At 37.9% G+C, this 70,017-nt stretch overlaps 2 protein-coding genes across 3 annotated transcripts; one reads left to right on the forward strand and one right to left on the reverse strand.

The window, feature by feature from the left end:
- EIF2A (eukaryotic translation initiation factor 2A) lies at positions 10,711-49,151 on the reverse strand. Of its 2 annotated transcripts, XM_005675449.3 has the most exons (14): positions 48,996-49,148; positions 38,459-38,528; positions 35,513-35,587; positions 32,870-32,988; positions 31,561-31,660; positions 31,227-31,309; positions 28,788-28,861; positions 28,501-28,645; positions 28,181-28,297; positions 24,796-25,367; positions 19,503-19,616; positions 15,017-15,145; positions 14,267-14,332; positions 10,711-11,115 (listed from the first exon to the last, which is right to left on the reverse strand). In XM_005675449.3, exons 1-14 carry the CDS (start codon positions 49,021-49,023, stop codon positions 11,050-11,052), a joined length of 1,758 nt encoding a protein of 585 aa, XP_005675506.2. In that variant the 5' UTR covers positions 49,024-49,148; the 3' UTR covers positions 10,711-11,049. The 2 variants fall into 2 exon arrangements, with proteins under 2 accessions (XP_005675506.2, XP_017904530.1); XM_018049041.1 differs by lacking the exon at positions 10,711-11,115 and having other exon boundaries at positions 14,916-15,145; positions 48,996-49,151.
- Positions 49,314-53,896, forward strand: SERP1 (stress associated endoplasmic reticulum protein 1). Its single transcript, XM_018049043.1, has 3 exons — positions 49,314-49,813; positions 50,093-50,168; positions 51,353-53,896. The coding sequence occupies exons 1-3, from the start codon at positions 49,730-49,732 to the stop codon at positions 51,391-51,393; spliced, it is 201 nt and encodes a 66-aa protein (XP_017904532.1). The 5' UTR covers positions 49,314-49,729; the 3' UTR covers positions 51,394-53,896.

Consider the following 70,017-nt stretch of genomic DNA (forward strand, 5'->3'; position numbering starts at 1 on the left):
AAAGCAGAAGACATTAAGAAGAGGTGGCAAGAATACACAGAACTATATAAAAAAGATCTTCATGACCCAGATAATCATGATGCTGTGATCACTCACCTAAAGCCAGACATTCTGGAATGCGAAGTCAAGTGGGCCTTAGGAAGCATCACTATTAACAGAGCTTGTGGAGGTGACCGAATTCCAGTTGAGCTATTTCAAATCCAAAAAGATGATGCTGTGAACGTACTACACTTGATATGCCAGCAAATTTGGAAAACTCAGCAGTGGCCACAGGACTGGAAAAGGTCCAATCCCAAAGAAAGGCAATACCAAAGAATGCTCAAACTACCACACAATTGCATTCATCTCACATGCTAGTAATGTTCAAAATTCTCCAAGCCAGGCTTCAAATACATGAACCGTGGACTTCCAGATGTTCAGGCTGGATTTAGGAAAGGCAGAGGAACCAGAAATCAAATTGTCAAATCCATTGGATATCAAAAAAGCTAGTGAGTTCTGGAAAAACATCTACATCTGCTTTATTGACTATGTCAAATCCTTTCACTGTATGGATTACAGTAAACTGTGGAAAATTCTTCAAAGGATGGGAATACCAGATCACCTTACCCACCTCAAGAGAAATCTGTATGCGGGTCAGGAAGCAACAGTTAGAAGTGGACATGGAACAATAGACTGGTTCCAAATAGGGAAAGGAGTATATCAAGGCTATATATTGTCACCCTGCTTATTTAACTAATATGCAGAATACATCGTGAAAAACAGTAGGCTGGATGAAGCACAAGCTGGAATCAAGATTGCCGGGAGAAATATCAATAACCTCAGATACACAGATGATACTGCCCTTATGGCAGAAAGCGAAGAACTAAAAACCCTCTTAATGAACATGAAAGAGAGTGAAAAACTTGGCTTAACACTCAATATTCAAAAACGAAGACCATGGCATCCACTCCCATCAGTTCAGTTCAGTTCGCTCAGTCGTGTCCGACTCTTTGCGACCCCATGAATTGCAGCACACCAGGCCTCCCTGTCCATCACCAACTCCCGGAGTGCACTCAAACTCACGTCCATTGAGTCGGTGATGCCATCCAGCCATCTCATCCTCTGTCATCCCCTTCTCCTCCTGTCCCCAATCCCTCCCAGCATCAGAGTCTTTTCCAGTGAGTCAACTCTTCGCATGAGGTGGCCAAAGTACTGGAGTTTCAGCTTCAGTATCATTCCTTCCAAAGAATACCCAGGACTGATCTCCTTTAGAATGGGCTGGTTGGATCTCCTGCAGTCCAAGGGACTCTCAAGAGTCTTCTCCAACACCACAGTTCAAAAGCATCAATTCTTCGGCACTCAGCTTTCTTCACAGTCCAACTCTTACATCCATACATGACTACTGAAAAAACCATAGCCTTGACTAGATGGACCTTTGTTGGCAAAGTAATGTCTCTGCTTTTTAATATGCTATCCAAGTTGGTCATAACTTTCCTTCTAAGGAGTAAGCATCTTTTAAGTTAATGGCTGCAATCACCATCTGCAGTGATTTTGGAGCCCCCCAAAAGATAAAGTCTGACACTGTTTGCACTGTTTCCCCATGTATTTGCCATGAAGTGATGGGACCAGATGCCATGATCTTCGTTTTCTGAATGTTGAGCTTTAAGCCAACTTTTTCACTCTCCTCTTTCACTTTCATCAAGAGGCTTTTTAGTTCTTCACTTTCTGCCATAAGGGTGGTGTCATCTGCATATCTGAGGTTATTAATATTTCTCCCAGCAATCTTGATTCCAGCTTGCGCTTCTTCCAGTCCAGCGTTTCTCATGATGTACTCTGCATAGAAGTTAAATAAGCAGGGTGACAATATACAGCCTTGATGTACTCCTTTTCCTATTTGCAACCAGTCTGTTGTTCCATGTCCAGTTCTAACTGTTGCTTCCTGACCTGCATATATGTTTCTCAAGAGGCAGGTCAGGTGGTCTGGTATTCCCATCTCTTTCAGAATTTTCCAGTTTCTTGTGATCCACACAGTCAAAAGCTTTGGCATAGTCAATAAAGCACAAACAAATATTTTTCTGGAACTCTCTTGCTTTTCCATGATCCAGCAGATGTTGGCAATTTATCTCTGGTTCCTCTGCCTTTTCTAAAACCAGCTTGAACATCTGGAAGTTCACGGTTCATGTATTGCTGAAGCCTGGCTTGGAGAATTTTGAGCATTACTTTACTAGCATGTGAGATGAGTGCAATTGTGCGGTAGTTTGAGCATTCTTTGGCATTGCCTTTCTTTGGGATTGGAATGAAAACTGACCTTTTCCAGTCCTGTGGCCACTTCTGAGTTTTCCAAATTTGCTGGCATATTGAGTGCAGCACTTTCACAGCATCATCTTTCAGGATTTGAAATAGCTCAACTGGAATTCCATCACCTCCACTAGCTTTGTTTGTAGTGATGCTTTATAAGGCCATTTGATCTCACATTCCAGGATGTCTGGCTCTAGGTGAGTGATCACACCATTGTGACTATCTTGGTCGTGAAGATCATTTTTGTACTGTGTATTCTTGCCACCTCTTCTTAATATCTTCTGCTTCTGTTAGGTCCATACCATTTCTGTCCTTTATTGAGCCCATCTTTGCATGAAATGTTTCCTTGGTATCTCTAATTTTCTTGAAGAGATCTCTAGTCTTTCCCATTCTGTTGTTTTCCTCTATGTCTTTGCACTGATCACTGAGGAAGGCTTTCTTATCTCTCCTTGCTATTCTGGAGAATAGCATTCAAACTCTGCATTCAAATGGGTATATATCTTTCCTTTTCTCCTTTGCTGTTTGCTGCTCTTCTTTTCACAGCTATTTGTAAGGGCCTCCTCAGACAGCCATTTTGCTTTTTTGCATTTTTTTTTCTAGGGGATGGTCTTGATCCCTGCTTGTTGTACATAGTCACGACCCTCTGTCCATAGTTCACCAGGCACTCTATCAGATCTAGTCCATTAAATATATTTCTCACTTCCACTGTATAATCACAAGGGATTTGATTTAGGTCATACCTGAATGGTCTAGTGGTTTTCCCTACTTTCTTCAATTTATGGCTTAATTTGGCAATAAGGAGTTCATGATCTGAGCCACAGTCAGCTCCTGGTCTTGTTTTGCTGACTGTATAGAGCTTCTCCATCTTTGGCTGCAAAGAATAGAATCAATCTGATTTCGGTGTTGACCATCTGGTGATGTCCATGTGTAGAGTCTTCTCTTGTGTTGTTGGAAGACAGTGTTTGCTATGACCAGTGCGTTCTCTTGGCAAAACTCTATTAGCCTTTCCCCTGCTTCATTCCGTATTCCAAGGCCAAAGTTGCCTGTTACTCCAGGTGTTTCTTGACTTCCTACTTTTGCATTCCAGTCCCCCATGACGAAAAGGACATCTTTTTTGGGTGTTAGTTCTAAAAGGTCGTGTAGGTCTTCATAGAACCATTCAACTGCAGCTTCTTCAGCATTACTGATTGGGGCATAGACTTGGATTACTGTGATATTGAATGGTTTGCCTTGGAAATGAACAGAGATCATTCTTTCGTTTTCGAGATTGCATCCAAGTATTGCATTTCGGACGCTTTTGTTAACCATGATGGCTACTCCATTTCTTCTAAGGGTTTCCTGCCCACAGTAGTAGATATAATGGTCATTGGAGTTAAATTCACCCATTCCAGTCCATTTTAGTTCACTGATTCCTAGAATGTTCATATTCATTCTTGCCATCTCCTGTTTGACCACTTCCAATTTGCCTTGGTTCATGGACCTGACATTCCAGGTTCCTATGCAATACTGCTCTTTACAGCACCAGACCTTGCTTCTATCACCAGTCACATTCACAACTGGGTATTGTTTTTGCTTTGGCTCCATCCCTTCATTCTTTCTGGGGTTATTTCTTCACTGATCTCCAGTAGCATATTGGGCACCTACTGACCTGGGTAGTTCCTCTTTCAGTATCCTATCATTTTGCCTTTTTATACTGTTCATGGGGTTCTCAAGGCAAGAACACTGAAGTGGTATGCCATTCCCTTCTGCAGTGGACCACATTCTGTCAGACCTCTCCACCATGACCCACCCATCTTGGGTGGCCCCACAGGGCATGGCTTAGCTTCACTGAGTTAGGGCTGCAGTCCGTGTGATTAGATTGACTAGTTTTCTGTAATTATGGTTTCAGTGTGTCTGGCCTCTGATGCCCTCTTGCAACACCTACCATCTTAGTTGGGTTTCTCTTACCTTGGACGTGGGGTATCTCTTTACAGCTGCTCCAGCCAAGCGCAGCTGCTGCTCCTTACCTTGGACGAGTGGTATCTCCTCACTGCCGCCCCTCCTGACCTTGAACATGGAGTAGCTCCTCTCAGCTCTCCTGCGTCGGCGCAGCCATCACTCCTTGGACATGGGTCCCATCACACTGGAAACAGTGAGAGCCTAATTTTGGGGGCTCCAAAATCACTGCAGATGGTGACGGCAGCCATGAAATTAATAGACGCTTGCTCCTGGAAGAAAAGTTATGACCAACCTAGACCGCATATTAAAAAGCAGAGACATTGCCGACAAACGTCCATCTAGTCAAAGCTATGGTTTTTCCAGTAGTCACGTATGGATGTGAGAGTTGGACTATAAAGAAAGCTGAGCGCTGAATTGATGCTTTCAAACTGTGGTGCTGGAGATTGAGAGTCCCTTGGACAGCAAGGAGATCCAACCAGTCCATCCTAAAAGAAATCAGTCCTGAATACTCATTGGAAGGACTAATGCTGAAGCTGAAAACTTTAATACTTTGGTCACTTGATGTGAAAAATTGACTCATTTGAAAAGACCCTGATGCTGGGAAAGATTGAAGGCGGGAGAAGCAGATGACAGAGGATGAGATGGTTGGATGGCATCACCGACTCAATGGACATGAGTTGCAGTAAACTCTGGGAGTTGGTGATGAACAGGGAAGCCTCGCGTGCTGCAGTCCTTGGGGTCGCAAAGAGTCAGACGCGACTGAGCAACTGAACTGAACTGAACTGAACTGATAGAGACCGAATGTTTGTGTCCCTTCAAAATTCATACATTGAACCTAGTTCCCAGCACCATGGTGTTTGGAAGTGAGGGCTCAGCAGAGCCCTCATAAAGGGGTCTAGCACCTTATAAAAGCAGCCCCTAGAGCTCCCTCCCACCTGCCACTGTGTGAGGACACAGTAAGAAGACAGAACGAGGAAGCAGCCTCTCACCCACTTCCAGATCTGTCAGAAAGGAATTTTTGTTATTGATAAGCAACACAGCCTATGATATTTTGTTACAGTAGCCCTGATGGATTAAGACACCTGGCCACATCTTTTGGCAGGAATCTTCAAGTATCTTTTACTTCAATTCAATGAACTTCTAAATACACTGTATTTCCTTTGTAACCTGCACTTTACACTATAAACAACTGATCTATGTAGCTTAAAAAAAAAAGCATGAAAGTTATTCCTTCAAAATCTGATTTGATTCTATTACCTTTGGAGCCAAAGATGACCCAGAGAGTTAGGCACTTAGTGTTTGCTTATTCTTCCTCCTGCCTTTCAGAAATTTAAAACAAAAAAAACACTTAACTTTGGCAAAATTGGAACAGCAAGGCAGTCACAGTAGTTTGTCATTTTACTACTTATAAATTCATACTTTTCCCCTGCTCTGGACAGTAATGTATTAATATTTTCAGAAGTGGATGAACCCAAGAACTGCTTTGAAACCTCACTTCAATAAAAAAAATTTCAATATTCCTAGTTATCTTTTCTTGTATTTCACTAACTCAAAGAAATATACTGCAAAACTGATCACAGTTAAACTGAGTATCCAAAGACCTAATTTAATTTTTTGACACTCAACTTGGGGCTTCCCTGGTGGTCCAGTGGTTAAGAACTTGCCTTGCAATGAAGGGTACACTGGCTTGATTTCTGGTCTGGGAAGATCCCACATGCCAAAGGGCAACCAAGCCCATGTGCCGGCAGAAAGTGAAGTGGAACTAAAAAGCCTCTTGATGAAAGTGAAAGAGGAGAGTGAAAAAGTTGGTTTAAAGCTCAACATTCAGAAAACGAAGATCATGGCATCTGGTCCCATCACTTCATGGGAAATAGATGGGGAAACAGTGCAAACAGTGTCAGGCTTTGTTTTTGGGGGCTCCAAAATCACTGCAGATAGTGACTGCAGCCATGAAATTAAAAGATGCTTACTCCTTGGAAGAAAAGTTACGACCAACCTAGATAGCATATTAAAAAGCAGAGACATTACTTTGCCAACAAAGGTCCGTCTAGTCAAGGCTATGGTTTTTCCTGTGGTCACGTATGGATGTGAGGGTTGGACTGTGAAGAAAGCTGAGTGCCGAAGAATTGATGCTTTTGAACTTTGGTGTTGGAGAAGACTCTTGAGAGTCCCTAGGACTGCAAGGAGATCCAACCAGTCCATTCTAAAGGAGATCAACTCTGGGATTTCTTTGGAAGGAATGATGCTAAAGCTGAGGCTCCAGTACTTTGGCCACCTCATGCGAACAGCTGACTCATTGGAAAAGACTCTGATGCTGGGAGGAATTGGGGGCAAGAGGAGAAGGAGACAACAGAGGATGAGATGGCTGGATGGCATCACTGACTCAATGGATGTGAGTCTGAATGAACTCCAGGAGTTGGTGATGGACAGGGAAGCCTGGCATGCTGTGATTCATGGGGTCCCAAAGAGTCGGACACGACTGAGTGACTGAATTGACCTGAACGTATTACTATATAGGACATGCTTATAAATCAGTAAGATGAAAGCTAAATACTCAAATAGGGAAATGGGCCAATGAAAAGGAAAAGCAATTCACTAAAAAAATATAAACCACCCTCAAATGTGGAAAAATGCATAACCCATTACTAATAAAAAGAAGTAACAAAACCAAAAAGCATCATTTCCCCTCTCTTGATTTAGTAAAAATTCAAAAGCCTTATAGATCAGATAAGAACATGGGAAACTTTCATTGGTAGAAGTTAAACTTTTACAGAAGGCAATTTGGCAGTATCCATGAATATTGAAATGTGCACAGTCTAGCAGTCATGCTTATACAATCTACAACTACAATAGATCAAGTGCATAAGGATATATTACCTCAGGATACAGAAGCAATATTATCATAGTGACCTAGAGCACAAGGACTGTCATCAGACTGCCTGGGTTTAAATCCCACATCCTAGCTTGGTGATACTGGCAAATTTCTTAATTCTACAGCCTTAGGGTCATATACATTACAGAAAGATCATGTAGGTACCCATTAATAATAAAAACAATTATACGTGAATCAGTATGTGAAGTAGGAGTCAAACTCATTTTTTAAATATTAGATAACAGACCAGGATAAAGATGGATCCCAACTTAACAGGCATTTATAAGAGAATACAGTAGATTTTCCATATTTACTTGCTAAAATTTGCTAGGGGAAAAAAAATGAGAAGCATTTTTGCAAACATTTACCTTACTCTCATGCTGCCTCAATTATTAGGTGACATATTCCAAAGAGCAAATGAATTGTATGTTAATACCTATAACATTGAGTCCTTACCTTAGATATTACTGGTGTATAGAAGGCATAAAATTGAACTGGAAGAGAATTTCCTAGTTTGAAGCCTAGTCTCAGTTGGTTATGATTTTAAAATTGTACAAAATTATATTTTCCTTTATGTATAAAAAATTACACATTTCAGATAAAGCTAAAGTTCCTTTTCACCACCCTCCACTGTTAGTCAATGTAATCAATTTAGTGCATACCGGAAGCAAACCTTTTTCTCTAAGTTTACATACTTAAAAATGTAACCATCAAAAAATGCATTGTTTTGAAACATTGTTATTATTTGGCAACATACATGTCTTGACATTGTAGCTCTATTTCTTTTCTAAGAGAATTCTTCTTTTTGGCTATGAAAGTTGAGTTTTTGCTTTTTCTCCTCCCTCTCTGGGAAACTTGTGTAACTAATCAGAGCCTTTGTGCTACTGAAGGACCTCCCCTCAAGCTTATAATGTTCTTCACAGATGCTTATGGCAAATGCCATATACGTTTCTTTTTTTTTTTTTCCCAGCCATGCTGTGCAGCATGTGGGATGTTAGTTACCCTACAAGGGAATGAACCCATGTTCCCTGCAATGGAAGTGCAGTTTTAACTACTGGATTGCCAGGAAAGTCCTCCAAATGTATTTCTGAGAGGATTAATGAAAAGAGAGTTATGAGAATCCAGGAATTACATTTTTTCCTTTATAATGAATACACAACATATTTAAATTTTCAAGCATACTTTCATCACTTTATACACTTTTCTATAACCTTACTCATACTGCCAGAAGATAACTTCTAAAGCAGCCATAAGGTAACTGTAACAAATACTAACTCATTTCTTTTGAGAGAGTAGATTCATTCATTGTTTTATAAAATATAATGTAATATGCTTTGTCCTAATTCCCATATTTTCAACAATTTAAAAGCTGGAAAATTTTAGATCATTTCATTAACTGGATAGTTATTTTTTCTGCTCAGATGGAGATTGGCACATGAGCATGGAATAGGCCACCAGTATGAATATGAGAAAATCTTTTGTCGTCAGTGACTACAAGAGTAATATGCAGTTACACATTTTTAGTTGTATGTATCTGAACTCATTTGCTTTCTGCATGTCCATTTATAATGAACAAGGGTCAAATGCAAGTATTTGTTGTTCAGTCGCTCAGTCATGTCTGACTCTGCGACTCCATGAATGCAAGTATTATCATTACTAAAGATAGTTAGAAGTTTTGCATAATAATGAATATCAATAAACCTACTAGTCACATTTTTTGTGCCCTAAAGAAATATATATATGTATATATTTAAAATAAAAATAAAATATGTAGTCCAAGAACATCTCAGTGATTTTTACATTGATGTGTTCAGAAATAAACATGACGCTGGACTGTGCAACGTCACTTTCACTTTCACTTTCATGCCTTGGAGAAGGAAATGGCAACCCACTGCAGTGTTCTTGCCTGGGGAATCCCTGGGACGGGGGAGCCTGGTGGGCTGCCGTCTATGGGGTCACACAGTTGGACACGACTGAAGCGACTTAGCAGCAGCAGCAGCAGTGGTAAAAGAACCTGCCTGCCAATGCAGGAGACACGGGTTTGATCCCTGGGTTGGGAAGATTCCCTGGAAGAGGGCAAGGCAACTACTCCAATATACTGCCTGGAGAATCGCATGGGTAGAGGAGCTTAACAAGCTACTGTCCATAGGGTCGCAAAGAGTCGGTCACGACTGAAGCAACTTAGCACACAGAAATAAAACATTTCTTTGGAAAAAAATAGATTGATTACAGAAATAAAGACAATTTAAAAACTGAGTCCATGTAATCTAATTTTAATAGGAACAGTCACCTTGGAGCAATTAAAAAGCATCTGACTAAAACAAAAGGTTCAATGATAATACTTCTAAGATAAACATTTCATTAAAAAAATTTTGGGGCGTGCCACATGGCATGCAGGATCGAATGCGTGCCCCTTACAGTTGAAGTACAGAGTCCTAACCACTGAATCACCAGGAAATTCCCATACATTGACTGATAAGATTTATTGATTACTGATTTACTCACTGTCATGGCACACAGTGTGTGGGATCTTAGTCCTCCAACTAGGGATTGAACTCAGGCCCTGGGCAGTGAGAACACCGAGTCCTAATCACTGAACACCAGGGAATTCCCTTAAGAAGAACATTTTAAAAATGATTAATATATTTGCTGTAAACTGGTAATTAAAAACTTCTAAATTAAGAAAGCTTAGGCTGCTTGGTCAAAAAACATTACACTGGCTTAAGGTGAATTACTTAACATTTTATTAGAAAAATACATTGTTTTTACAATATACTGCTTTAAAAAAGTTTATATTTCTATTATCAAAAATGAATTAATGTTGAAAGAAATTATATGTACACGAGTGCGTATGTGTCCACATTCACTCGGCACACAAAACATTTAAAATACCACTCAAGGGACTGTGACAGCGGTCCAGTGGTTAAGACTCTGTGCTTCCACTGAAGGGAAAAAATAAAAACAAAACACTCCAACTTTAATTCATTAGATCTGTATCAAATCTTATTTGTAGCTTTGGGACATCAGGAAGTTCAGTTACCTGTGTATCTCTCTCAAAGTATTCCTAAATTCTTTTCTTTTACTTAGCTTAAATATTAGCTCTGGATAATTAAAATCTGTATCAATGTAAATGTAATAACTTCAAATGTAAATCAGATTTTAAAAAAGTAGCTGTAACAGACTCCAAAACCAAATATAAATCAGTTTTGATAGCTGAATGTCTTGGGTTACCAGTACATCTTTTATTCATCATATAAGTGAACAACCACAACAATCAAGACAACTACAGCAAAATAATCATAGTTCACATTTAGAAAATATTACCTTGTCATTAAATGGCCAGGTTTATTATCTGAAATATCAAAATGTCTTATTATTTTCTTTTTTTAAAGTTTATACTTTAAAACCAGTCAGAAAAACTTTACTTCAAATACTACCAATAACATAAACAATTTAATATATTTAGTACAACCTGATTTTAAGGCTTTTCTTTAATGTTCGACCATATAATCTTTTAGGATCAAGATAGTTATGTTATATATTCAAAGGAAAAATTTCCCAAACTTGTCTTTGTAAATAAATAAAGAACTTGTTAACTGAAGAACTTAAAACAGAGTCGACAATGATTAAAATTAAAATCTTTTTATTCATTGATATGGTAAATACTGTCTCCTACTAAAAAACAATGACATTAGTCTTTCAATCTGTCAAGCTTAGCTAAACAGAAAATCATATGTCTTCTTTCTGTATCGTATGTTGACATGATACAGGATGCAGGATGTAAAAATTAATTTAACAGACATATTAAGTAATTGTATAGATATGTAGAATCTTAGATAAATGGTCAAAATTATAAGTGAACGTTAAATGTGGGCACATGGATATTTCTATGTACACTGATGGGTTTAACAGATAATACGTTTGCAGTGATTTCTGGTAACCAGCTTGCTTTCTGTGAATCTTTAAATTCCCAGTTCCAAATCTTCCAGCTCTTGAAGAAGGGCTTTCTCTTTCTGAATTTTCTCCAACTAGAAAAGTTTAAAACAATAGTTATTAAACAGGAAATGAAATAATTATTAGATCAATAGCCACATAGCAAAAGAGAAAAAATTTAGAGAAAGAATATACCTGAGACTTTACCAGATTTTTTGGTAACCACAGATTTAAAAAACACAGATTAGAAACAAGGTCTAATTTGTTGTTTGATATGAATCAAGTACTTGGAGGCAATCTCAAAAATGACAGAATGATCTCTGTTCATTTCCAAGGCAAACCATTCAGTATCACAGTAACCCAAGTCTATGCTCCAACCATTAATGCCAAAGAAGCTGGAACGGTTTCTATGATGACCTATAAGACGTTCTAGAACTAACACCAAAAAATACATCGCTTTCATCATGGGGGACTGGAATGCAAAAGTAGGAAGTCAAGAAACACCTGGAGTAACAGGCAACTTTGGCCTTGGAGTACAAAATGAAGCAGGGCAAAGGTTAATAGAGTTAGCCTTTGCTATGACCATAGCAAAGGTCATAGCAAACACCGTCTTCCAACAACACAAGAGAAGACTCTACACATGGATATCACCAGATGGTCAATACCGAAATCAGACTGATTCTGTTCTTTGCAGCTGAAGATGGAAAAGCTATCTACAGTCAGCAAAAACAAGAGTGGGAGCTGACAGCAGCTCAGATCATGAACTCCTTATTACCAAATTCAGACTTAAATTGAAGAAAAGTAGGGAAAACCACTAGACCATTTGGATATGACCTAAATCAAATCCTTTACGATTATACAGTGGAAGCGACAGATTCAAGGGATTAGATCTGATAGAGTGCCTGAAGAACTATGGACAGAGATTTGTGACATTGTATAGGAGGTGGTGATCAAGGCCATCCCCAAGGAAAAGAAATGTAAACAGGCAAAATGGTTGTCTAAGGAGGCCTTGTTTACAAATAGCTGAAAAAGAAGAGAAGCTAAAGGCAAAGGAGAAAAGGAAAGATACATCCATCTTAATGCAGAATTCCAAAGAATAGCAAGGAGACATAAGAAAGTTCTCCTCAGTGCTCAATGAAAAGAAATAGAGGAAAACAACAGAATGGGAAAGACTAGAGATCTCTTCAAGAAAATTAGAGATACCAAGGAAACTTTTCATGCAAAGATGGGCACAATAAAGGACAGAAACGGTATGGACCTAAAAGCAGAAGATATTAAGAAGAGGTGGCAAGAATACACAGCAGAACTATACAAAAAAGATCTTCATGACCCAGATAATCATGATGGTGTGATCACTCACCTAGAGGCAGACATCCTGGAATGTGAAGTCAAGTGGGCCTTAGGAGGCATCACATGAAAAAGGCTTGTGGAGGTGATGGAATTCCAGTTGAGCTATTTCAAATTCTAAAAAATGATGATGTGAATGTACTACACTTGATATGCCAGCAAATTTGGAAAACTCAGCAGTGGCCACAGGACTGGAAAAGGTCAGTTTTCACTCCAATCACAAAGAAGGGCAACACCAAAGAATGCTCAAACTACCGCACAATTGCACTCATCTCACATGCTAGTAAAATAATGCTCAAAATTCTCCAAGCCAGGCTTCGGCAGTACGTGAACCGTGAACTTCCAGATGTTCAGGCTGGATTTAGAAAAGGCAGAGGAACCAGAGATCAAACTTCCAGCATCCACTGGATCATAGAAAAAGCAGGAGAATTCTAGAAAAAAATCTACTGCTGCTTCATTGACTATGCTAAAGCTTTTGACTGTATGGATCACAACAAACTGTGGAAAATTCTGAAGGAGATGGGAATACCAGACCACCTGACCTGCCTCCTGAGAAAGCTGTATGTAGGTCAAGAAGCAACAGTTAGAACCCAACATGGAACAACAGACTGGTTCCAAATTTGGAAAGGAATACATTAAGGCTGTATATTGTAACCCTGCTTATTTAACTTCTATGCAGAGTACATCATGCAAAATGCCAGAATGGATGAAGCACAAGCTGGAATCAGGCGTGCCAGGAGAAATATCAGTAACCTCAGATATGCAGATGACACCACCCTTATGGCAGAAAGTGAAGAGAAGCTAAAGAGCCTCTTGATGAAAGTGAAAGAAGAGCGTGAAAAAGCTGGCTTAAAACTCAACATTCAAAAGACGAAGATCATGGCATCCAGTCCCATCACTTCATGGCAAATAGAGAGGGAAATAATGGAAACAGTGAGAGACTTTATTTTGGGGGGCTCTAAAATCACTGCAGATGGTAAGTGCAGCCATGAAATTAAAAGATGCTTGCCCCATGGAAGAAAAGCTATGACCAACTTAGCATATTAAGAAGCAGAGACATTGCCAACAAAGGTCCTTGTCAAAGCTATGGTTTTTCCAGTAGTCATGTATGGATGTGAGAGTTGAACTGTCAAGAAAGCTGAGTGCCACAGAATTGATGCTTTCTAACTGTGGTATTGAAGAAGACTCTTGAGAGTCCCTTGGACTGCAAGGAGATCAAACCAGCCAATCCTAAATGAAATCAGTCCTAAATATTGACTGGAAGGACATGCTGAACTTGAAGCTCCAATACTTTGGCCATCTGATGTGAAGAACTGACTCATTTGAAAGACCCTGATGCTGGGAAAGACTGAAGGCAGGAGAAGAGGACAAGAGAAGATGAGATGGTTGGATAGCATCAGTGACTCAATGGACATGAGTTTGAGCAAGCTCTAGGAGTTGGTGATGGACAGGGAAGCCTGGTGTGCTGCAGTCCATGGGGTCATAAAGAGTTGGACACGACTGAGCGACTGAACTGATGAATCAAGGAGACAAAAAACAGAGCTGTCTTACTGCATTCTCTAATAAATTCTCTAATAAATCTTCCATTCTACATTTGTGCTTCGAAGTGTGGAGGACAGGAGGAAGGAAAAGGGGAAATAGGACAGTGCGACCTGAGATACAGAAAAGAAGAGAATCTTCTATTTGTCTAACATAAGAAGCCAGCAGCTACAGCATCAGTATGTGTCACAGGAAACAGGGAATCCCTCATTCACCATGATCCACATTTCCCCCATCCTTGTGTATTTCCAAATAAGTTTTAAAATCTATATACTCTTTAATCGGATTAAATAGTTGCTTGTAATAAAAAGGGGAAGGGTGGTAGTAACTATGAGCCCGAATGAAAAATGCAGAAAAGACCTGATTTTTCTCTAGCTGTTTTCCAGCTGCTGCTTGTTCTTTCAGCTGTTCAATTGCTTTCAGTTTCTGTAAACACCAAACAGGAGGCAAAAGGAAGAAAGAAAAAGCAATTTCAGAATGCGCAATCTACTTTCAAAATTAAACATAAAATTGTATACATTAAGAACATGAAATTTGGTATTTTTCAAAATTTTAATATTACTATGCATGTACATCTATGTATATATATATACATTATGTAAATATATGTCTAATTTCACCATTTATTTCAGTACCTCATGATACCTGGACCATGTCTTTAGCTTTAAGAGAAACTTCGTAACGTAGCCTGGGAAGTGCTCTAGAAACCTGATTTTACCTCCTAGGCCACCATCACACAGTGATTGCATTTGACAAGTCAATAAACTTCCTTTTGTTCCTCTTTCTTCATCTTTAAAAATGAGATGAATATCTGTCCTACCTGTCTCACAAGGGTATAATGATGTAGTGAGTATAAACATGTTCAAATGTACATTATTTCTTATTACTCTAAAAATCAACAATAAAGGACTAATATCCCTTAGACATCTGTGAATAAAACTAAAATCAGTACCATTCCTAAGTTACAGTATTTCATGGTGAGAAAGCAACAACAAGGATTGCTACAAACCTCTCAGATGCCTGTCTTTAGGCATCTAAACACTATTTCCTTTATATAATTCTCATGTGTTCTTTCAATAAACACATGTGCTTTTCACTGAAGCCTCCCACCTTCTTTAGGTTCTTGATTTTTTTGTCTGTCTCAGGGTCCCCAGAAGTTGACTGAGAAATAGTATTTCGTGGTGTGCTTTGTGGGGTAGGAACAGGTGCCATATCTGGACTCTTGTCAATTCTTGCTTCCTGCAGGAAATATTTTCAAGAATTAAGTTTTCAAAAATGAAATCATTGAAGTATTTCAACAAACATAGCCTTTTATAAAACAAAATATGATTTTATCTTTTATACACTCTATATAAAGAAAGCAACTGAATTGCTGGCCTCAAGTATGTTATATCATCCCATAATAGTTGTAATGAAGCTTAAAAAAATATTTCAGTACAATGAGATATCCAAAAGGCAAGATCTGTAATTTAAAGTAACATAATAATAAAATAAAAAACAATAGCATATTGGGGAATTCCCTGGTGGCCTAGTGGTTTTAGGACCCTGTGCTTCTACTACAGGGCACACAGGTTCAACCCCTGGTCCAGTAACTCAACGTGATGCAGCGAAAAAAAAACAAGGATTTTAGTAATATTAGCAAAATGTAATAAAAATAGTTAGTAATGTAAAATATAATTAGTAATATAATAACAAAGGGAAAGAGATGAAATGACCTAGAAATGAAATAAACAAGGAGATTATTGTTTCAGCCAATAAACATTCTAGATTTTTGGTTATTTTGGGATGTGCCATTATATGGATGATTTGGAAATGTGAGAGGGCTTATCTAACTAAGGTGTGTAAAGTTTCACTCTTGGGATATCCTCCAAAACTATGAGTATGTAAACTCAAGTACATATAACAGATGATGCTACAGGGTAAGTCCCATAGAGATTTATTTACAATCAGATCAATTCAGCTCGGCAACACTGTGCCATGGAAAACTTTTTAAGTAGGGCTTCTACTTCTTCCTTACAGAGTTCCCAATGGAATACACAGACTCTGCAAGACTCTAGAACCTCTTAGAGTTCTGGGTAGAATACTCCAAACTCCCAAAGCATCCCAGGGGAACATGGGACAGGGTGTCACTTCTGGATCTCCAAACCTAAAAACGTCTGCCGGAGAATTTTTAGACAGTGCAGAATTGGAGCATTTTTTTTTTCTTTTTTAGAGTCATGTTGGTTCTAATTCGTACACTACAATCCACAAATGTTAATTCCTAACCTTTTATATGAAAACATTACTGAGCATTTAAGAGTATTCAGAAAGAAATTATTTAGTTTTGACTCTTAAGGAGCTTGTAAATTCTAATAATATGGTGTAGTTTGGTATTTTTCATAATAAAAAATTAAAGGAGAAGAGTAGATAAAAGGAAAATAGACATACTTTGCCTACCAAAATTCACTTTTGAAATCTGATTAAAAAAAAAAAGGAACTTAAAAAAATTATTTATTTTTATTTATTTTGGGGCCGTACTGGGTCAAATAGTACTGGGTCAAATCATACTGGGTCTGATCTTCACTGCAGCACGCAGAATCCTTTAGCTGTGGCATGTGGGATCTAGTCCCCTGACCAGCAATTGAACTCGGGTCCTTTGCACTGGAAATGCAGAGTCTTAGCCACTGGATCACCAGGGAAGTCCTCCATTTTTTTCAGTTTAGTTGTTTGTGGGAATATCCTGGCAGTCCACTTTCACAGCTGAGGGCCTGGGTTCCATCTTTGGTGGGAGACCTAAGAGCCTATAAGCTGGGTGGCATGTCCAAAAAAATAAAATGTAGTTGTTTGTAATCAGCTGAGAATACTAATTTTCTAGGAAGATTAATATCATATAAAAAACTATTAAAGTTAAGTGAAATATGACACAATTTCTCCATATTTTAAAAAACAAAGAGTAAGTCAAGGTGTCTATGTTACTGTATTTAAATTCTGGTCATTCTCTGGAAAGGCTATGCATATGATAAAATTAAACTTTGTTTCAATTATTTTTGATAAAGATGATAAGTTCATAGAATCACCATAAATTTATAAAAGTACTTGGTTAGATTATATACATCTGACTCCTTCTCTTTGGTTCCTTAATTCACAGTCAGGCATAAGAAAGAAGGTCTGGTTAAGGTGAGGTCCTATCATAGACTGTTTACCTTCATTCTACCGCACAATCATAACTTTTACTAACTTCAACCAGTTGTCTCAAAAAAAATAATAATTCTTTGCATACTGATAGAATTATCTTGAAAGTAGAAAACATTTTGCTCTGACGGAGAAAACATGCAAAGAGCAACTCCATAATGATGGGTTAGTAGTATCATCTTTAGTAAATAACATGTGTCGGTGATTATATGGCTGTATGAAGTGGGTGTGGGAGAGTGTTTCTGTAATTATTACGTTTTACAGTAAAAGCACTCATTGTTTTTTCAAAAGAGCCACAGGGATATCATTAAGAAAGTCACTATTTTAATACTAGTTTTTCTAAATTAGAAAACTGAGTCTACAACCCTCTTCCCAACATTTTATGTATTCAAAGTATCAGAAAAACACACAAAATAAACAACTAATATTTTATTACAAAGGGAATTTACTTAGCTCAGTACCAGCAATGGTCATATTAAAAATATCTTTTGATAAAGAGGAAGAAATATCACTTATAAGAATAGGATTCTGTGTTGAAAAGATTTCTGAAGACCCTTAAATCTCAATTAGAAGGAATCTTATACAGTCATTGTAAAAAACAGGATGGCAGTTCCTCAAGAAATCAAACAGAGCTACCATATGATCCAGCAATCTCTCTTCTGGGTATACACCCAAAGGAAACAAAATCATTACTCCCAGGTTTGTCGCAATATTATTTATAATAGCCAGGGTATGGAAACAAGCTAAGTGTCTGTCAACAAAAGAATGAATATAGAAAATGTAATATATAAACATTAAACATATAGAGTAGAATAGTATCCAGCCATAAAAAAATAAATAAATAAAAAGGAAATCCTACCATTTGTAACAACATCTATGAACCTGTAGGTCATTACGCTAAGTGCAAAAAGCCAGAAAGAGAAAGACAAACAGATAAATACTGCATGACATCACTTATAAGTGGAATCTAAAAAAGAGAGAAGTCAAAATCACATAAATGGAGAGTAGAAATGGTGGCTGTCAGAAGCTAGAGGAAATGGGGGATGGGAGAAATGGGAAGGGGCTGGTAAAAGGGTACAAACTTTCAGTTATAGGATGAATAAGGTTTGAGGATATCATGTATAATATGGTGACTGTAGTTGATAATATTGTATTATACTGAACACAGTGATTGAAATTTGGTAAGAAAGCAGAATTTAAATGTTCCATCCCTCAGAAGTAAATATGTAAGGTGATATATGTGTTAATTAACTTGATTGCAGGAATCCTATTACAATGTATACCTATATCATATCATCATGTTGGACATTTTAAGATTTTTATTTGTCAATTACACCTATAATCATTAGCTGGAAAACCAACAACAACAAAAAAGGAATCTTAGCTACTAGTCTGTAACATTCGGGACCAGCAGAGGTCCCTACCCACTCTGATGAGAGGCTAAGTCCTGCTTTCACACAAGTCTAATACGTGGACTAGATTATTTTACTTGGAATCACCAAAGCCTGGGTTATTTACATGTATTTCTGGAGATAAAACTATATCAACTACAAAAGAACACACCAATATTTCAAGCCCAGATTTTAGCAGAATATGGTTACACAATGAAATTCTACTGGAGAAGGAAATGGCAACCACTCCAGTATTTTTGCCTGGAGAATCCCAAGGACAGAAGAGCCTAGGAGGATACAGTCCCTGAAGTCACAAAGAGTTGGACACGACTGAGTGACTGAAGATGAAAGAAATTCTGTACCTTAAAATAGTAACTGCCTACCAAAACGCCCAAGTAACCTAGAACTGTCAAAATCAAAGCATTAATAGGCAAGACCAAACTGTCTGAACCTCAAAAATGTGATTACCACAACTTTACTAACCACATATTTCTAGCCCAGCTGGTCTCACTACTACCATAAGCCACAAGCCATCACTATTTACCTGTCAATTATTGTTTTTCAACTATGAAGTATATAAAAAAATTATTTTAGAACAATTCTACTGTTTGGCTACTTCTGGTATTTAGATTTCTAGTTGAACAATTTCCTGTAGCAATCTACTGAGTGACAAAATGGCTTTATAATCATGTAATTTCTGGTGTGTCCTAAATACACGGTTTAAGAAAGCAAACTATACCACTTCACCCAGGCTCCTCCAGTCTGTTGAAAGTAACACACTACATAATCCCACTAGGGTTTCAGGTCTTAAGGTCAGTCCCAGTTCCCTCAGTCCCACATTACACATACGGGACTACTGAGAAATTCATAGGTAAACACAAAAGAGACATTTTGGCTACTTATGTCTAACTCCAATTACATTTTATAATCTACCAATCAAGTTTTTAGGACTACAATTCTTTAAACTTTAAGGCATAGAGCTAATTTAACTGGTTTGGTCTGTTTGGGTTTGAAAAGATAAGTGTCCCAAGTACCTGCTTTGCAGCTTTCTTAGCCTCATGCTTCCTTTGATTTTTAAGGGCTGTTTTTGATAATGGCTTATCATTTCCTGGTTGTGGTTTCATATTCTGAGGTGGTTCTTCTTCATGCTATGGAAAATACAAATAAATGATTTTGAAATGGAGTCCATGTTTTTAAAAACATATATAACAAATTATACAATTTTGCTAGTACACGACAAATTCATTTTATCAAATTTATCTTAAGTTCACTGACAAAGAATATTTCAAAACTCTTGTGGCAGGTTTACTTCGATGGTCAGGATGGATTTAATAAGGATCTTCCTATTAGTTTATATACGATATCTTTCTGTTATATAAGAGCCAGCAAAATTCACTTTATTTTTGTTTAAACAATGGCATTTTTCTTAGTACTACCACTGACACATGATTTTTATAAAATTAGATACTAACAATCGCTTCTTCTGTGGTCCTTTTGGATCTGACTACTGACAAAAGAAATCCAGTTGCCTCAATTATTTTCTTTGCACAAATAGTCAATTCATAGATCTTTACTTGCAAAATCAGAGATTAGAAGATAAATGGAAAAAAAACCGACAGTAAGAAAACAAATCGAATAGGAAGGGGTAAATAAATTACATAATTATAAATCCAGCTAACATAATGAAGAAGTCTTTAAAAAACTAAGCAACTTGTCAGACTACACAATGAAAACAAGCAATCATTTTCATCATCAGGTATTTCTATAATTATTAACTACATTCAATAAGAGGGTGAATTACACATAGGATCAAGAAGGATTTAATGTAAAACATGATGACTATACTTGATAACACTGTATTGCATAACTGTACAGCTCAAATTCCTTGCGAGCAGAATTCAAATGTTCTCAAATAAATAAGGTGATGGATGTGTTAATCCTCAGGTGAGAGGAAACCTTTTCAATGTATAGCAAATCACCATGATGTACCCTCTAAATATCTTACAATTTTATAAGTAAATTATGTTCCAATGAAGCTGGGAAACAGTAACACCAGAGTAATTTCAGGCAACATGTAGTATAAATAATAGTACTCAACTTCTTATCAGATTCATCTACTTATTGATTTCTCTCAACTTTGCTATAATCTGAATGCTAACTGTCTCTTAAACTATCCATATTCAGCACATCAAAAGGACCAGATCTCCATGAAGTGTTTTGAGTACTAGGTCTCAGAGCTGTATTATACTTCAGTCCAGTTCAGTCGCTCAGTTGCGTCCGACTCTTTGTGACCCCATGAATCGCACTACGCCAGGCCTCCCTGTCCATCACCATCTCCTAGAGTTCACTCAAACTCACGTCCATCAAGTCAGTGATGCCATCCAGCCATCTCATCCTCGGTCATCCCCTTCGTCTCCTGCCCTCAATCCTTCCCAGCATCAGTCTTTTCCAATGAGTCAACTCTTCGCATCAGGTGGCCAAAGTACTGGAGTTTCAGCTCTAGCATCAGTCCTTCAAAAGAACACCCAGGGCTGATCTTCAGAATGGACTGGTTGGATCTCCTTGCAGTCCTAGGGACTCTCAAGAGTCTTCTCCAACACCACAGCTCAAAAGCATCAATTCTTCGGTGCTCAGCTTTCTTCACAGTCCAACTCTCACATCCATACATGACCACAGGAAAATCCGCAGCCTTGACTAAACGTACCTTTGTTGGCAAAGTAATGTCTCTGCTTTTGAATATGCTACCTAGGTTGGTCATAACTTTCCTTCCAAGGAGTAAGCGTCTTTTAATTTCATGGCTGCAGTCACCATCTGCAGTGATTTTGGAGCCCCCCCCAAATAAAGTCTGACACTGTTTCCACTGTTTCCCCATCTATTTGCCATGAAGTGATGGGACCAGATGCCATGATCTTTGTTTTCTGAATGTTGAGCTTTAAGCCAGCTTTTTCACTCTCCTCTTTCACTTTCATCAAGAGGCTTTCTAGTTCCTCTTCACTTTCTGCCATAAGGGTGGTATCATCTGCATTGTACTTAACAAGTGTCATAATCAAATGGGCAGGGATCAAACATTTAAGATACAGATAATAGCAAAAAATCATAAGGTGCACTAACCTTAGCAGCTGCACTAACTATAGAAAGCATCAAGGTTCTATGTGTGAACATACCCTACTTGAAGCAACTGAATATATGAGAATCCATATTTGTACAAGAAACAAATTTGCACAGCAAGCCTTTTACTTTTTTTATATCCACTGCTCATAGTGATAGTTAAAAATATACTAATATTTACTGAACATTTGTGTTATACATCAAAATTACTGAACATTTGTGTTATACATCAAAATTTTTTCAATTGTGAGCTCTTCTATATAGTATTTTGCTTTAGTTGAAAAGTTTCCACTCATGAGAACTTCAAAAACAGACAAAGCAATTAAGAAAGATGCAATAAGAAAGGATGAAGTCTCTTCCACTCTATAAGCATCATGTAGCCATTGACAGACTTTCATTTTAGATGAAAAAAATCCACCGTTATTATGGATCACAAGCTTTTCTGGCTTTAGTATGTGTCTACTCAACTTTGCTATAATCTGAATACTGCCTTTAAACTATCCATACTCAGCAATTTCATTCTTACTAATAAAACTTGTTTCTTCAGTAACATTAACTCTAACATCGTTTTGATGAACACATTGTATAAAAGTGAAACTTTAGATGAATGGATAAGAAAGCTGTGGTACATATACACAATGGAGTATCACTCAGCCATTAAAAAGAATACATTTGAATCAGTTCTAATGAGGTGGATGAAACTGGAGCCTATTATACAGAGTGAAGTAAGCCAGAAAGAAAAACACCAATACAGTATACTAACACATATATATGGAATTTAGAAAGATGGTAATGATAACCCTCTATGCAAGACAGCAAGAGACACAGATGTATAGAACGGACTTTTAGACTCTGTGGGAGAGGGAGAGGGTGAAATGATTTGGGAGAAAGGCATTGAAACATGCATACTATCAGGTAAGAAACGAACTGCCGGTCTATGTTCGATACAGGATACAGGATACTTGGGGCTGGTGCATGGGGATGATCCAGACATGATATGGGGTGGGAGGTGGGAGGGGGGGTTCAGGATTGGGAACTCATGTACACCCATGGCTGATTCATGTCAATGTATGGCAAAACCAGTACAGTATTGTAAAGCAAAATAAAGTAAAAATAAAAATTAAAAAAAAGTGAAGCTTTTCTGAAAGCCAAGAAATACTTCTTTAATTAATATATAAACTTTTTACTTATTAAAAAAAGTAACCTTTTTTCTTCAGGGGGAAGAATCCAAACACATTCTTTCCTCCTTCTTCTATGTAACCCTCTTTCTTTGTGAAATTATCAACCAGGCTATCTTTGTTTCTAGTAATTTCTTGACAGTATTTAATTTGCCATTTAGCTCTTTTCTGGAATTAATACATACAAAAATTTCTCATTCATAGGCATGTAGCTCCTTCAACTAAAATGATGTGACAGGGTCACATAATCCCCAGGTTATATACAAAAGCAAAAATTTAGTGGAAATCTTAACTGTCAAAAAAGTTTGGTTTTAAGAAGCTCTTACATAGTTTTCTTCCCACTATTTTCAAAGTATATTCTTTCTATTTCAATTTTTCTCCCTCCACTGACCAAAACAAATTAATTTTATGAGTCAGAGAACAAAAATATATACTATTAATAATTCAGAATTTCTTTCTCTTGTGCTAATTTGCACAGATTCAGAAAGCAGGATGGGTTGAGGTCACTTCTTTTTTTTAATCTTGTGTAAGAAAAATTTCAATTGAGAGAGAACAAATTTTAAGACTAATATATTCTTTTTAAAAAATCTAAAGACAAAAATAGTAAATAGGGCTTAATTTGTTATATATTTTTACTAAATAACAATGCAACAAAAACGTTTAAATATTAAGCACAGCACAGCACATAAGTGGCATAAGGGAAGCTCAGAAATATTTATCCTTTGAAAAAGTATCTACTTCCCTGAGTGCCTAATTATTTCGTGACTATATAGTTGGACAGACTTAGCGACTGAGAACAAGCCCATACATTAGGTATATATTAGGACAGTACACCTAATGTATGGTCTTGGGTTTGTGGTCAGTCACTAAGTCATGTCCAACTCTTTTTGACCCTATAGACTGCAACCTGCCAGGCTCCTCTGTCCATGGGATTTCCCAGGCAAGAGTACTGCTGCAGGTTGCCATTTCTTCCTCCGAGGGATCTTCCTGACTCCGAGATCAAACCTGTGTCTCCTGCATTGGCAGGCAGATTCTCTACCACTAAGCCACCTGTAAAGTACCTTTCTATTAGTATCAGTAATTTTGTTGTTCATTCTTAGAGTAACTTGATTCCTCAACATCATCACAGAAACTCATGTCATTAATAAATGCTCTCTCCTGAGCTCTGAAACATTTTATAGTAGATTAGAATCTGACCAATACAAAAACCACAATTTTGCATCAGAGGTAAGGATCTAATGGTCCAAGGACAAGTGTGTTTTGTTTGATCAGTGGTGTCTTAAAAAAAATTAAGGCATTTCATACAAGCATGCAGACTTGTTTTGTCTTGAAAAATCAAACATTTTGGCAAACTGGGCCTAAAAATCTCCTGTGGAAACAAAAGGCTACTGTCGTGCAGTTGCTATGGCCTTTAAAGAGGGAATGTTCTCTCTTTCACCCCTCCCTACCACTCACCACTGTCTCACACTACCAGCCTAGCTTGAAAGGCATTTGAATTTGAGCCCACACTCTACAGCCAGTTAAGTCACACCCACTCATCTTTCCCAAGATTTTACATTAATTACTTTGCCAAGTTAACAACCTTTCACCATCTTCAGCAGCAGGTCCTCCACAATTTCTACCCTAGAGTTTATATCTTCTAATCAGACACCAAGTAACACAAAAACATGCATGAGAAAAAGATCTGGGGCATAAAGAAAGGATATATGGATACCGGGGGGGAAGAAGGGGAGGGATGAATTGGGAGATTGGGTTTGACATATACACTACTGATAGTATGTATTAAATAGATAACAAATGAGAACCTACTGTATAGCACAGGGAACTCTACTCAGTGCTCTAAATGGGAAGGAAGCCTAAAAAAGAGGGAATATATATATACATATAGCTGATTCACTTTGCTGAACAGCAAAAACACACACAACATTGTAAAGCAATTATACTCCAATAAAAATTAATAAATAAATTAAAAAAAAGAAAAGATCTAGGGAACTCTGCATTGAAAAACCTTTCCCTACCAAAGTAGTAAAACTCTACTTACCAGTTTGGAATTGGTGACTGGTTTATTTCTTAAAGCTGGAGGTCTATAAGCTGTTGCAACTTTAGGTTCTTCACTAGGCACATCACTTGGAACTACTTGGTAAGTTATTGCCTTTTCTGGAAATATTCCATCTAAGAATGGCTGCCAAGAAACCTGCCATAATTCTGCATTTGATGGTACATCATACTTGTGCAAGACAGAGCCCGTATAATGCCAAATCTTGTACCCATTATTAACACGTAACCGTGGAGCACACGTGGCTGTTAAAATATGCTCACCATCTGGGCACCAAGCAAAATATGTAGAATCAGAGGCCACTGGTTTAGAGATAAGTTTGTACTTTTTAACATCCCACACTTCCATTTGTCCCCTCAGATTTCCAAATCCAGCTAGTACTAATATATGTCCATGAGGGCTGTAGTAGGCCGCATTACGAGGGCCAGTTCCAAAGTCAAACACAGGATCGCACTTCAGGTTGAAAACTGTTGCTTTGGCAGGCATGAAACCATACACGGCACAAAACTCAGTAGAACTAGAATTCCAAACCACATCGTAGATGGGGCCGTTTTTTGCTGGAAAAAGAAGATAAAATCTGTTAGTGATAAAGAATTATAAACAGGAATATAATATTTAGTAGCACAAGTTATAATCATACAATACTCATAAACAAGTCAAATAAGAAAAATCCAAAACTTTCACAGTGTGATAAAATTAAGATTTTTTACATGACATACTGTGGAAATTAATGTAGAACTATAAATTTATTTAAGAACCCCTAATAAATCTCAATTTCTTTTAAACATTTTGGCAATTTGGACTCATAGAAGCATCAGCTATTATTATTATTAAACTATTGATAGTTTTCCTTGAGAGAGGAAATACATGTATATAGCAATAAAAACACAAACTATATAAAAAGACATGCCTCAAAAATAAGCCTCTCTGGTGGTTCAGTGGTAAAGAACTCGTCTGCCAATTCAGGAGATGTGGGTTCCATCCCTGGGTCAGAAAGAGCCCCTGGAGAAGAAAATGGCAACCCACTCCAGTATACTTGCCTAGAAAATCCCACTGACACAGGAGCCTAGCATGCTACAGCCCATGGGGTCGCAAAAGAGTCAGACACAACTTAGAGACTGAACAATGACACAGACAACCAATCCTCTATCATATTTCCTGCATATTATTTCAGAATATTTTTGTTGAAATTAAGCATCTCTCCCTTAAATACATAAATGCACACACACAAAAAAAATTTTAAACCTTTCTTGTTTCATTTAATACTTCTATATTGGAAATTTTTCCATAAAAGCACATTGAGCTTTGCCTCATTCAGTTGCACTGTGTTCCATTACAAACCCTGTATTTACTTTCCATTTGTGTAAATGTACACAAATAACACCTGTAAGAGAGAAACTGCCTGGTCAAAGGACATATAAATTTACTTGATAATGTACACTGCAATGCCCTTTAAAGAAGTTGCGCCAATTTATACTACCAATAATTTTTGATAGCAAAGACTCTTCTCTTACTCTTACTCACTGTTTCATATTTTTATCTTTGCCAACCTACTAAATGGAAAACTGTGTCTTGTTTTCCTTTATTATAAGCTAAGCACCTTTTAATACACTTACACATAATCTTATTTCTTTTTTTAGTGTCCTGTAATAGTCCTGTGGACTATTTTTTACTGTCCTATATCTATTTTTCTTTCCTATTATTGGTCTTTGTTATACTTAATATACTATCAAAATTCATCTTTTCTCATACTCATCCCTTTTCTAAAAATATTTTTCCCTAATTTATTGTTTGTTTTGCTTAATTTATGGACTCTTTTCTTCCCCTAATGCAGAAATTTATAATTTCATATACTCAGACTTATCACTTTCCCCATATGACTTCTGTCGTGTTTAGAAAGTCTTATTCTACTTTAAGATTAGCAGAAAATTCTCCCGCATTTTATTCTAGTTCTGTAGTTTTAGACATACTTTTTTGGCCCAGACAGAACTCATTTTGGTAAACAAGTAGTAGCAAAACCTTTTTGTTACAAATAGCCAACTGTCCCCAAACCATATATTAAAAGAGCAGTATTTTTACCCATGATTCAAATGCTGACTTAAGTCAATGGCTACAGAAGTATGGATCTATTTCTGAATCCTGTTGTTTTCCACTGATTTATCTGCCTATCCATAACACGAACCAAACTATCTTCATTACAATTGTTTTACATCTTAAGAGTATCAAAATCCCTCTTTCCTTATTCTTTTTTTTACAGTTTTCAAACCATTGTTGCATGTTTACATTTTGATACCAACTTTGGAACGAGCTTATCTAGTTGTCAAAAAAGAAAATCCAATGGCATTCTAATTTAATTTTTAGATCAGTTTGGAGAGAAATGACATCTTTGTAAAATTCTTACAAAAGGTTAGTTTGCCCTTCATTAGTTTTAGTTTTCTTCCCATCAGCCCTATATATTTCTTGTTTTTTTTATTGCCATATATGGAATCTTTCCTTCCATTATGTTTTATAAGAGGATGCTGTTTATACTGTGACAATTGTATGAGCTGAAGTGATTTGCTTTTCACCTTTCAAAACTGTATACTTATTCTTTTGATCAGGAACACTGACTAGGTCTTTCAGAATGTTCAATAATAGTAGAAAGTGCATGGGTGGGAGTCATCCTTGTTTGGTTCCTGACTTCAATGGGAATACATACGTTTTTAAAAGAAAGTTTACCTTACCCTTACATGTTTAATTCAAAATAAAAAAGATTACTGAGTTGTAGGAATTTTAAAACTATTAAGTTACTTTAACTCCTTGAAACAAAGTATGAAGTGGTTAACACTCTTCAGTTCTGAAGACAATGCTAAACCCACTAGATCAACTTGCTGTCATAGTGAGTTAAATAAGCTCCCAAAGAGCTAATACAGTAGAATTACCTCACTCAGCAAGTTCCCTACTCAACTTACAGCAAAACTAAATTAGCTAATTGGATTCTGTCAAAATAGAGTATGTTTGGGGATGAGTTAAATTCCTTAATGAAGATAAATTTTATCTTAAAGGTTGTTAAAATATGTGAGTTCTATCACTTGATCAACAACTTAGATGTGGACTTCCCTGGTGGTCTGGTGGTTAAGAATTTGCCTTGCAATGCAGGGAAAGTGGGTTCAATCCCTGGTCAAGAAACTAAGATCACACATGCTGTGGAGCAACTAAGCCCATGTGCCCAACTACTGAGCCTGCAAGCCACAATTAGAGAGTCTGTGTGCTGCAGCTAAGACCTGACACAACTAAAAAAAAAAAAAAAAACTTAGATGATAACATTTTTATGGCACAGTATTTTTGACTATCATCGATTCTACCAAAGGAAGACTACTGGAACACTCACGTAATTGCACCACAGCACTTTCTCCATTTGTTGCAATGTAGTGCAGCGTCTGTTCCCCATAGTAGGAAGCTCCTGTCTTGTCAACATCTGTACTAGCTATTACCAACACAGCAGTAGCTAAAAAGATAAAAACTGTAATTAGGTTTGAAACATAAATTAACCTAATGTTGATAAGAAAAGCATCAAAAAGTATAACAGACCATATGTAAATTTTCAATAAATAAGCACTAGTAACTTTTCCTTTTTCTATACACACAGGAATATAAGTCTAAATTAATGCTTGACAAACAAAATGGGAGATAAAAAGATATTCATCATACCTTTTTTATTCCATAGCATTGTGACCTTATCAGCCTTAAAGAAACTTTTATTGGCTAAAGCTGCATGAGGTTCATCAAAGTTGGGGTACTGATATAATCTAACAAATGAAGGTGCACCCTTACTTCCTGGAACATAGACAGCCACCTAAGATACACAGACATAAATAAATACTTAATATTTTGAAGCATATAAACTAAGATGGACATGTCTTTAAAGTCACCAAAAACTAGGAAAAGGCTTAATCTCATACCATTTCACATGAACAAACAAAAACATTACCAATTACCTTGTACGGCTGGGGTCCAGGTGATAACACAAAATCATTAATTTTTTTCAAATGCAATTTATTTGCAATTGTGTCTAAAAAAAAAGTAAATGGTGTTAGGTTAATGAGCAAAAGCTAACAGATATCTGTCAAATTCTGAATACATCATAAAAGGTTAATGTAACTATACACAAAATGTAGTCTCATGTAGGCAAGGCAGAGCTATACAGTAGAAAAAAGCATGGGGTGAGAGCAAGATAGACCTATGCTACTCAGTCACTACTAACTGTGTGACCTTCGCCAAGTAAGAGAATCACATACTTAATTCCTAGCACACAGTGCCAGGCACAAAGTAGGTATTAAATAGGTATCAGTTCTCTTCCCTTGAACCTCTGAACTAATGTTGTCTTAGAGCCCATCTGATGGGAAAGATGACTCTAGCTTGCTACTGTAGAATGCGGATATGAAAATTTCGTAACTAACATGATACACAGATCCATAACAATGATAATCACAACAACAATGACAATGGCTGGGTATTTGCTGAATGATTGCTCTATGCCAGGCAGTAAGACACCACGTGATCGACACTACTGCTCTCATGGTCAGTGGGATCAAGAGCTATTACTCTTCCTTTGTTCAAATACAGAGACCAACAGCTGTCCAAAAGTAGCCTATCCAGCTGTTAAACTGGCAGCCCCCTCCCTTCAGCATGCTCATGAAGTGGCAAGTAAGATAAAAAAGCAAACTAACCCCAAATCAGTGGGAGCAGATTAAGTCTCAAAAGCAGGAAATTTAGTCAAAAGCTAAATGACTGTGTGGATGTTATCAAAATCAGCCTGCACACCATCTCTGGTACATGTGAACAGTTTCTTATTCCCATTTTACTTTCTCAACTTACAACACGGTTATGTCCTGATAAACCCATTTTAAGTTGAAAATATCTGGTTCTATGGATGTACTATTCTCAAACTATCACCCCTGGTAGCCCAGGGAACCAGATTCTCAGTGTTAATAAAAAACAATACAGATGAAAGATAAGAAAGAAGAAAAACAGGAGTAGAAACAATGATCAATCAACACAGTAGCAAAGAGAATCCTCTACACCCAGACTGTAGTCTCTAAATACCATTTTCCACTAAAAGAGAGCAGAGTGTACTAGAGAATTAGCTGATTATAGGTATATAGCAAAAAATAAACAGGATAACCCTAGAATGACTTGTCCCACCATACAGCAAAGAAGTCATTAAAGACCAATGACAGGACAATTTAAGCATTAATAAGAATAATTTTTAAAATGGATTAATCGTATACGTTTATTAGGTTGGGGGGAGGCTAACTTGCCTAAGGGATCTAGTTGCTAGTGAAAGAATTCATTTGTTAAAAGTGATAAAGGAAAAGAATATTTATCTTGCCTTTCCGATATAAAAAGTAACACTAGATAACCAAGCAGTAGAAAGGGGAATTCTCTTTATAGTGGTAGTGTAAACTAACAAATGAAATGAGAAGGAGGGAAACTTTAATATCAGCAATTTCTAACCACTCATGAAATAATCGATCAAGACACTGAATATTAGTGCCAATTAACAATACAAAATTAAAGACAATGAGACATTAGGTGCTTCTTGATAAAAAAAATACTGCCTTATGATGATGTAGTCTTGCCCTCATATCTCCCAAAAAGAACTTGAAACTGACCAACTCTAGATTCAAATAGTTATTTATAGGAAATAGATGAATATGGTAAATTACAGAATAGGATACAAGAGCAAAACTTAAGTTATGGGAAGATATATAATACAAGTAACCTTGTTTCTAAAATAATAAACGGCAAGGGGAAAAAAAGAATAGAGAGAAAATCTGTATTTAAAGAAACATATATATATATCAACTATAATATGAAAGACATTATCTAGATCTTGAGTTTTAAAAAACTTATATTTGCAATTATTAGAAATGTGAAACTGACCAGATTATTTTATAATCTGTGATAACAGTATTATGACTACCTTACTGAAATATTTACAGGTAAAATTATACGATGTTTACGATTTGCTTAAGCAGAGTAAAAGAGATGGTAGGTGAATAGATGCCTGGATGAAGAATGACTGGCAACAGGCTGATGATTACTGGGACTAGGTGTCTACTTTTGTGTTTGAGATTCTACACAATAGTTTAAAAATTCGTATCACAGAATTTCAACAGCAACTAAACTCAGTAAGAGTTATTCAAATATATTAATTTAGTAGTAATTAGATGGTAAAAATTTATTATAAAATAGTATCTTTGTGTTATAGCATTTTACTAGCATTTAGACTTCAGTTACTCAAATGAATTCCTGTAACAGCAACTGTTAATATAAAAACAGTATTTAGGAGAACCATATGATGCCATATAAGGCAATAAAAACTGTACATATTTATGGTAAATAATAAAATTATTTCATAAATCTTTCCATACTAAAGTTGTTGTTTTCAAAAAAGTGAACTTCATTGTTAACATTTCGGGCACAAAGCGTTTCATCTTCTGACCAGGAAGGACACCTACAATAAAGAGCAAGAATATAACTATAGCATGTTAAAGTTTATGATATTATTTACCATTTAAGGAAGAATACTTATAAACAAAGAAAGATCAAGATCTTACTCTATTACATTTCCACGTACAAAATCCTTAAAGATCTAGATTTTGATCTGACAAGTTATATTCTATATTATACCAGAAAAACAAACAATATACAAAAAATATATTTAAAATATTTAAAAATAACTAATATCTTAAAGCACTTATTTACCAATTTTGCATTTTTTTCTGAATGAAGGACTTCAAACATGTTCCAGTTTTCACATCATAAAGTTGCAGATTGGGTATCCCAGCTGCATCATCTTTAGAAGCTGCCATAAAAATAAATTTTTTTGCAGTAACTGTGTCCTAACACCAGTAAAAAGATTTCATTCTTAGAAAAAATTTCAAAAGATTATAAAGATCAGGTAAGAGATGCTTTAAGTCAACTTTCCCCTCTAACGTAAATTATAGATTTAATCACCCATTCCTAAAGCCATGACGATATGACAGCTGTTTGAGAAGTTCAGTATTTCTGAAATGAGTCAATTACTACAGTTTTCAAAAATACTTAGGAGATTTCTTGTTTGTTAAGTCTGATGTGGTTTGCTGCTAAACAGATTAAACTGTCTTATCATGAAAGCTGTGTCTATAAGTCACACTCATGAAAAAAAGTTACATAAAACCACTCATAGTTCTCAACTGATTCTCCAATTCTCTTTTACTTACTTGGAAAACTAAGATTCATTACAGTCCATGCCTCTTGGAAGAACAAACTCAGAAGGTTTATAACCAAATAATCAACTAATTGATGCTGGGAGGGATTGAGGGCAGGAGAAGTGGACGACAGAGGATGAGATGGCTGGATGGCATCACCGACTCAATGGACGTGAGTTTGAGTGAACTCCGGGAGTTGGTGATGGACAGGGAGGCCTGGAGTGCTGCGGTTCATGGGGTCGCAAAGAGTCGGACACGACTGAGCAACTGGACTGAACTGAACATATATTTATTCAACAATATCCATATTATTACAAAATGCTTTTTAAAGTAAGCTCTATACCAGTGCCCAATATTTTATTACTCATCTACAAAGCAGTTACATGAAATGCTCATATAAAGTATATTAGATCTTTAATTGTGCCAGAAAATGGCACACCATTTCCTGCTCTGTCATACCATCCACATTTTTTAGATGATGTGTCTACTGTACTTCCTCTTTCATTTATGCTTATATAAAACATTTTATTTTAAAGTTCATTATTATTCTTAATTTTGAGATCTTCTTTATCCAGTGATTATTTACTTTATAAATTTTCCCTTGAGCTTTTTCTTTTCCTCTATCTCATGACAAATCTAATTTGAAATCATTTAAAGTATACTATATTTGGGGAATGCAAGATTCATTGTTTATTAAAAACATTCTTAAACACTGCTTAGTATTATAAAGATTAATTACTTTCCTATAAGGTTATAACCTCCTTTTTCCCCCACTGAATTGCATTGGTCCTATCAGAGTATTTTTACAATTGGAATATACTTACTAGTGTAAGGCTGCCACGTTGCCAGGACAGTGTTTTTTGGCGAGAACTCAAGGCAAACTGCCTTTGGAAGGTCAAAGGAGTGCAGCAGTCCCTTGTTAGTGACACTGATAACATTTATTCTGGTTTCAAAAGAAATACTTCAGCAATGAAATACTGTTTCACAATAGTCAGCACTATCCAAAACATTCATACTTCTTTTTAAATACAGATCACTCTAAAGTGCTCATTTTTCATAAAGATCAATTTTCAGTTAGTTCTAGAAAATATCCAATAAATAACATTAAAAAGTGTATGTTTTACCAAAAGGCCCCTATTTAAGGCTGGTGCTGGGAATTAAAATAGAATTTTCAGGAAGACACAATAGATGACACCACCTTTAGCCAAAAAAGAAATAACAGGCCTTTGAGTGAACACAGTGCAAACCCAGACAAGCAAAGGAATATCAAATTCAAGAGAAAACAAAAGGTATATTTTTTAATTTGAGTAAATGGAAACTGCAGCAGCTGGGGAAATAATCAAGGAGAGTTTTGATGTCTATTAAAATTTCAGAAGCATTCTCCAAGAATTCTATAAGAATTATCATGATACGATAAAGACAAAAATGACAATAACTGTATATTAAAAAAGAAGTTTCCACTTTTGGGGAATATTTTTTACATACTATGTTCTGTTTTAACCACTTTATGCACATTTTATCATTTAATCCTCACAACAATCTCATAAAAATAGATATTAACATCTCCATTTTATAAATGGTAAAACTGAAGGTTAGAAAAAAAAAAAAGTGATATGATTTGATAATTTGCCCAAGATCATACTACTAATAAATGCCAGAGCAAGGCTTTGAAACCTGTTTGGCCTGACTTGCTCTTGTGTAGTCCTTAGGATTAAAAAAAAAAAAAAAAAAAAAGATAGTCCTTCTCACTGCAGAAATTCCTTAAAGTTATTTTGTTCAACTCAAGTTTGAGAATATTGGGTTAGGATAAGCAAAAACTGCTTAAACACACTGACACACACGCTTACAACTGTAGATTCTTTACAATTTACTGTAAATTACATATTTTAGAATTACATGAAGTTTTTTTTGTTGTTGTTGTTAATAAACTTTGAAGTTATTCTTAGTTTAATGAAAGGTATATATTTTATACACATATATTTAAGGAAAACTCAGCTATAGCTTCTGACTTAATTAACCATGGACTCAGCAAAGACTACAATCAATACACTACATCTGTTTCTCTTGCCCCAGGAACAATATGTATTGTTGTGGCTGCAGCACCTTAAGGAAATAAATACTAGAGCAAGGTATGAAAAAATATATTAAAAACATGAATGGACACAACATGTGGGGACATAGTAAAAGGATTGAGTTGAATTCAACAGAAAGCAAAGTAGAGATATGACATATAAAATAATTAATGATAATTGCCAAAGTGAAAATAAACTTACTCAATAAACTCTAAGTTATTGGAATAAAGGATACATCAAAAAGATAATAGGCAATAAAAAGATATATAGTATATCCTATCAGATAGTAAATTTCTATCAACTTATTACCCAAATAGTACAAACTAAAATATGGATTTAAAAACAATACAACCCAACAGGTTATACCTAAAGAAATAAGTTGAAAGCGCATCCTTTCTTTTGAGACTAAGACTGTTAACATTGTGAATAAGACCCGATATAATCACATTCTTAATAACTTGATAGTAGTTTGTTGATTGTATTTAGTAACTTACAAAAAAATACTAATGAACATTTTTAATTATGAAAGTGAATCCTGCCAGCTACTTATAGTTGTAAAAGGGAATCAACTAACTCAACACAATCTTTGTAGCACTTTTAAAAATCATGTGTTTAATCCAACTTGACCTGATAGTCGAAAGACCGGAGAATCTATTACTATGGTATAAGAAACATTTAAAATGCACTTTTCAAACTCATGTAATCGTTTTTTCCCCTTTAAAAATTTAAGCTATTGTATCTGGCTAAACACAACAACACTAAAATAACTTTAAATCAAGCAACAAATATTTGGGCATTTTTCCTGGTTCTGTTAATTAAAATACAATGACTATGAAAAATGAAAAGGACTCATTTTCTGAGTGAAATTATGACACTGAAGTCTAAATACTTATTTTGCCGTAAGACCAATTTTATAATCAGATTATTTTATGTAATATAGACTATACCAAACATACTTCTGAATAACGTATACTTAATGACATGCTGTTATCTACAACAAAATTAAGAGCAATAACACAGCAAAAATATAAAGTATCTAAGATAAAGGAGCAAAGAGAACTACCCTCTAAGTATTAATGCAGAACTCAGAAAATCCCAACCAGTAACTTAGAGCACCACTTAAAACAAACTGTTGGCATTAAATTAATTGCCCCTTTTCATATGTTCCTTTTTAATTCTAAGAAACTAGAGAACTCAAACAAGTTTGACACATAAATAGAAACTAACAACTTTGGAGATGTTCTGTGGATGTTATACTGGAGATAATACCTAACTGTACCAAGATTATAAAGATGGAGTTTATAAATGACATCCAAATACATGTTATTTAAATAAAACAATTATGTTTTATATTCATGACATATACAAAAAAAAGTTATATAAATAAACACTAACTTTTCTCCATTGCCCCAGGCAAACAAGGTCCCATCCTTACTAAAGGTATAGGCTTTGCAATTTTTCCCAGATTCTCTGAAAAATGACAAGAAAAAAAAAAAAGCTTACATTAATAAACATTAATACTTTTAAAGAATCTAATCAAAAATCCACAATCTTACTAATTTAGTGACCAAGAACTTATATAAATTTTAGAAAGAATTCTACCATGCTTTAGTTTGTCCAAAATACTTTCTCTCTTAAAATGTAGCATTGACTACCACTGTAAAGTAAGCTGGAAATCGGTTTTTATACCAACAGATCAATCTTAAGTAAGAAATAGAGCCCTTTGGGGTGAATAACTAGTTTGTCTGAAAACCCAAAAAAGTAAGTGTATGTGGAAACTAGGAGTTCCCAGGTGGTTCAGTGGTAAAGAATCCGTCTGCAATGCAGGAGACCTGGGTCTGACCCCTGGGTCAGGAAGATCCCCTGGAGAAGGAAATGGCAAACCACTCCAGTATCCTTGCCTGGGAAATCCCATGGACAGAGGAGCCTGGTGGGGCTATTCCATGGAGTCACAAAAGAGTCGGACAGGATTTAGCAACTAAAAACAAACCACAATGTGGAAGTTACCAGCTGTCAGTCCTTATCCTGAGACAGCTTGAAGGATTTCAACACAGCTTTGTAAAGAATTTCCCAAACTACCAGCGTAACAAAACAATGGTGGATACAATATCCTCAAGAAGCCAACAAGTGCCCCTGGATTTGAAAGACAAAGATCTTCTATCAATTTCTCCTGTGCAGAGACAGAAAGTATTAACAACCAGAAGAGGATATTCACATTAAATAAATATGGATGCAGGATTCTGTACAAAACTAACCTGTGGAACTTGGGCTTGTTGGCAATCTTCTATCAAATGATCAAAACTTTAAGCACTGTATCTCTCAAATGGAGATGGCCACTGTGAGCACATCTCCCAGAGAAAATGAAGACCCATAAAGAAATGTGTGTGTGTGTGTGTTCAGTAATGTCCATACATGCGGTCACAACACCAGATCAGAATTTTGTAGCTAATAAATATCTGAATTGTCAAACGACGACACACTGAGAACTCACCAGTACACCCCTTCTAAACAGGGCACTATCCTGGCATTAATTCATCTGATGATGACATTTGTGTTTCTGCAATCACACAATAATGCCCAGATCTAAAAGCCTGACTAGAAGCAGGTTTTAAAAAATCTTCATAGAAGGTAAATACTACACTGTTCCTATTGCAACTCACCAAGAGACATGCAATGTCTCCTTGTTCTACTCTTAGTGATGCTGAGATTGTATTGGACTCATTATGCACCTCCTCAGATCCAGCGAATCCTTCCTGCTCCCAGGTGCCAGCCATTCAAGAAAGAGATGTGGCCACCTCATCTCCTTGACACCACTGGTGGTCTCAGACTCTTCAGGAATGAGGGCCACATTTCAGCATGGCTTCCATCACACCTACTGCAGTAGCAGGAAGAGGAGCACTGGCACTCAGATTCAGCCCAAAGAGATCAAAAGAGACTCTGGCTGAATCAATTCTGTACCCATCCTCTTAACAATAGGTTGCTCTAAGGCACAGTGGTTTTTTACAACCTCACTGGAGAGATTTGCATGACCAAGCAACCCGGCTGGATTTTGTGAACTGGTGGTCAGCTCAGTGTATCCTATTCTATGTTTCCATTCACTTCCTTTTCTCATTTCCCTTTCTCCCTCAATCCTGCTGCCTTGGGACTGCACACCCCAATGAAGCGCAGCACAAAAGCTTTAATACAGACTCATTTTCTAAAGTGGTACTTCTCAAACATTAATGTGCATACAAATCACTGAGGACCTGGTTAAACTACAGATTTTGATTCAGTAAACTGAGTAGGGCCTGAGATGTTATATTTCTGCACTGACTCAAGGTGTTGCTAATACCGTTGACCTTGGGCCCATATTTTCTGTAACAAAGTCCTAGAGAACTGGATCTCATAAAAAAAATCATCAAAAGAGTCAGACGATGGCAGTCTGATTATAAAGTTCCCTATCAACAGTTCATCTAACAGTTTCAGCATCTTTTGATGATAATTTGCCTAGATCAGTTGTTCGCAAAGTGTGGTCTCTAGACTTGAAGCATCAGCATTAACTGGGAACTAAAAAATTCTTATTCATGGGGTCCTGCCCCAGATCTACTGAATCAGAAAACCTAAGAGGCAACAGTATCCTGTGTGTGTGTGTGGTTTTTTAAACAAGCTCTTCAGATGATTCTGAGGCATGCAAAAGCTTGAGAACCACTGATACATGACTTCTTTAGGATAAAGAAATGGTAATTATCTAAGCCCAACTTTCCTTCTGGGTTTATTACTGCTCTATAGAGTTTTCTTCATCAACAGTTTGGTTTCTCTGAAAAAATTTGTACAGGAAAGGTAACATAAATGCTTGATTTTTTTTCTTTATCAGTTTTCAAAGTAATGAACAGGATCCCATTAATGTCTAACACTGACCAATAATATTTGGAAGGAGAAAGATTTTGGAGGGAATATTTATATACTTGACATGCCTTAACTTTTGGTCATTATTCTGCTTAATCCTCAAATTGTTTTCTTTAAGGTTGGCATGAACTCTTTCAGGTTGATTCCTATCACAGTTTAGCAAAACCCCCTTAGGCTGTAATTTAATGGAGATGATAGGCAGTGGTCTGGCTATCACAGTCACAAGTTTTTCCTCATTCCTCTAAGCCTCAAGCATGAACTAAATTACACTGTTGTCTAGACCTTTTAAAAGTACTCAAGCTATTGTTATCAAATCTAAAGATTATTTTTTTGTTATACAGAATATGCATTCTTCCCATCTTCTGTTAACATTATATGGTATGTCCCAAGAAACTAGCTTATCTGTTCTTTCTTTTTTTTATTCTCTGTAAATTACTCAACAAAATAAAACCATACCTTGGGAACACTGTGCTTTCTGTAAAATGTGGCGGTCCATTTACCATGTACAGCCCTTCTGATCCTCGGACTAAAGGGAAAAAAAGGGAAAGAATCACCATTACTTCGTTAATGAATACTTAGTCATCACAAATGTTTAAAAAAGTGTAAAGTTTCCAATCAAAATACTAATAAAATCACTAAATATTTCATAGAACTATTGAACATCAGCATTAAATGGGTACATTTTTCTTGCTCTTCTGCATAAGATCATGTAACTGCTGGGAAATAAACAGGTAATGCAATGAGTTGAATGTGTCTCCACAAAAAGCTCATGTTGAAACCCTAACTCCAATGTGATGGCACTTGATGGTGGAGCCTTTCAGAGGGTTACTAGATCACAAAAGTGGATTTCTCATGAACAGGATTAGTACCCTTATAAGAAAAACACAGAGGATGTATGAGGCTACAATACACTGGCAGACAGCAAACAAGAAGAGGGTTCTTACCAGCACCTGACCGTGCTGGCACCCTGGTCTCAGACTTCCAGCCTCTAGAACTCTATCTTCTGTTGTTTACAAGTTACCTAGTATGCGGCACTTTGTTATAACAGCCTAAACTGACTAAGGGGCTTCCCAGTTGGCGCTAGTGGTAAAGAACCTGCCTGACAATGCAGGAGACATCAGACATGCAGGTTCGATCTCTGGATCAGAAAGATCCCCTGGAGGAGGGCATGGTAACCCATTCTAGTATTCTTGCCTGGAGAATGCCATGGACAGAGGAGTCTGGCAGGCTGCAGTCCATAGTGTTGCACAGAGTTGGACACGAATGAATCAATTTAGTGGGCACACATACAAACTAAGACAGTCAATACTCTTTTTTTTCCTGCAGAGCATACTCATTTAGTCTCTAAGGAGATTACTTCAATAAACCCACTTTTATCTATCTTACAAGAAATCTATGCATGTGCCTTGAAAGATAACATTCATACTTATATCCTTTCATTCAAATGGGAAAAAAGCGATCTTAGTATTATGTTTTCACATTATGGTGTAATCTCATTTTCAAAATGTATGGCTATTGGAAACAGAATTAGAAGCTGAGTCTAAGTTAAATCTTTGTATCAGCTTACTGTTTCAAGTAAGTTTTATAAATAAAAGCTCAAAATTGTAACTGTCACCAGTGAAAAGTAGTTGTATTGTAACAGAGAGGACATGAACTCAAAGGCAGACCTCAGTTCCTACCTGGCTGTGGAACCTTAGCTACATTACTACCTCGAAGTCTGTGCCCTAATCAACAAAATGAAAACTTTAGAACACTGTGTGCTTTATGTAAAATAATAACATGAAAATATAGTATAAATTCATGGAAAGTTCTTTAAAAAACAACAACAACAACAAGGCACTGTTGTCACAATTTCTTGAACTAAGAGAGTAAGTAGGATGAGACACCGACACCCCCAATGATACTAATGTCCTAAAAAAATTAGGTGGGAACAAAGTTCAAGATTAAATAAGCAAAAACATCTACAGGACTAGATTCTACTTTGTTTTAAATGGCTGAATTAGAAGCTTATAAAGCTGAACCAAACAAAATGATCCATTCATTCAACAAATGTTTACAGGGGGGAAAAAAAAAACTACCTCTCATGTTGAGTACTACAGATACAATAGGGAGGAAAATCACTCTTGTCCCTGACCTCGCTGATCAAATAATTAGTCAAATAGATGGAAATCTATAACTGCATTTGGTGCTACAAAGGAAAGACAGAAGAGGCCACTGGAGTGAATAATTCAGAGTTTCAATCTAAAAACCGAAGGATGGGAAAAGCATCCTTGACTAGTAATTTGTGTGCTGATATGAAAGATAAAATAGCAGTTAACAAGCAAGGTGTAACAGTAAAAAATACAGAAGCTCCATGGCAGGAGAGATGACAGATGAGAATGCAAAGAAGGCCTGTGTTGCTGGAAGGAGATGGATCTAGAGAAGAAAACAGGGCTCAGACCAAACAAGATCCCGGGGCCTGAGTTAGGCAGCATTGGACTGGAGCCAAAGAACCACGGGAAAATTCAAAGTTTTAGGCAGATTTTAAAACCAGATTTGCAGTTTGAAAAGGCCAATCTGACAGAGTGTAGAGAGAGACCCAGAAGGCAGTGAGAGGGTGTGAAGAGACTGCTCAAGATGGTCTGCAGGAGCCCCACAGGAGATATACAGAAACCGCGGCAATTCCCTGGTGGTCCAGTAGCTACGGACTCTTGTGTTTCTACTGCTAGGGGTCCGGGTTTGATCCTTGGTCAGGGAACTATGATCCTGCAAGCTGTGCAGCATGGCAAAAACAAGACAAAAAACTTGGACTAGGGACAGGCAGTGGAAATGCAAAGTGGAGAATGAGCATTCAATATTCAAGAGAGAAAACTGACAGAACTTGGTGATGAGTCACTATTTTATCAGCTGGAATTCCTGCTGGCAGCAACAGTACAGACCTGAAGAAAAGGTTTTACTGAAGTGCACCTGCTTCCTTTTCTACCAGCTATTTCCAAATCTCCCACTCTTCAGCAGCAAAACTAGTACCCAAGGGCCACTCGAGGCTCCAAATCTGATCCCTGTTTCCTCTCCCTTCCCAAGGGACAGTTCTCACAACATTGATTTTCTGCCTATAGATTATTAACTAGCTCAATTTTCAGATATTGAAAATTGCTATTTACTTTTCAAAGTAAATGCTTAAAAGTTAGAATGAAAGTAAAAGAACTAGTGACAAACAAGATAAAAATCTATGTACTCAACGGAGCTTTCATTCTAGTGGAAAGATGAGAAGTAAGTTGAGTAAACACATAACTGAATAAGTTTCTTGTCTACATTCACAAGTATAAAACTGGATACCATGCTTCCTCATATACTAAACTGAATTGCCAAATTGTTGTGGGTAATTTGCCCTTGAACAGAATGGAGTCTAGCAAAGTGTTCTACATATCAGTTCAGTTCAGTCGCTCAGTCGTGTCCGACTCTTTGTGATCCCATCAACTGCAGCACACCAGGCCTCCCTGTCCATCACCAACTCCCAGAGTTTACCCAAACCCATGTCCATTGAGTCGGTGATGCCATCCAACTATCTCACCCTCTGTTGTCCCCTTCTCCTGCCCTCAATCCTTCCCAGCATCAGGGTCTTTTCAAAGGAGTCAGCTCTTCGCATCAGGTGGCCAAAATATTGGAGCTTCAGCTTCTTCATCAGTCCTTTCAATGAACACCCAGGACTGATCTCCTTTAGAATGGACTGGTTGGATCTCCTTGCAGTCCAAGGGACTCTCAAGAGTCTTCTCCAACACCACAATTCAAAAGCATCAATTCTTCTGCCCTCAGCTCTCTTTATACTCCAACTCTCACATCCATACATGACCACTGGAAAAACCATAGCCTTGACTAAGTGGACCTTTGCTGGCAAAGTAATGTCTCTGCTTTTTAATATGCTGTCTAGGTTGGTCATTACTTTCCTTCCAAGGAGTAAGCATCTTTTAATTTCAAGGCTGCAATCACCATCTGCATTTCTACATACATCAAAACCTAAACTCTTCATAGGACTGCCTACAAATCTCTCTGTCTGGCCCCTGCACAGCCTCATGTGCTATGCATTAGGGTTTTTTTTTTTTTTTTTTTCCCACTGTGCAACCCACTTCAGTGCCTGCAGCCTACAGGCAGAGGCTGGGCAATGGTTCGGGGCCAATTTTTTCTGGCATGGGACACTATGAGAGGCCCAGGGGGACAGGCCTGCCATAAATCCAAACCCATGCATTGCACTAAGGATATTAAAAAATGAGTCCATCACCACACTCAAGAAATGTTCAAATGAGTCAGTCATGTACACTGAATGAAAACTGATGAAACTATTAAAAATCTAATATTAGTAAACATTTTCTGCCAAAAAATGTTATTTCAGATGACTTAAAAACTATGAAGTTTAATTCTTAACGTCAGAAATTCTCAACTGTTTCTTGTTTTTTTCCCTAAGATTTTTGGACGTGGATCATATTTAAAATCTTTATTGAACTTGTTAAAATATTGCTTTTGTTTTATGTCTTGGTTTTTTGGCCATGAGGCATGTGGGATCTTAGCTCCCCGAAAAAGGATGGATAAAATCTGCACCCTGTTGTACTGGAAGGCAAAGTCTTAACCTCTGGACAGTCAGAGAAGTCCCATTCTTGGCCTTTGACTAAAATCAAGCATTCCATCAAAATTCTCTTACTACACAGGCAAAGCTGTGCTCTCTCCTGTCACGAAGTCAATCACCTGCTGCAATACAATGTATGATACACTGATTTAGAAGAAAAGACACCATTCTTAATACTACAATTACAGTTTTAATAAATACTTGAAGGATTAATAAGAAATGAATTTCCCAAACTAGGGCATATACAGTTATCAGATTACATGTTACAACTAGGTTACATAATATTCCATTAGCCTAACGAAGTCCCTCTCACAAACTGCAGTGACAGTTTAACTCACTAAGCATTCTCTTTCAGAATTCTCACACTCATCTAGGAAAACAAAATGGTACATTGTCAGCACAGACCCAATGAAGCCACAAATACTTTTTAAAATGTGCCATATGCTGAATGCAATCAAACCATGTTCTACTCAAAATGACTGGCAAAAAAGAACAAAGCCATCCCCAGCTCATCTCAAATTCTTATGCTCTCATGGTATTTGTACCTAGTGACCTCAGTCCTCTATATCTGTTGATTCTGTTGTCATTAACAACCCAATGTTGACCTGATGAAAATTCAAAGGTTTCGTATGTTATACTAAAGTGGCAGCAGAACCCAAGAAGGTGGCCTTCTGCTACAGCAGTGGTAACTTTCAGGGTATTCAGGGCAATCAGTACAGGTACAAGATTTTCCTCTTACAAAACTCCTATGTCATACTTATACTCCAAACTAAGATAAGTAGAAGATCCCAACAGAGTTGCTATAGACTGAATGTCTGTGTACCCCAACCCCAAATTCATACACTGAAACAATCCTTAATGGTATTTGGAGTGGCTTTGGGGACTCCTTTTCAACATGCATATGTTCTCATTCTAAATAAAGAACACTTTATAAACAAAAATCCAAAGTGGTCTATGATCCCGTTTATACAACACTCTTGAAATGACAAAGTATCATGATAGAGCACAGATCAGTGGTTGCCAGGGGTTACTGGTGGATGGAGGCTGCAACTAGAAAAGGGTGACAGAGTAGTCCTTTGTGGTGATGGTGGGGCTCTATATTCTGATAGTGGTGGTGACATGAATCTGCACGTGTGGTAAAACACATGCACGCACAAACGAGTAAAATCCAAATAGGAGAGCAGTTTAGTAAATACTACCGTACCAGTGTCAATTTCCTGGTTCTGACAATACACTATAGTTATATAAGATATTATCATTGAGGAAAGTTAGGTGAGGGATACACGGGAACTCTCTTTTGACTCTTTTTGCAACTTCCTATGAGTCTTAATTTACTTCAAAATAAAAAGGCTTTTTAAAAGCCCATCATTTTTTGGTAATACTTTGTTTACAATATTCCAAGAAATGAAACCAATCAAAAGTCTGCCAACATTCTGCAAGAATGGATTTGCTTTGGAATACTGAACAAAAGTGTTAAATTAAAAATTGCACTGACCAAGAATTTCTGTACTAATATAAAAACATATTCTGCAAGATGAAAGTACGTACTAAAATCACTGCAGATGGTGATTGCAGATGAAATTAAAAGACGCTTACTCCTTGGAAGGAAAGTTATGACCAACCTAGATAGCATATTCAAAAGCAGAGACATTACTTTGCCAACAAAGGTCCACTTAGTCAAGGCTATGGTTTTTCCAGTGATCATGTATGGATGTGAGAGTTGGACTGTGAAGAAAGCTGAGCGTCGAAGAATTGATGCTTTTGAACTGTGGTGTTGGAGAAGACTCTTGAGAGTCCCTTGGACTACAAGGAGATCCAACCAGTCCATCCTAAAGGAGACCAGTCTTGGGTGTTCATTGGAAGGACTGATGCTAAAGCTGAAAGTCCAATACTTTGGCCACCTCATGCGAGGAGTTGGCTCATTGGAAAAGACTCTGATGCTGGGAGGGATTGGGGGCAGGAGGAGAAGGAGACGACCGAGGATGAGATGGCTGGATGGCATCACCGACTTGATGCACATGAGTTCGGGTGAACTCCAGGGGCTGGTGATGGACAGGGAGGCCTGGCATGCTGCGATTCATGGTGTCGCAAACAGTCGGACATGACTGAGTGACTGAACTGAACTGAAAGCTACTTTATGCACTAATGATACAGTTGGTTCTCATTATATTAGACAACTTCTTTATACATGATGCTTTACAGTAGATATGTCTATTATAGGGGAACTAAATATCAATTATATTCATCATAAAAATCATAATGTGTCATTACAGCTTTGTTCATACATGTAAACCACTATTTAAAACAAGTATTTTATTTTATAGTTCCCTACACAGAAATACAACTATAAGAAAGTGCTGTAAGAAATTTTGGAACCACTAAGATATGCTACTGATAATATACTGTATTATCAATGTGAGCAACTTCTTCCACAAATTTGAATACACAGATATACAAAGTTTATCAGATGAAATACAAAGTTTATCAGATGAAATGCAAAATCAGGTTCATAACAGAACATAAACTTCATTATAAATTAATAAAAGCAAAAATAAATATGGACTCAAAACAAACTCTTTTCAATAACCGAAACAATCTTTTTCTACATGACTTTCTAATGAGGCATTCATTTTAATTGGAAGTGACTAAATGTAAAACAATGAGTAAAGTGTGGGGATAGCTTAATGCAGTGTATTGGCATGACATGATTCCTTATTTTTGATGATTTTCCCCTTTAATCAAAAAAGGATCAACATGTTCTATAAAAAAAGAAAAAAAAGAATACAAATGGTTCCTTTCATTAAAGCAACAAATAAACGACGAAGTTCCACAAAGAATTACTGTTTAAAAACAATAATTACGTTAAATACTGTGCCTATATAGTATATTTTTAAAACTTCCTAGCCTTTCTAGATACATACCATTCATTGCTCTAGGCCTGAGTTAATATGAGAAAACTATGAGGCTTCAATGAAAATTGGCCCTAGGTCTGGGATACAGTGATTATATCTTACTATTTCCAATCCTTGTACCCACTGAAGTATATATCAATTTAGGAAAATGACTCAATCTTGATTATCTCAATGGCATCAAGTAGGCAAGCTGATTGAACAACATGAGCTTCATGTAAGGGTTACTGTTCTTTTACGGCCAAGCATCCTGGACCCCCTTTACAGGAGACCTTAGTTTTCCTTTGAGAAATATCCAGGAGTGAGAATAATTTGGTTCTGGTGATCCAATTAAAAACTGACTAATTTAGGACTTCCCTGGTGGCACAGCGAATAAGAATCCACCTGCCAGCAGCAATGGAGACAGAGAAGAGATGTGTGGTCAAGGGTGCGGGGGGGGGGGGGGGTGGGACCAATGGCGAGAGCAGCATGGAAATATAGACGTCACCATCTGTAAAACAGCCAGCCAGTGGGGCTGTGCCATATGACTCGGGGAACTCAAACCAGGGCTCTATGACAAACTAGAGGGGTGGGATGGGGTGGGAGGTGGGAGGGAGGTTCAGGAGGGAGAGGACATATGTATACCTATGGCTGATTCATGCTGATGTATGGCAGAAACCAACACAACATTATAAAGCAGTCATCCTTCAATTAAAAATTTATTAATTAAAAAACCAAACAGAAAAAAAAAAGTAAATCCTGAGAGTTCTCATTATAAGAAAAAAAATTTTTCATTTCCTTAAATTGCATATGAGAAACTTACTGTGATAATCATTTTGTGATATGTCAAATCATTATGCTATATACCGTAACCTTATCCAGTGCTGTATGTAAATTATATCTCAATAAAACTGGGAGAACAACAAAAAGACTCCACCTACCAATGCATGGGACATGGGTTCGACCCCTGGTTCAGGAAGATGTCCTGGAGCAACTAAGCCTATGTGCCACAACTACTGAAGCCCGGGCACCTAGAGCCTGTGCCCTGCAACAAGAGAAGCCACCGCAACCAGAGAAAGCCTGTGAAAAGCCACGACGCAGCGCATCCAAAAATAAATACATACATGGGGGAAAAAAAGACTCTTAAAAAATAAATAAATAAACCTGACTAATTAAATGGCAAACAAGAGCCAAGCCAACTCAAAGACAGCCAACCTTAACACTGGCACAGATGTGCACTTTCCTTAGGGGCTGCTAAGCTGGCTGAATGTAAACCTGGAGACCCCAGTTAAAACATTAACCTGAGAATAAATTTAACCTGAGAGAAAGTAAGAGCTTAGGGATGAAGAAAAACAGATTTTTGGAATCATGAGAATACCTGAATGTAACAGTGAAAGCTTTAAGGTACATGAGATTTTTTTTTTTAATCCTTTCACTTGTTTTAGCTTTCTGTCATTTCCAGTGAAAAATAATAACTAATATAATTTACTAGGTAATCTTAAAATCATTAACAACTCCAAAATCCCTTAAATTTAAAAAAGATTTTGGAAGTAAAAGGATCCACTGTTGACTGAAACACCTATACTCAGAATGTTTCAAAGATTAATCAGTATGTTCCAATGAAAGAGTGCCAGTGAAAGAAAAATGAAACATGGGGTTGAATGACTGAATATAATTCTGACTTTGCCAATTTGTGATGTGAATCTCACCACTTAATTTCTCTGAGCTGCTATAAATGTGAGAATATAATGAGAAGACTGACTGGATAACTCTTAAGCTCTTAAGTCCTTGATTTTAAGCATTGTAAGAAAACTGTCACTCTTGGTTAGTCTGACTACAAATAAAGGGGTTATCTTTCATTAATTTACTCTTCCATTAAATATTTAGTGTCTCTTGTATACCAGGCATTGTACCTGGTATTGAGAAGACAGGGATGAATAAGACTCTGTCCCTGCAATTAAGGAGTTCACAGTCTACCACAGGAGAAAAGCATCTAAACAAGCAGATAATTATCTTATGTGATGAATGAGAAGGAAAAAAAAAAGTATATATGAGGTACAAAAACAGCCTGAGGAAAGACTGACTATCTGGGAAGATTAAGGAAAGCCTTCATAAAGCAATGACGTCTAAAATAAAATTTAAAAGATAAAAAGAAGTCAGCCAAATCAACAGAAAGAGGATAGTGTTAGACTAAGGAAATACATGGCTCAAGGGTTTTAAAGTTCAATATTGATGAAGAACAAAATAGGATGAGGTTGCAAGAAGTAAAATGAATGACAAGAGCTATTCAAAAGATTATAAAGGGTTCCACATGCTGTGCTAAACAGCAAAGAATTTACCCTGTAAGCAGTTACTATAAGGATTTTAAAAGGCAAAAGATAAAATGATTACATTAAAAATGTATTAATTTTTAAAGTTCAAAAAAGCATTCAGTATTCCTAAATTGTAAGTAACATACAAGCTACCTTTGTGAAATTAGAGAAATAAATTCATTTAATTAGGTAATTATGCTTTTAGGCAGTACCTGCCTGGCAAGGTATCTAACAAATCAGTCAGTATTTGACAAACGTTTGATGAAAGAACTGTGGTAGCCACACTGAATACGAATGAGCCTGGTGCTTAACACTGACAACAAAGATCTCCAAATGCAGAATGGCAAAAGGTGCAAAAGTTTTTTAAGGTTCAAGTCTCAGGGGGAAGTAACACCTTTCCTCAATGGCTTCTTTTTCCTTCTACATGTTATTAAGTTATTGGTAACTTAATTTAAGCCTTCTTTTCTCTCCCAACTCCCCTCTCCTTACTTGAAGCTCATATATGAGACTCCAGCCACTACTCTAATCCAGAGTCATCGCCGATATTACCTAAGAATAAGTTTATTGTCTTCTGTAACATTACAAACTATGCCTCGGCTTCAAAACCTCAGGAATCACATAATGTTCTAACGTTGCTACTTTATAATGCTCATTGCTACTCCTCTAGACCACACTCTCCTCTACTTAAAACTTAACTAGCACAGCTCCATTCAGTCCCACAAACTGCATTAAAGCAAAGAGAATAGGATTTGTCATTAGTTAAATTTCGGTGTATTTAACGTGCATGGTTACTCTAGTATTAATAAGACTTTCCTTTTACAGAACTAAATGACTTCACACTGTCAACAGGGCCTGTGACCTGGTAAGCGTTAGAGTACTACCGGTATTGCAGACCCAGGTTAACAAATTCCACTGGCACTCTGTTCTTACGCCCCTTTCGCTATTCCCGTAGAACTTGAAGTGTTAGGAAAGAATGATGGATGGGCAAAAGAGGGGGGCGGGATGCTGGAGCCCCGATGCTAGGGCCTAACTTCCCATTGCCACGCTACATCAAGATATCCAAAAGGCCCTCCGGCTCTACTGCAATCCACAAAAAAAGGCAGATCTGACTCCAAGGCTTCTCGCGTAGTGCCCAAGGTCAAAGACAGAAAAAACTCTGCTCTAAAGAAATAGTCCCTCGCTCGTTCAGAACTCACCTGTCAGGAGTGGCGTGGACGGCGCCATCTTGTCCCGGAAAGAGAAACTCAGATACTTGGGTCAGAGTTCACGAGGGCCGAACCCGGCCCCAACACGTCTCCTCCGGCGTGGAGACGGCGAACTTGTGTTTCCTGGGTCATGAGCCTCGGGGCCAATTCACTTCCGGTCGGAGCGAGACGCTGAAAAGACCTCGAACGCGCGCACGCGCAGCTTTGGGGCCGCGCTCTACGGAGCGTGGGGGGGCGGGGCTAGGGTCGGTGCGCCGGACTTCACCCTCCCTCTCCGTCTGCCTCAGCAGGCGGAGCCTGCACTTCCGCGGGGCGGGGCCAGTCCAGTGCTGACGTTGGCAGCGGATCCCGAAGCAGTTTGAGGCGACGGGTTGCTGCACTGTCTCGTTGTTGCGTTGTGTTCGTTTCCTTCCTCTTACACTCCACGCTCCCGGCGGCGGCCAGAGCGGCAGCGCGAGACTATCCTGGCGGCCTGCTCTCCACCTCCCGCGCGCCCGCCTCGCTCGGCCGGACAGTCCGGCGTCGTCAGTCGGCCCGCGCCCCGCTAGGGTTCAGACCCGGAGCCCGCCTCGCCCAGGCCCAGCGGTCGGAGCTAGCGACCCGCCTGAGAGCCTCCTCGCTCTGGCGGCGCGGCCACCGGGAGCGGAGCGTCGGTCGCAGCGGCCCGAGAAGAAGCGAGCGAGCGAGACCGAGGGGTGGCCGGGGCAGGCGGTGGCGCCGCGAAGATGGTCGCCAAGCAGCGGATCCGTATGGCCAACGAGAAGCACAGCAAGAATATCACCCAGCGCGGCAACGTCGCCAAGACCTCGGTAAGGGAAGAGCGGGCGCCTCTCTCCGTTCCACAGCCGGTTCTGAGGCCCGGGATCCAGGGCCGCGTCGAGCTCTCTTCCCCAGACTCCGGCCCGAGGTCGCGAGCTGGATCTAAGTTGGGAGCTTAAAAGACGGGTGCGGGATCTGGTCGACTCGGGAACGCGGGAGAGACCTGTGATGTGCGGGGACCCGGCCACCTGGCCCGGGGTGCGGGCGGTGAGAGCCCGGGCTCAGGGCGGGTTTTTTACATTGCAAACCGCGGATTTTCCATTTTGCAGAGAAATGCTCCTGAAGAGAAGGCATCTGTAGGACCCTGGTTATTGGCTCTCTTCATTTTTGTTGTTTGTGGTTCTGGTAAGTGTTTTGGGGCCGACCGTCGGGTTGGGTGTTGGATGACGGGTTTGGGGATGACGTGGTGACCCATGAGTGGTGAGTCCTACCCGCGTAGTTCTCAACCCACCTGCCGGGAGATCCGTATAATTTTCTTTCGTCCGAACCAAATTACTTGTCCCACATATGTACAGAGGGTGGTGCTCTAGAAACTTCTCCCCGTTTGATTTGCGCTCACAGAACAGAAAAGGAGGTCAGGTTCTCAGTAATTATCGAGTTGAAAAACATTAGATCAAAACAAAAAAACACCTTCCAGAATGAGAATTTAGAATGTTTAGCAACCTTTGAGAAAGAGAAGCTTGTGAATTTCACGTTCATGGAATTATTCGAACTTTAATCTAACGTGTTCCAAAATCTAATGTCTTTAAGTCAAAATTGGTTATGTTTTATAATGTAAAGCTAGTACAAGGAATTAATCCACTGTAGAGGAATTTGTACCTGATTAACAATTTAATGTGTGAGACAGATGTTTTTAGTTTAATGAAAGAAATGTTTGGCATATGGTAGGAAGAATTAGTTGTCAGGGCAGACTGCTGTTCTGTGGCAGACAAGAGTGGTAGACTCTTGTCTCTGCGAATGGATTACAGAATGTCTTTCCTCTCTTCATTTATTATCTTAATATGCAGGCTCTTAATACGGAAATAACATGTTTCTGCTTTCCTTGTCTTCACATTTTAAAGTCACTGGAGGTTTCTCTCAACCATTTCCCTTTGTCCTGAACGTTGGAGAAGCTTTGCAGATAAATGGCCAAGAGCCAAGCAGTTTATGTAACCTAAAGATAATTAATTTCAGCTTCCTAAGAATGAGGAAATATGCATATATTACAGGCCAGGTACACCTGATATTTAGGGTTAAACCAAAATACTTATATGCTAGAAAAAGCTGTTCACTTCGGTACTTTAATTTTTTTCTTAAAAATCACTCATTTGATAACGCTTAAACATTTAGACATAAAATTCAGGAAAGCTAAGGCATAGAAAAGTAATTGTATTATCACAGTAGGCCAGTTTTCATATTACTTGAAGTTACATAGTATTTGCAAGTAATTGTCAGGGTGTTCTTGGATTCTTGAACTACTTTAATATTTGTCGGTTGCCAGGCCTGTTTTATTCAAAGCATGTTTTAATTTTTGCTCTTTCTTTTTACAGCAATTTTCCAGATTATTCAAAGTATCAGGATGGGCATGTGAAGTGACTGACCTTAAGATGTTTCCATTCTCCTGTGAATTTTAACTTGAACTCATTCCTGATGTTTGGTATCCTGGTTAAAAACAATTCAGTAAAGCATCCTGCCTCAGAATGACTGTTCATATCATCCTTCATGTGTCATTCCAAGGTTTCTTCACAAGTCATTCCAAGTTTTCTAGTCCATACCACAGTGCCTTGCAAAAGCACCACATGAATAAAGCAATAAAATTTGATTGTTAAGCTACAGTAGTGGACCCTACTTATTCAGTCAGTAAAGAGTAAGTTTTTCGTTTTTTTAAAATGTGGTTATTAGAACAAGATATAGAATAGAAAATTAGATTAAATCTATGTAGACAGGGTCTAGATTTTGTTAGCCCAAATGTGTAAATGCAGTTAGCTTAATATAAAATTTGGAATCGTACAGTTTTTATATAGCTAGGCACTTTATTACTATTTCTTGAATTGAAAGCACACTCCCACAGAGGGTCGTGTAACTGTCCTGTAATAAGGTACTTATAAATGGAACAACTACACGGCTAGCCTAGTTTACCCACAGTCTTTTAGCATCTAAAATTTTTTTTAAAAGCTTCTAAATGCCGGATATAAAGGGAGATGCTTCCAACCACAATGTCTATTTTAACATTATTGTTTCTATTACACTACCTTGGATTGTGCATGAGTGAATATACTAACCAAGGATGCCATAGAAAACAACTTGGTTGAGCATTTTACAACTTAGTCACTTCAGTTTCACTAACAGTAGCCATGGTGGAGTAAAGTCAGGGAAGGTTTTTTAATATCACCATTGATTTCAGCAGAATTACTGTAATATATCAAAGGGGTCTATTATGGTGAACAACATTTTAGGGGAAAATACTAAAAATGGATGCCTCACCAGGACATGATATTGAGTCCAGTGTGCCATAAGACATCTTAGCATGTTGATAGCACTTTTAATACCAAAAAGGCACATCAACTGAAAAGTTACACTTAGTTTGGAAATGCTTTTCTTGATTTATGGTTAAAATTCTGTTAGGATACTAGCTACATCAGACTAAAGTGTCATTGGGAATTAAATGGATTTACTGATAAGAATCAGTCCTTAGTCTTCCCTTTGTTGTAGGATTTTACAGGTTATGATTGATCAGACTTTGTTTTTACTAATGGTAAGGGTGAGTGATAAGGCAGGTTTGAGGTTTACTGGTACTATTGAAAATTTCAAGTATTGGCTATTTAAATACTTAGCCGTAAGGTTGATGAAAAAAGCCTGAGAGGTGTCTGTGTGTTAATGAATTGGAGAGAAAGCTGCCTGTTTGCTTTGTTGATTGCCTCAGGATATCTCTTTAAAATAAGCTGTTTTAAGAGGAGCAGAGGGGAAATCTACTACCTAGTCTATACAATAAGAACCTCAAAGCTTCTGATAGCCCTAAGTATGGGGGAGAGTGATCGAGAGGAGTGGTTGGGATGGTCCTTGACTGCTCTGGAATAGGAAAGGAATCCGCTGACCTTGGTCCAGCACGTTTTTACCTGCATTGTTAACCTGCCTTTCTCACCGAGGAAATCAACCCCTGTGTTTGTTTCCCTCTTGGTTAACTAATTCTATTGTACCTTTAAAAATGAAATTTATTGTTCTAAATTCATAGCAGGTGCCTTAGTCTTTGCTTTTGAGTCAAACTATTCCATATCTCCATATGAGAATTTCCCTTTGGTTTACTATAGATAGTTGGCTTTAAAACATTGAGTTTTTTTTCTTTTTTTTTTTTAACAATGTCTGTTAATTTGATTGTTAAATTGCCATAGTGAGCAATCATTTTACATAAGTAAAGTTGCATTCCTTTTGTATTTCATATGTAATTACCAATTGGGTACATTTTATATTAAGGATGGATTATGCATGTTTGGGTCAATGAAAGCTATGTCTTATTTGATTTACCCTTTAAAAATAAAGATCCCTGAATAGTTGATGTTTTCTAAAAGAAAATGATTTTGTAGAGTTCTTAATCTGAGTATACTTTTTATAATTAATAGAAGATGATTTTAAGGAATGCCTGGTGTTATACTTGAGTTAGAAGGAATAGTACACAGAGGCACAAATTTTAAGGTTTATAACTGGGAATAGGTACTAAAACATATATAAAAGCACAATGGGTTAAATACTTTCCCACGTGGAATTTACCCTCATCTCATTATTTGAGTCTGATACAAGGAAAAAGCACAGTTTTTTTGATCTCCCTTTCCCAGTTGAATTTTATATGTCACCTAATGTTGAGTACAATGTAGAGAATAAATAGTTATTGGGGTGGTCTACATTATCCAGTTACTCTTGTAATTTAGCTGTAACATTTCAAGGAGTTGTCAGTGACTTCATTTTATCTGTTGGGTTGTATATAATGTTGCTCAACGTAATTAAGTGGGTTTCCAAAATAAGTGAAGATTTTCATTGTAACAGGATGCATTGTAATAGACTTTTATTTACATTAAAGAAGTGTATATATTCAACTGCAAGGCCATGGCTCTTCTCACTGAGGTTCCTGGAGTTTTGGCACGGGAGATTCCACAACAAAATTTTATTATGCTTTAACATCTCTAAAATTCAGGACATCATCAAATTTTCCACTTAGAAATTGTCTTGAAGTTTGATTTAACTTTACCTATCTTTTTAGTTTCTTGTCATTTTAGATGCAAACCACAACTTTAAGAGGTAGGAGTTCAGTTCAGTAGCAAATATTACGACACTCCCTCAGAGAATCCTTTCCTGTCTGAACAGTCCCACTGTGCTTGTATTACTGTATCTTCAGATTGAGTTAGAACAAAAATGTCTGAATTTGGAAAAAGTTCTAATGAGCAATAAAAGGGTAGAAATTAACTTGAAGGGAAAAATTCAACTGTCTGAACAAATAATTCAAAGTAAATTCATATATATGACAGAATCTCAAAGATAGAAATGACATAGGAAATTTAGCACAACTGCCTCAATTTACAGATAAGAAAATTCGCTTATTCAAAGGTAACTTAGGTGCCAGCTCTGGAAATTGAGCTGTGAATATAGAGTCCCAGCACTCAGATGTCTTCCAGTCAAGTGTTAGTCACTCAGTCATGTCCGACTCCTTGTGACCCCATAAACTGTAGCTGTCCATGGGATTCTCCAGGCAAGAATACTGGAGTGGATTGCCATTTCTTTCTCCAGGGGATCTTCTTGACTCAGGGATTGAACCTGGGTTGCTCACTTTGCAGGTAGATTATTTACTATCTCAGCCACCAGGGAAGCCAGTAGTAAGGAAAAAAAACAATGCAATGAAAACAACTGTAATTGTGATAGGTATTTCTAAAGAAAAGTAAAACCAGATAAATGGAGTCTTTGCCCTCTTGGGGCCAGTTGAGGTAGAAAAGAAACTAGGGCCACAGTTTTCTGGCTCACTAAACCATCTAGAAACTGTAGGACTGATTACAATATATCCACACAGGACACTTCTGTTTTCATGAACTCTTGCTTCTGCTTTTAGAAAAGCTCAAATTTTTTTTCTTCTGGCTGTGCTGAGTTGTCATCGCTATGCATGCTTTTTTCTAGTTGTGGGAAGCAGGGGTACTCTCCAGTTGCTGTGCTTGGGCTTGTTGCCGTGGCTTCTCCTGTGGAGCACAGGCTATAGGGTGCCCAGACTTCATTAGTTGCAGCTCCTGGCTTCAGAGCACAGGCTCAGTAGTTGTGGTGCATGGGCTTAGTTGCTCCATGGCGTGTGGGATCTTCGGGATTGAACCTGTGTCTCTTGCACTGGGCAGGCAGATTCTTTACCACTGAGTCATCTGGGAAGCCCCTAAAATTTTTTTTCCTCTTGCCAATTGAAAGAAAAAGAGAATTTGTCCTTTTATGGATGCAACTTCTTTTGAAAATGAATTTGTGACAAATTTACTATTGTTTCCTGTACAGCATGAAATTAACAAAGATTAAATCAGTAATGTTATTCACTATAACATTTAAGGGTACATTTTTTAAAAGTTGTTTTGCTAACACTTCGTTTAAATTTGTTAATCTGTGATGTTGAAAAATATTTTTTGTTAGCCCAATAGTCAAAAAAGATACATGCTCTCCACAGATACAAGGTTCAGTGAATAATGCATGTGTGGCTTACTTTCCTGTGTACAAATTTCCACTTTGGGATGAAGATAAAACTTAATCTGCACATTTTAATAATTAAAGCTAAGATTTCAGTATGCTCAAATGGGTTAGTAACTAGTTTTTCTTTTTTTTCTTACTTAGGGAGAAAGTCAAACAGGAGAATGAGAATAAATTATTTTGGAGCTAAAAGGAACTCTTCAAATGATCTTTATTATCCCCCTTTATTTACACTTGAGGAAATTATGGCCTAGAGAAGTTATCTTTCTCATCATCAACAAACCAGTAGCAGAGCAAGGATTAGAAAACTGGAGTTGGGGCGACCAAACTGGCTCTTTATTATGCTGAATTATAATCCTTTAGGAATCTCTCCTTTTACCTTAGAAGATTATATATTAATTTCATGAACCCCCTTGAGTGAGTGATAAAGGTAAGATCTGAGGATTAACTAAACTTCAATGGCTTCCTACTGCCATTGGAATGAACTAACTCTCTAACTATGATTTTTAGGCCAGTTCATAACATAACATGGCCCAACCTTTTCAGCCTTGTGATGCATATCTTCCTTTCAGAGACCTGTTCTTGCCCCATGAGTACTTTCATTTTTCAGATACCTTGTGCTATTTTTTTTTAATGCTTCCTTCCTTTATTTGTATAATTCATTAAGATTCTTGTACCACAATTTTTCAGATTCAGTATTCCAGACATGGCAATGAATTATTTTCCTTTATGTGGAGAACGAACAAATAGAATTAAACTTAAATACAGATATAAAGTGGCCATTTGCCTACACACTCTGACCTGAGGGAGGTTACAAAAGCAAAAACAAAAAGTATAACTCCTGGGTTTTGGCTCAAAATTTTTATCATTTTGAGTACTGTCTTCTCCCTGGAGTCCTATTAAGATTGTATGTACATGTAAGGCTCATTATATTATCCAGGTTCAGTGTACATGAGTTCTATTGTATGACTTTTATTTTGACTGGGGGAATTGGATTAAAATCATTTTTTTCTTCCAGAAAGAAGGATAAACTCTGAGAGAAAACTAATCCCTATATACAGGCATACCTCAGAGATACTGTGGTACACTTACCACCACAATAAAGTGAATATCGCAATAAAGCAAGTCACAGGAACTTTTTGATTTCCCAGTACATACAAAAGTTATGTTTATACTACACTATAGTCTATTGTGTAAAGTAGTAGTATGTCTGAAAAACAATGAATATACCTTAATTTAAAAAATATTGCTGAAAAATGCTATCATCTGACAGTGCAGGGTTGTCGCAAACCCTCAGTTAGTTTTAAAAGCACTATCTGCCTAGACATTTTTTATACTCTATTGCCCTTCCTCCAGATACTGCATTTTTTTTTTGCATTTTTAAATAAAGGTTGAAGCAACCCATGTTGACTTTAAGCACCATTTTCCAACAGCATTTGCTCACTTTACTAAATAATTTTTCTTTTTTTTATTTTTTTTTAAATTTTAAAATCTTTAATTCTTACATGCGTTCCCAAACATGAACCCCCCTCCCACCTCCCTCCCCACAACATCTCTCTGGGTCATCCCCATGCACCAGCCCCAAGCAAGCTGCACCCTATGTCAGACATGGACTGGCGATTCAATTCTTACATGACAGTATACATGTTATAATTCCCATTCTCCCAAATCATCCCACCCTCTCCCTCTCCCTCTGAGTCCAAAAGTCTGGTATACATATCTGTGTCTTTTTTCCTGTCTTGCATACAGGGTCGTCATTGCCATCTTCCTAAATTCCATATATATGTGTTAGTATACTGTATTGGTGTTTTTCTTTCTGGCTTACTTCACTCTGTATAATTGGCTCCAGTTTCACCCATCTCATCAGAACTGATTCAAATGAATTCTTTTTAACGGCTGAGTAATACTCCATTGTGTATATGTACCACAGCTTTCTTATCCATTCATCTGCTGATGGACATCTAGGTTGTTTCCATTTTCTTCAGTCATATTAAAATAAATTGACATAAAGCATTGTGTAAGTTTGATTTAAGATCCCCTTCATGGATCACAGCCTTGTTATGGTGAAGAGGCTTGCGTAAACAATGGAATGATCTTGATTCATTTCCAAGACAAACTATTCAACATCACAGTAATCCAAGTCTATGCCTCAACCACTAATGCTGAAGAAGCTGAAGATGACTGGTTCTATGACCTTATAAGACATTCTAGAACTGACACCAAATATGTCCTTTTCATCATAGGGGATTGGAATGTAAAGGTAGGAAGTCAAGAGATACCTGAAGTAATAGGCAGTTTTGGCTTTGAAGTACAAAATGAAGCAGGGGAAAGGCTAACAATTTTGTCAAGGGAACACACTGGTCATAGCAAACACCCTTTTGCAACAACACAAGCTCCAACTATATATGGACATCACCAGATAGATGGTCAATACAGAAATCGGATTGATTTTATTCTTTGCAGCCGAAATGGAGAAGCTCTATACTGTCAGCAAAAACAAAAACGAGAGCTCACTATGGTTCAGGTCTTGAGCTTCTTATTGCAAAATATAGGCTTAAATTGAAATTTTAATTTCCTAGTGGGAAAACCACTAGACCATTTAGGTATGACCTAAATCAAATCTCTCATGATTATACAGTGGAGGTGATGAATAGATCTGAGGGATTAGATCTGGTAGACAGAGTGCCTGAAGAACTATGGATGGAGGTTTGGAACTTTGTACAGAAGGGAGTAACCAAAACTATCCCCCAAAAAAGAAGTGCAAGAAAGCAGTGGTTGCGTGAGGATGCTTTACAATTAACTGAGAAGAGAAGAAAAAGCAAGGGAGAAAGGGAAATATACCCAACTGAATGCAGAGTTCCAGAGAATAGCAAGGAGAGATAAGAAAGCCTTCTTAAATGAACAATACAAAAAAGTAGAGGAAAACAATAGAATGGGAAATAGAGCTATCAAGGAAATTGGGGATATCGAGAACATTTCATGCAAGGATGGGCACAATAAAGGACAGCAATTATAAGGACCTAACAGAAACAGAAAAGATTAAAAAGAGGTGGCAAGAATACATGTAATAACTACACACAAAAACGCTCTTAATGACCCAGATAACCATGATGGTGTGATCACTTACCTAGAGCCAGACCTTGGAGTGTGATGTCAAGTGGGCCTTTAGGAAGCCTAACTACAAACAAAGTGGAGGTAATGGGATTCCAGGTGAGCTATTTAAAATCCTAAAGATGATGCTGTTAAAGTGCTGCATTCAGTATGTCAGCAAATTTGGAAAACTCAGCAGTGACCACAGGACTAGAAAAGATCAGTTTTCATTCCAGTCCCTAAGAAAGGCAATGCCAAAGAATGGTCAAACTACCATAAAATTGCACTCATTTCACATGCTAGCAAGGTAATGCTCAAAATTCTTCAGGCTAGGCTTCAGCAGTACATGAACCCAGAACTTCCAGAAGTACAAGCCGGATTTAGAAAAGGCAGAGGAACCAGAGATCAAATGGCCAACATTCATTGGATCATAGAGAATCCAAGAGAATTCCAGCAAAACATCTATTTCTGCTTCATTGACTATGCTAAATCTTTAGACTCTGTATCACAGAAACCTTGGAAAATTCTTAAAGAGATGGGAATACCAGACCACCTTACCTGTATCCTGAGATACCTGTATGCAGGTCAAGAAGCAACAGTTAGAACCGGACATGGAACAACGAACTGGTTCCAAATTGGGAAAGGAGTATGTCAAGGCTGTATATTGTCACCTTGCTTATTTAACGTATGCAGAGTATGTCGTGTGAAATGCTGGGCTGAATGAATCATAAGATAGAATCAAGACTGCTAGGAAAAATATCAACAACCTTTGATATGCAAATGATACCACTGTAATGGCAGAAAGGGAAGAGGAACTAAAGAGCTTTCTTGATGAGGGTGAAAGAGGAAAGAGAAAAGGCTAACTTAAAACTCAACATTCAAAAAAGTAAGAACATGGTGTCTAGTCTCATCACTTCATGGCAAATAGAAGGGAAGTGGAAACAGTGACAGATTTTATTTTGGGGGGCTCCAAAATCACTGCTGATGGTGATTGCAGCCATGAAATTAAAAGATGCTTGCTCCTTGGAAAGAAAGGTATGACAAACCTAGACAGTGTATTAAAAAGCAGAGACATTACTTTGCAAGCAAAGGTCCATATAGTCAAAGCTATGGTTTTTCAGTAGTCAATATGGATGTGAGAATTGGACCGTAAAGAAGGCTGAGCACCAAAGAATCGATGCATTTGAACTTTGGTGCTTGAAGAAGACTCTCGAACAAGAAGGAGATCAAACCAGCCAATCCTTAAGGAAATCAATCCTGAATATTCATTGGAAGGGAGGATGCTGAAGCTCCAATACTTCAGCCAACTCATGCCAAGAGCTGACTCATTGGAAAAGACCCTGATGCTGGGAGAGATGGAGGACAAAGGAGAAGGGGGCGACAGAGGATGAGATGGTTGGATAGCATCACAAACTCAATGGAAATGGGTTTGAGCAAGCTCTGTAAGACAGCAAAGGACAGAGAAGTCCAGTGGGCTGCAGTCCATGAGATTGCAAAGAGGCAGACACGACTGAGAACTGAACGAGTTTCAGATCTAGAGCCTAGGTAGTTCCCTGGCAGTCCAGTGATTGGGCTCTGTGCTTTCCCTGCTGAGGGCCCAGATTAGATCCTTGGTTGGAGAACTAAGATCCTATAAGCTGCATAGCAAGGCCAAAAGAGATGTAGAGCATAATGATTTGACCTACATCAAATCATCATCATGTAGGTCATTTCATCTACATCATGAAATGATTACCTACATCATGGAATGATTACCACAATAAGTTTACTGAACATCCATCATCTCATACAGTACAAAATTAAAATTTTTTTCCTTGGGATGGGGACTCAGGATTTACTCTAACAACTTTCATATATAATATGCAGCAGTGTTGATTATATTTATCATGTTGCACATGGCATCCCTCGTATTTACTTTAGAACTGGAAGTTGTACCTTTTGATTGCCTTCATCCAATTCCCCCTTCCCCTAACCCCACCACTGCCTCAAATCTCATCTGTTTTTTCCTATGAGTTAATTGATTTGTTTCTGAAACATGTTTGACCTCCATCAGTGTGTTAGTTCCTGGTACCCAAAATGGTAATTCAATATGTCTCTGCATTTCAAAATGATCATCCTGGTAAGTCTAGTTGTGATCTGTCACCATACAAAGACATTACCTAACTACAGATGTATTCCTTACTGTACATCTTGTCTCTGTGACTCATTTATTTTGCAACTGAAATTTTGTACCTCCTAATTTCCCTCACCTATTTCTCTCCTCTCCCCCTGCCACTCCTCCCCTCTGGCAACCACCTGTTTGTTCTCTAGATAACCTGTACTATTTTACTTCATTTTCTTATATTATCATACTACACAGCCTTCAAAATCTAGCTTAAATTTCACCTCCTCTGAGAAGTTTCCCCTTCCTGTTGGAATCAGAAATACTCTCTTTGAAACTGATGACCCTGGACCAGTCAGCATTTATTATGTTACCTTGATTCATAGTTTTGTTTCTTAATTTCTCAGCTAGTGTATGAAAATATTTAAGAACAAATGCCATATCTTTCTTTTTTATCATTTATTTCTCATGTCTTTCGTTTTCAATCTTTTTTCATTTACTCTCACCACCACAAAGGCTGGTGTGAAACTTTGCAGTCACAGGAGGAGTTTGACATTTCAGTTGCATGGTAAAGTGAAAGAGCAATGAGAGCTCTATTATATCAGAATCACGTTTAAAGTAAGACTATGTCTTGTACGATCATCTACCCCCGGAATAACATGTCCCAACTACTTCCAGTCCTGGCCACCTCTGTTTAATGGCTGGACTCAGCAGTAGGATTCAGACTACCTTAGTTAGACATAGCTTCTCCCAAGATAGGCTTGATATTTGAAAATATATCAACAGCTGTATTTGCCCCTCGGTCACATTTGAGAACTGTTCATAATAATTGTAATTGAGAAGACCAAAACCTGCTTCACAAAGAAAGCTGACACCTTACTATACCAGTCTGTCCATTATAAGGGAAGAGTCAAACCAGCACACTTGCTGTTTGGAACAGGTGCCTATGGGCTGTCCTCTCAGCCCTCTCAGCCCCAACCTAGGGCACAGCTGCCCTCTCAGCCCCAACCTAGGGCACAGGAAGGGGCAAGGATGCCACACTGGGGCGTTCTGCACCCCAGGCTGGGAACCCAGAATGGCTCTGTTTCTGCCCACCCCCACCCGCCAAACCAGGTCCAGTCCCTGGGAGAATAGCTGCTTCTCTTCACAGAGGAATTCCCTACAGCAAGGCCACACCACATTGTTTAGCATTTATTAATAGGATGTGGTATGGTTACCAAACCAGATCTCATACCTGAGGCAGAGGAGACTGCCAGAACCCCTCTGTGTAAATGCCAGTTGTGCTGCAGGGCTCCTGGAGAGCATCTAGCTCCTGTCACCCAGGGGTGCTGGGGAGCCAGGTGAACCACAAAGGTGCTGTAAGTTTGTTTGATTCGATGCACTGCTGATAAACAACTGTAGAATGTAAGGTGCAAATGCAACCAGGATTGCCACAGACTCTAATTTTTGACAAAGCCCAAATCATAAACACTGGAAGTACCCAAGCATATTTCCTCCTGACTCCAGTCTTTGCTATCCATGCACGGCCCGTCTGTTAATTACATATACAAAGAAGGAACGTGGCCACAGAGAATGAAAACACAAAATCATATCAGCTTGCTTAAGTCATATCTGCTTGCTCAACAACAATGTCAGGATTTTCTGAAGGTGATAGCCCTTTCTTCCCCTGTTATCATTTGCACCACCAAGTACACACAGGGAAAGCAGACCAGTGCAGTTTAATACCTAGCCCGAGTCAAAGGGTTAACCTCCCACTACCCAAGAGTGTGGCCTGGGGATCAGCAGTAACCGGGAAACCTGTTAGCAATGCAGCATCTCAGGCCTCACCCAAGGCCAACTGAATCACAATTTGCATTCTCACTGGATCCCCAGGTGATTTGTACGCAAATTAAATTTTGAGACTTTCTGAAGGGGCCTCGAGTTCTAGAAGTAGATGTTCTAAAGGAAAGCAGTTCTGAATATTCATTGGAAGCAGTGATTCTGAAGCTGTAACTCCAGTACTTTGGCTACCTGATGCAAAGAACTGACTCACTGGAGAAGACCCTGATGCTGGGAAAGATTGAGGGCAGGAGGAGAAGGGGATGACAGGGTGAGATGGTTGGATGGTATCACCGACTCAATGGACATGGGTTTGAGCAAGCTCCGTGAGTTGGTGATGGGCAGAGAAGCCTGGTGTACTGCAGTCCATGGGGTCGCAAAGAGTAGAACACGACTGAGCAACTGAACTGAACTGAATTCTAGATCTTTGGCCTTAAATCCCTTAAGCTTCTTAGCCTAAGGAAAAGGAAACTCTCCTGTTACAGGCAACTGTTATGAAACCTAATGATGGTAAAAGCACTTCAAAAAGTTAAAAATACTCTATGCAAATAACATTCCCCTACTTCATGAACCACAAAAACGAAAAGATCTCTGATAGGGTGAGGGGCCTTCCTCATTGAAAACAAAAAAGGAAAGCAGGCTCCATATTTAACTTGGCAGGAAGTCACCAGCTTTCTTTTTCTCAAAGCTTGTGAGGCTGTAAAAAAAAATGTAGATATTTATACATTGCTTTCTTGTACAGATAAAATATTGTAGAATTTCCCTAGTCTAGAAGTGGAATTTCTGACTGTGAGGTATGTGCCTCTTCAAATGTATTAAGAGTGGTGAAATCATTCTCCAAAAAAGGCTCTAAAAATTAAACAATGTGTAAGAGTTCTTATATCCTCAAGTGCTCACTAAAATGTCATTTTATTCAACGTTAACTTTTGCAGTTCTAATAAGAAAGCATCTCAATGTTATTTTATCAATAATATGCATTTCTCTGGTTCTTAACAAGGTTGACCAAGTTTTCAGATGCTGGCCTGAAGCCTGGGTTTGTATCTTTTTTTGGTCACTTTGTTTCTGTGTAACCTTGGGCAATCTATTTAAGTCTCAGTTTTGTCAATTATAAAATTAAATGAACTGATGCATGTCGTACATTCCGGCTGTCTCTTGCCCGCTGTACATCCCCTGCCCAACTAGTGCCTGCTTCATGTACACCCTGCTCACAAGACTGATCTTCCTAAGTGCTTGCCCCAGGCCCCAGCTAGCAATAGCTTATCAGAGTTTTAACCACTGAACCACCAGGGAATCTTGAGTGATAGCTTATCAAAGATGTGATAAGTGATAGCTTATCAAAGAGAGGCATGTCCCTCTACTGGTTTCCCTGGTAAGCCCACCTGAGGTCAGTTCCCCTATAACTGTTATTGCCCCACTGCTCCGCCCCAGGAGGGGAGACTGCCATCACGTCCTGCCCGCAGACCTGCCCACTGCACATGGTGGGGTGTCACTCCAGTACCTTGTTTCAGACGCATTAGCTCCCCCCATCCATTAAACCAGTGATGTCTCTGTTGCTGACTGTGGACTTTTTTTCAGTCTTGAAGCTGGGCAAGCACAGGCCTTGTGTTGGGTGCAGCCCAACACATGTAAAGCACACAGAAAAGAGACTGGCATAACAGATTACCCCAGAGTCACCTGAGATATTTGCTGCCCAAATATGGATTCAGCAATTTTCTCAAAAAGCCCCTGGTTCTTTGTATGAATATATGGTATTTAGAAATCACAACCTGAAGTCTATGGGTGTTCATTACCCACTATGTTCTTGTTGCTACTAAGACTTTTGGTGAACAAAGATAGAAAATATGTACTTTAAAGATAAATGCATTTACATGATTTTATATTGATCGCCGAAGAATTGATGCTTTCGAACTGTGGTGTTGGAGAAGACTCTTGAGAGTCCCTAGGACTGCAAGGAGATCCAACCAGTCCATTCTAGAGGAGATCAGCCCTGGAATTTCTGTGGAAGAAATGATGCTAAAGCTGAAACTCCAGTACTTTGGCCACCTCATGTGAAGAGTTGACTCATTGGAAAAGACTCTGATGCTGGGAGGGATTGCGGGCAGGAGGAGAAGGGGACGACAGAGGATGAGATGGCTAGATGGCATCACTGACTTGATGGACGTGAGTCTGAGTGAACTCCAGGAGTTGGTGATGGACAGGGAGGCCTGGTGTGCTGCGATTCATGGTGTCGCAAAGAGTCGGACATGACTGAGTGACTGAACTGAACTGAACTGATATTGATAATTCCAGTTCAGATGTAAGATTATAGGCTTTCACATATTTCTTGAATTTTGTGTTTAAATCCTTTCTTCTTAAATTGAAAACCTTGGCTCCCAAGAACGTTAATGTAATTATATAGTTACTTTATCCTACTAAATATACAGTAGCTTCAAAATACAGTAACAATTTTATTAACATTTATGACTACTGAAAACAGTATTTTAAAATTGCTCTTTGCAAAAAAAATTAAGAAGAAAAAAAAGTTTAAAAGAAAAATTGCTTTGCTGTTCTTTTTGTCCTTGGCAATATTTCATGAGGGAGATAGAGTCAATATGTTTTATATACTTTTATATATTTAGTCAGTGGAGTTTTCAACAAGGATGCCAAGACAATTCAGTAGGAAAACAAGAGTCTTTTCAACAAATGATGCTGGGACAACAATAGCCACAAAGGAATAGAACTGGACCCTTGCTTTATATCATATACAAAAATAAACTCAAAATTGGTGAAAAGCTAAATGTAAGAGCCAAAGAAAAGTCAAGAAGAAAACATGAGCATAAATCTTTACTACCTTGGATTTGGCAATAAATTCTTAGTATGACACTAAAAGCACAAACAACAAAAAGAGTAAATTAATTGGACTTCCATCAAAATTTAAAACTTTTGTGCTTCAAAAGACACTTTTAAGAAAGTTGAAAAGACAACCCAAAACTGGAAGGAAAAATCTTGTAAATCATATATCCAATAAAGAACTTCTGTTTAGAATTATATCAAGATCTCTTGCTGCTGCTGCTGCTGCTGCTAAGTTGTTTCAGTCGTGTCCGACTCTGTGCGACCCCATAGACGGCAGCCCACCAGGCTCCCCCGTCCCTGGGATTCTCCAGGCAAGAACACTGGAATGGGTTGCCATTTCCTTCTCCAATGCATGAAAGTGAAAAGTGAAAATGAAGTCGTTCAGTCGTGGCCGACTCTTCGTGACCCCATGGACTGCAGCCTACCAGGCACCTCCTCCCTCCATGGGATTTTCCAGGCAGGAGTACTGGAGTGGGTCGCCATTGCCTTCTCCAATCAAGATCTCTTACAAATCAATAAGAAGAAATAAATAACTTTTTTATTGGGCAAAAGAGATCTCATATAAGCATTCTTTCTTTGACTGACAGTTACCAGAGTCAGGGGGTGGAGGTGGGTAAGTGAAAAGGAGTCAAAAGGTATATACTTCCACTTATAAAATAAATTAGCCATGGTATGTAATGCACAGCATGATGACTATAGTTAATAATACTGTACTGAGTATTTGAAAGTTGATAAGAGTACATAGTTTTGCTTTTTTTTTTTAATGATTTTTTTGATGTGGACCATTTTTGAAGTCTTTATTGAGTTTGTTACAATATTGCTTCTGTTTCATGTTTTGGTTTTTTGGCCACAATTGTCCATGTCAAAATGTGGGATCTTAACTCCCAGAGCAGGGATCAAACCTGCACCCCCCTACATTAGAAGGTGAGGTCTTAACCACTGGGACAGTTAGGGAAGTCTCAATTATTGTGGTGGTCATCTTGCAACATATTGATGTATACAAATATTGAATCATTATGTTGCACACCTGAAACTAATATAATGTTTTATGTCAATTATACCTCAATTTTAAAATGTTCTTACTAAAATCAAATATAAATAAGCACAGGGTCTGCATAAGTATCTCAACAAAGAAGATACACACCCAGGCAATAAGCACTTGAAAATCATTTGCCATCAGGGAAGTGCAAATTAAAACCACAATGAGATACCACTTCACTCCCACTAGGATGGCTGGAATCAAAAAGACAATAATAAACATTGACAAGAATGTAGAGAAACAGGAACCCTCATATACTGGTGGGGATGTGAAGTGGTGCAGCCGCTTCAAAGAACAATCTGGCACTCCTCAAAAAAGTTAAGGACTTAAGCAGTTCTGCTGCTAGAGAAATGGAAACTTATGTTCACACAAAAACTTGTACACAAATGTTTATAGCTGCGTCATTCACAATAGTCAAAGGTAAAAAACCCAAATCTCCATCAGTTCATGAGTGGATTCACAAAATATGGTGTATCTATCCTATATGCAGGTCAGGAAGAAACAGGTAGAACTGGACATGGAACAACAGACTGGTTCCAAATAGGAAAAGGAGTACGTCAAGGCTGTATATTGTTTAAACTTCTATGCAGAGTACATCATGAGAAACACTGGGCTGAAAGAAGCACAAGCTGGAATCAAGATTGCTGGGAGAAATATCAATAACCTCAGATATGCAGATAACACCACCCTTATGGCAGAAAGTGAAGAGGAACTAAAAAGCCTCTTGATGAAAGTGAAAGAGGAGAGTGAAAAAGTTGGCTTAAAGCTCAACATTCAGAAAACGAAGATCATGACATCCGGTCCCATCACTTCATGGGAAATGGATGAGGAAACAGAAACAGTGTCAGACTTTATTTTTGGGGGCTCTAAAATCACTGCAGATGGTGACTGCAGCCATGAAATTAAAAGACGCTTACTCCTTGGAAGAAAAGTTATGACCAACCTAGATAGCATATTCAAAAGCAGAGACATTACTTTGCCGATTGAGGTCCGTCTAGTCAAGGCTATGGTTTTTCCTGTGGTCTTGTATGGATGTGAGAGTTGGACTGTAAAGAAGGCTGAGCACTGAAGAATTGATGCTTTTGAACTGTGATGTTGGAGAAGACTCTTGAGAGTCCCTAGGACTGCAAGGAGATCCAACCAGTCCATTCTGAAGGAGATCAGCCCTGGGATTTGTTTGGAAGGAATGATGCTAAAGCTGAATCTCCAGTACTTTGGCCACCTCATGCGAAGAGTTGACTCATTGGAAAAGACTCTGATGCTGGAGGGATTGGGGGCAGGAGGAGAAGGGGACGACAGAGGATGAGATGGCTGGATGGTATCACTGACTTGATGGACGTGAGTCTGAGTGAACTCCAGGAGTTGGTGATGGACAGGGAGGCCTGGTGTGCTGCGATTCATGGTGTCGCAAAGAGTTGGACACGACTGAGCAACAGAACTGAACTGATTTAATAAAATGTTATTCAGCCATAAAAAGGAATAAAGTGTTTGTACAGGTTACAGCATGGATGCAGCCAGTCACAAAATACCACATATCAAATGATTCCATTTATATGAAATGTCCATAATAGGCAAATATATAGAAAGAGAAACTAAATTAGTGATTGCTTTGGGCTATGAAGCAAATAATTGAGTGATAATTGCTAAAGGGCACTAGGTTTCTTTTTGAGGTGCTAGAAATGTGATTGTGATGATGGTTGTAGGACTCTGAATATCCTAAAATCCACTTAATTTTTCACTTTAATAAAATTGGTGATTTGTGTGGTATGTGAATTATATATTAGGAAAGCTGTTGGGAAAAAGAAAAGTCTGAAAATAAAAATCAAATGGAACAAATGAATCTAACAGTGTAACAAATTAAAGGCATAATCACAGAGAGGAATTTCAAGAATTTATTTATTTATTTGGCTGTACCACAGGCTTGTGTGGTCTTGGTTCCCTGACCAGGGATAGAAACTGTGGCCCCTGCATTGGAAGGTGGAATCTTAGCCACTGGACTGGGAAGTCCTGCTTTTCAGTTTGATTTTATTTATACGTGGCTTATTTACATGTTTCTAAAGACAAAACTCCAGTACTTTGGCCACCTCATGCAAAGAGTTGACTCATTGGAAAAGACTGATGCTGGGAGGGATTGTCGGCAGGAGGAAAAGGGGACGACAGAGGATGAGATGGCTGGATGGCATCGCTGACTTGATGGACGTGAGTCTAAGTGAACTCTGAGAGTTGCTGATGGACAGGGAAGCCTGGCGTGCTGCGATTCATGGAGTCGCAAATAGTCGGACACGACTGAGCAACTGAACTGAACTGAACTGAACTGAAAGTCAAATCTATTAAACAACGTAAATATATTCAGAGAAATCCAGTGTCTTTTCCTATCTTTTCTATTCTGTTTCTTCTTCCTATTGATACAGTTAAAGCATTTAAAATATTTAGATATAATTAATATACCATAACACTCACCCTTTAAAATGTATAATTCATCGTTTTTGGTATATTTACAAAGTTGACAACTATCATCACTATCTAATTTTGAGAAGAATATTTTATCTTCGCAAAAAAAAGTCATTCCCTATTCCCCATTCACCTTCCCCCTAACCCTGGCAAATACTAACTTACTCTCTTTCTCTTGGCTTTGCCTACTCAGGACTGTTGTTATTGATGTCATAATTTAATCTATGGCCTTTTGTGACAGTCTTCTTTCACTTAGCACAATGTAGTCAAGATTCATTTATTTTGTTATATGAATCAATATGTTATTCTTTTTTATGACTAAATAATATTCTGTTGTTTGTATATAACAATTTGCTTACTCATTCATCAGCTGATGGACCTCGGGGTTGTTTCCATTTTGTGACTGTTATGAACAGTGCTGCTGTGAATATTCATGTTGAAGTTTCTGTATGAACATATGCGTTTCCTTTTCTTTGGGATATTTCTAAGAGGAATTGCTGGGTTACATAATAGATAACCTTTTTTAAAAAGTTTTTGTTCTTCCAAGACAGAGTAGAGATATGAATATTAATATTATGCAGATATCATCATTTTCTTAGCCAAATGGTAACACTGCACATATATTTTTTTCTTCTCTTTGCTTTTTTCCCTTAAAATGTACCCTCCAAAACAAAATAAAAATTTTGTATGCTGGGCATCAGTCCATATCAGTATGCAGATATTCCTCACTTCTTTTTATAGTTGCATAATCAGGATGTGCCATGTTTATTCAGTTCAGTTCAGTTACTCAGTTGTATTAGACTCTTTGCAACCCCATGGACTGCAGCATGCCAGGCTATCCTGTCCATCACCAACTCCCAGAGCTTGCTCAAATTCATGTCCATCCAATTTGTGATGCCATCCAACCATCTCATCCTCTTTTATCCCTTTCTCCTCCTGCCTTCAATCTTTCCCAGCAGCAGGGTCTTTTCCAATGAGTCAGTTCTCATTCAGTCAGTTTGCATCAGGTGGGCAAAGTAATGGAGCTTCAACTTTATCATCAGCCCTTCCAGTGAATATTCAGGAGCGAATTCCTTTAGGATTGACTGGTTGGATCTCCTTGCAGACCAAGGGACTCTCAAGAGTCTTCTCCAAACCCACAGTTCAAAAGCATCAATTCTTCTGTGCTCAGTGTTCTTTATATT

Source organism: Capra hircus, chromosome 1, assembly GCF_001704415.2.
Source record: "Capra hircus breed San Clemente chromosome 1, ASM170441v1, whole genome shotgun sequence".
Classification (NCBI taxonomy): Eukaryota; Metazoa; Chordata; class Mammalia; order Artiodactyla; family Bovidae; genus Capra; species Capra hircus.

Coding starts and splice junctions, on each gene's coding strand:
- EIF2A (XM_005675449.3), bottom strand. CDS start 49,023: ATGGCGCCGTCCACGCCACTCCTGACAG. Junction 28,862..31,226: donor TTTTGAAAACAACAACTTTA/GTATGGAAAGAT, acceptor CTTTTTTTTTAG/ACACAATTGCAAATAAATTG. Junction 28,646..28,787: donor CTGGACCCCAGCCGTACAAG/GTAATTGGTAAT, acceptor TGTGTATCTTAG/GTGGCTGTCTATGTTCCAGG.
- SERP1 (XM_018049043.1), top strand. CDS start 49,730: ATGGTCGCCAAGCAGCGGATCCGTATGGCCAACGAGAAGCACAGCAAG. Junction 49,814..50,092: donor GCAACGTCGCCAAGACCTCG/GTAAGGGAAGAG, acceptor TCCATTTTGCAG/AGAAATGCTCCTGAAGAGAA. Junction 50,169..51,352: donor TTTTGTTGTTTGTGGTTCTG/GTAAGTGTTTTG, acceptor TTCTTTTTACAG/CAATTTTCCAGATTATTCAA.